The 72,089-nt window shown below is 35.9% G+C and overlaps 5 protein-coding genes across 6 annotated transcripts in view; 3 read left to right on the top strand and 2 right to left on the bottom strand.

Annotated features, from left to right (window-relative positions):
* The first annotated feature begins 662 nt into the window (after nt 1–662).
* Nucleotides 663–17,796, top strand: LOC129269742 (cholesterol 24-hydroxylase-like). The gene is made up of 13 exons (XM_054907236.2): nt 663–998; nt 4,952–5,032; nt 5,947–6,028; nt 6,758–6,918; nt 7,347–7,485; nt 9,097–9,210; nt 10,178–10,406; nt 10,954–11,026; nt 11,486–11,570; nt 12,022–12,132; nt 13,952–14,046; nt 14,566–14,638; nt 15,185–17,796. Exons 1-13 carry the CDS (start codon nt 859–861, stop codon nt 15,323–15,325), a joined length of 1,524 nt encoding a protein of 507 aa, XP_054763211.2. The 5' UTR covers nt 663–858; the 3' UTR covers nt 15,326–17,796.
* Nucleotides 17,797–21,186: 3,390 nt separating this feature from the next.
* Nucleotides 21,187–24,919, top strand: LOC129269743 (uncharacterized). Its single transcript, XM_054907238.2, has 2 exons — nt 21,187–21,846; nt 22,478–24,919. Exons 1-2 carry the CDS (start codon nt 21,438–21,440, stop codon nt 23,536–23,538), a joined length of 1,470 nt encoding a protein of 489 aa, XP_054763213.2. The 5' UTR covers nt 21,187–21,437; the 3' UTR covers nt 23,539–24,919.
* A 5,888-nt stretch (nt 24,920–30,807) lies between these two features.
* LOC129268956 (endonuclease III-like protein 1) lies at nt 30,808–39,701 on the bottom strand. Its single transcript, XM_054906407.2, has 4 exons — nt 38,539–39,701; nt 37,863–38,033; nt 35,914–36,179; nt 30,808–33,790 (listed from the first exon to the last, which is right to left on the bottom strand). Exons 1-4 carry the CDS (start codon nt 39,253–39,255, stop codon nt 33,625–33,627), a joined length of 1,320 nt encoding a protein of 439 aa, XP_054762382.2. The 5' UTR covers nt 39,256–39,701; the 3' UTR covers nt 30,808–33,624.
* A 237-nt stretch (nt 39,702–39,938) lies between these two features.
* LOC129269606 (phosphoribosyl pyrophosphate synthase-associated protein 2-like) lies at nt 39,939–60,019 on the top strand. 2 transcript variants are annotated; one of them, XM_064105128.1, is made up of 10 exons: nt 39,944–40,194; nt 43,602–43,654; nt 46,852–46,918; nt 47,841–48,013; nt 48,759–48,874; nt 49,180–49,390; nt 50,434–50,463; nt 53,585–53,655; nt 54,052–54,198; nt 55,842–56,600. In XM_064105128.1, the coding sequence occupies exons 1-10, from the start codon at nt 40,109–40,111 to the stop codon at nt 55,998–56,000; spliced, it is 1,113 nt and encodes a 370-aa protein (XP_063961198.1). In that variant the 5' UTR covers nt 39,944–40,108; the 3' UTR covers nt 56,001–56,600. The 2 variants fall into 2 exon arrangements, with proteins under 2 accessions (XP_063961199.1, XP_063961198.1); XM_064105129.1 differs by lacking the exon at nt 50,434–50,463 and having other exon boundaries at nt 39,939–40,194; nt 55,842–60,019.
* Nucleotides 60,020–65,734: 5,715 nt separating this feature from the next.
* LOC129269607 (aminoacyl tRNA synthase complex-interacting multifunctional protein 2-like) overlaps nt 65,735–72,089 on the bottom strand; it is an 11,424-nt gene continuing 5,069 nt past the window's right edge. The window contains exons 3-4 of the mRNA XM_064105130.1: nt 69,238–69,472; nt 65,735–68,031 (exon numbers count right to left, since the gene is read on the bottom strand). Coding sequence (XP_063961200.1) covers nt 67,631–68,031; nt 69,238–69,472 — 636 coding nt within the window. The 3' untranslated portion in view covers nt 65,735–67,630. The remainder of the gene's footprint in view (nt 68,032–69,237; nt 69,473–72,089) is intronic.

Below are 72,089 nucleotides of genomic sequence, written 5' to 3' on the forward strand. Positions count from 1 at the left end.
ACAGAAAAAAGCGGGAATTTATGAGCATAAATTAAAAACATATATGAATAATAATAATAATAATAATAATAATAATATAGGTATATTTACCCAGGGTAGCCACTTCAGTTTCAAAAACTGTTCTACCAGCGGGCCCTGCTATTATTATTACCCCGGCTTTAGCTGAACAAGAAATAAAAATAACTTTGGCTTTTGATATCATTCTTGTTGTCATTTAGATGTATGATCCTTTTAAGCTTTATCTCCTTAGTATTCGAATAAACATAGAACTCAACCACGGATACCAATATGAAGGTAAAGTAGGAAAATAATATTTGAATGATTGTCAGGCGTTAATATTGAGTGTCCTGACGTAGTGTACGCTGACTCCACTGAGCTCAAATCCTCTGATCAAAGTCCGGATTTCGAGGACCTTCGACTATAGTCTTGTTTTTTTTTATTTCACGCGTTTACAATATCATTCCCGGAAACGAGCTGCATTTAATGTTTGGCACTTCACATGTCTCAAAACACTAGTCATGTTTGGTCAACCTATGTGGAAATGTATAAAATCAACAATTTAAAACCGTCTTGAAAATAAATCAGTATAAAAGAGAGATTGTCGAAAATATCTAAACTGGACTGAATTCAAGACTGACCGTCGTCAGCTACAAAGGAAGGTCGAAGTTCAAGTTGTATTTACAGTCGCAACTCGCAATTGGCGATGTCATTTGCATCACCGATTATTATTAGAATGAAGAAATGAACAGGCAGGCCTATTGTACGTGTGCTTCAGGCCAAAGCATCCTACACAATTATCTCTTACTGCTAATTAATTTCGACTGATACATGTATTTTCGGCAATTTTCTACTTGAATCATGGCCATGATCTTGACGGTTCTTGGGTACGTTGCCCTTCTTATCCTCGGCATAATTGGAGTTGTACTAGCTCTAGTGTCGGCCGCCATTCTCCGGACTGAATACAACCTGAGAGATGTGCCAACTGCAAAAAACAAGAGGTATATACATGTAGTATTCGCTTGGTTTTGCAGATATATTGTCGGTGTATCATGGGCCAAATATACTTTCATATGAATATTGCATGTCTCTTTATTGCTCACAACAATATTGTCCGTATATCATGGTCCTAATATAAGAAATTAGATAAATGCAAACTTGTGGCAACTCTCTTGAAAATAATATGGATGACAGCTCTGTGGGACATTGAGTGAAGCTATGCATCTGTCTCATTTTCATTTATTTTACTATATACCGTATATATATTGCTATATGCAGCAATGGAGATACACACCTGAAAGTTGACCCCGAGTCAACCGACTTGAAGTCAATTTACTCAGAGTCATGTTCAGGACTTAAAATTGTTTTGAGCTCGGAGAGTGTACTACGGGCGGCAATGGAGTGCTTTCACGATGGGAAACACAGTTGGGGGTGTGATCGCTTATTAGAACAGCCACTACGTACATTCATAGACCTGCTGTGTGTTATGCGGAGCGAGAGCTGATTTTGTGAAATAGTGTAGTCTTATTCCAGGAACGAATAAATAACTATAAAAAAAAGTAAAATTTTGATTTTTTTTTTTTGTAGTTGAATAATATGGTTTCAAGATTAATCACCAAAATATTTGTTCATTCAATTCAATTTGGATTACATCCAATTAAGTGTACTGAGGCCTAGATTAGTAGGGTTTTCAGGGCTGCAGTTGATATTTGAATTAACAATAAAAATGAAAACAAAGGTAGATCGACTTGATTTCGATGTATATATAACATATCATAGATCCTGTCCATGTCTCAATTTTTTTTTGGGGGGGGGTTGCAGTTGATATAATAATATAGCATAATACTCAGTATTATGATTATATTTATTGATATAATGTTTTTGTACGGTGACTGGAGGTCACTGTCTGTAGTATTCACTTAACTTGATGTTGTTATGCCTCACTTCATGGATTTTCATGTTGAGATAACATTACCTCATCCCAGCAGCGCGCCCCACAAAGACACAAACCCTACCAGAAGTAGGCCTACATACGCCACTGTCAGTACACTTTATTGGATGTCAAAATTGACGAATCTTGGAAAATAAGCGTCGAACCATAATATCACACCACAGTTTGAACAACAAAACCAAAACCAAACAATTTTAGAGCATTGTTATAATTATTATTTTACTTATTTATTTATTCCTGGAATAAGACTACACAATTACTCAAAATCGGCTCTCGCTCCGCAGAGTACGCAGTAGGTCTATGCACGTACGTATAGTGGCTGTTCTAATAAGCGACCACAACCCCACATTAATCGCTCTGCGTGGAACATTACAATGACAAATCTAGACTCATTATTTTGTTATTAAGGCATTATAATTAATACAGGAAACGCAAATAGAGATGAATAACCAAGCAATAACTCAAACCAATTGAACAGTTATCAAGAAAACAGACAACATGTTAGAAAAATCAACTGAAAGAAACTGCAATCGTGATATAGCACTCCGTTGCCGCCCGCAGTACACTCTCTGAGCTCGAAAAATTCTAAGTCCTGAACATGACTCTGAGTAAATTGACTTCAAGTCGGTTGACTCAGGGACAACTTTCAGGTGTGTATCTCCATTGCTGCATATAGCAATATATATAAATGTGATCAATTATGGCGATGTACGTTTTCGGGTCTCCTTCATAATCATATTTGAGATCAATAGTATGGAGAGGGCCGTAGCAAGGTCAATACCCGAAGACGGGTATTGACCTTGCTACGGCCCTCTCCATACTATTGATCTCAAATATATATATATATATATATATATATATATATATATATATATACCCCTCAAAAAAGTTTGGAAATCTGTGTTTGGCCATTAATTTCTCCAAACTCCCAATTTTACACAATGCATATTTTACATCATTCAAAAGATCATTCAATTCTCTTTAAAGTGATACCATGCTTGTTATGATCATGCCATCACAAAAATAGCAGGATTCAAAGGTGTTGGATGAGGTCTGAATTGAAAAGCTGCAAAACTAGCAAAAAAAGTTGGGAAATCTGAGTTGGCCATTAATTTCTCCCAACTCCCAATTTTACACAATGCATATTTGATATCATTCAAAAGATAATTTAATTCTCTTTAAAATGATACCATGCTTGTTATGATCATGCCATCACGAAAATAGCAGGATTCAAAAGTGTTGGATGAGGTCTGAATTGAAAAGCTGCAAAAAGAACAGAAATAGTCATGAAGGGTCAATACAGAACATGATTCTTTTGTCTGTGTCAATAGAGATGAAAATCCATTCAAATCAAGCCCCTGCTTCTGTTGTGATGGTAATGTGAGATAACATGGTTTGAGTCGTGGTTTGAAATACCCATGCATGTTTGTTTGATTGTTATGTGTTTGCTTGTGCAGAGGGGTGTTTGATTCTATGTAAATGTTGATGTTAAGGTGCATGAAAATAATTAAAAGAAACCGTTGAGAAACTCACTCATCACCACTGAAAAAAGAACAGTGACTTTCAATATTGTGTCATTTTGCAACTTTTGAATTTTGACCTTGCCCCACATTTCAAGGCACTGCACCTCCATGTGAACAATAATCACATCACGTAGGGTTTCATTTTAAAGAAAATGAAATGATCATTTCATTGATATAAATTACACATTGATATTTACTAAAACTGATGAGGAATTATCGGTCAAAGTCAAAAGAAACCGCTGAGAAACTCACTCATTACCACGGAAAAAAGAACAGTGACTTTCAATATTGTGTCATTTTGCAACTTTTGAATCTTGACCTTGCCCCACATTTCAAGGCACTGCACCTCCATTTGAACCATAATCATATCATGTAGGGTATCATTTTAAAGATGATTAAATGCTCTATTCCTTGAAATTTATAACACATTGATATTTACTAAAGACTGAGGAGGGATTATCGATCAAAGTCAGATTTCCAAACTTATAATATATATATATATGTGTGTGTGTGTGTATATAGATATATGCATATATATATATATATATATATATATATATATATATATATATATATATACACACACACACACACGAAGTATGCTCACCGTCAAGGAAAGAAATAACAAAATAAACGAATAATAGCCACAGAATATTCCACTTTTACTAGTTTCCTTTAAAAGAAACTAGTGGAATATTCTTCGTTTATTTTGTTGATAATATGTATCTAAACGAATCGGAGAATATTAATAGAACTAAGGACCCTGGTTTGATTAACAGCGGAGGCATTTTTTCAACCTTTGATTCAGAATGGATGACAACCTTGACTGGAGCTACCCATTTATTAAATTCTCATTTTCATTTATTTCACTGTTTATTATTTACAAGATAGTTGCCACAAGTTGTTTGGATTCAATATATGTATATATATACGGCTTACAATACACCTTTCCCCTTTCGATGCATTTATTTTCTTGGCTTGAAATATGATATCATATTCCATTGATGTACAGGATAGAAAATAAATTGCTAGCCATATGTTTGTGTTATGCAACAACGAATTATTTCCATTTATTACTATCATTTCTGTCTTGCGGTATTTAGAAATCGTGTAGGCTTACATTATTGTGTAATTGTGTATATCAACGACGTCAAAAGAATCCATTTAATTCCTAGAACGTCATCAGTTGCTTTTTATTTCTTACGTGCATCACATCGCGTCGGGAATCGAGTATACCCGACCATTCGAACATTTTGCTATAATTATCACAAATCATCGGCTATTGGGCCAGAAGTTTACGGAAATTTAGGGGACCTTTTTGTCGAATGGTCGTTTAAAATGTACCAGACATCTGAGGAATTGTGGGGTTTCACGATTCCCAAGCCTGACGCTATAACCCGATTGTGATGACACAAGCCCTTGTGTCACACAGGTCATACATGCAGTATTCAATACTTGTTTTTGTCTTTAACTATCACAGTTTCTTTCTGGGAGATATCAAATATTTAGGAAACTTTAAGGAAAAGGTTGATGTACCTCTGGCAAACGTCCTATTTTTGATGTAAGTTCATGGTCGCTTCTTTCTTTGGTTATTTTACCAATTCGCCTTCCTTATGTTTGGTAGATCAGAGTGGGGAATTTCTAAATTTTATATTCATAATATTTTTACGTAGGCCTTCGAAGCAATGGATTTCTACATGTTTTTTTAATATATAAAAGGCTGTTTTTTTTTTTTAATCGGATTACACGATAACATAACTGTTGCTGTAGATTTTTAGCCTATTTCTCCCCATCCAAGGAAGATAATCACCCCTCACCCACTGACTACTACAGTACTTCCCATAGGGCAATAGTTTCCCCTGGAATTAAGACAAGTTGCCCTTGATAATACATATTCAATAGACTGATCTGGAGCCGCGACAAGTTCCAACTTTTCCGTGGGCTAATATTGTCCTGACATCTTGAAAGTTGTTCAAGGCATTCATGATAAAAAATAAACTGCCTTCTGACTTAGACCTGTTAATAGTTATAATATACCTATTACTAAAGTAATTTCAAGTATAAATTAGTATCATGTGTATAGTTGCAGGAATTAGAAATAAAATAAGTCTTGTGTATTGAAAATAGAATGTATTTGAACTAAGAAGGATATTTGCATTTTAATACACAACGCTTTCCTGAACCAAAAAACAGGATCATATAAATTGAAATATCGTCTTTTCGTATATTTTATCATTTATTGGGTGAGTCGGTGTCTCTTAGAAGCTTATCAATTTCAACTTTTATAAGAATAGCTTTTGGTCTTTGCCTTTATGATGTTTTATCATTGATGCCAATGTCTAGCGATATAATTTCAGTTGTTCAACTGAGTCCAAATGAAACCCCCTCTTTCAACTACTTTTGACTTTTTAAATCGTGTTTAATTACAAATAAAATCAATTTTTTATATTATTGTTTCATCACAAAATTGTTAAGGGCAAAGCAGCTTGGACCGGTCTATTACTTAAGGATCTTTTGGAAACCACATTTCATCGCGTCAGCACCCGAAATTGTGAAGGTAACCTGCCAATTTCAATAAAACTAGGTTCATTTCTATTAAAAACAGGGTTTAATTCCTCATTGAACACACATAATTACCAATGTTATAACTGTTATAGCCAATAATGATTCGATGAAAGAGCTTTCCCATTGTCATATAATTCATGTAATAAAATACAAAATTAATAGAGTGTGTGACGTCATTAGATTTCATTCTAATTTTACCAGTGGTGAGCATATCACCGTTTTGTAAGAAGAATAAGCGAAATTTCAAAATTTCATATTTTACAACATTATTTTAAATCTTATTTCAGTGATTTTTTTAGCGTTGTGCTTGTTTGATTTCGCTATTCATTCAAATCCATTTTGGTTGTTGTTAGGTGAAGACTTGCCCTTTAAGGTTGAATGAGTGTTGTGCACTTCGAAATTTTTTCTTATTTTGTAATTAGTTTTCCCCTTTTTCACAGTTACAGTTTTATCGTAAATATTGAACAGGTACATTTTGGAATATCAATCCGACTTCTAGCGTTAGTTTTATCACCTAGTTAAGTCTCCAATGATTATAATTTGGATACATAAATAGTATCTTGGACAAAGACTCCAAAATACTACACGATTTCTGACAGAACAAGATGTTAATAGCTCAAATACATGCCTATGCTATTTCCTTTTCCATTGTGGCCTACAGTGCTTACTTGCACTGCCTTAAGTAAATCCTTAATTAAAAACAAAATACCGTCATTTTCAGGAACTGCTCCTGAACAGCAAACATACCAAACCTCAAGAAGTTTATCGTGGCTTCCAGAAGTTGTATGGTCAACGATTCATGGGCCATGGACTGGTGTCAGAGGTCGATCACGAGAAGTGGTTTCACAGGAGGGCTATCATGAATCCCGCCTTCAGACGAAAGTGAGAACAACTTCTGGTTGACTTCCAGAGTGGTGATTCACAAAGGTTTATACTGAAAATCGTGTGGTATTTATAAAACGTACCATATTGCATTGGTCATAATGGGGGATTTCTGATCAAGGGATGCGCACTACCCACGTCTATGACCTGTAGAGGTCAGTGGCACTACCGATCGGAACTGTAGATCAGAGAGATGTATTAAAGTTATTAAAAAAATTCTATAATTTTTTCAATAGATAGTATTGTAGTTTTTTATCTGAACGGTCATTAAACATGGTTGCTGTTTAGGTATTACTAATTGCTGACAATTCCATCAATATTAGCCATAAAGTTTTGGTCATTAACTTTAAGTTTACCTTAAATAGTCGTGTGAATAGACGTTCAAATTACAGAACTAATTTGAGGCATGTCTACCTAATGACTAATAGGTATCTTATGAGTCTTGTGGATGAATTCAACGCAGGATCAGAGGCTCTTTGTCAGCAGCTAAAGGAGAAGGCTGATGGTAAAACAGAAGTCCTCATGTTAGACGAACTCAACAAGGTGACATTAGATGTCATTGCAAAGGTAGTAACCCGAACGAATCTTTGTAAGAGGTGTAAGGGCTAGGGTGAAGGTCCTGAGAAAATGGAAATCTTTGAAGAAAATTAGTATAATTATTATAAATGTAATACGTATTCTGATATACTGGGTGTTTCTAAAAAAGGGTCACCGAAGTTCAAGGGTAAGCTATAAAAAAAAATACATAATTTATTCTTGTGATTTCTATTCTACATTATTGAGTAACTTACCAACTTTAATTTGACCTGTTCCTTGTGTCAGAATTGTCACTGGTCACAGAATTATGGTCCATCCAAGGCGAGGGGTACAAAACCCACTTTTTCCAACTTCCAAGTTTTGGGTTTTACTGTACAAGCACGAAACCTTTTTTGTTGTAAGTTTTTTGTTTCATCAGAGTTTTCCTTTCAAAATGTCAGTGAAATCCTATCCCCTCTGTTTACTTTTTGTGAGTTACTGGAATTTACATATTAACTGCCAAGTTTCAATTTCTGTTGAACACGTATTTCACCCTTAACTTTTGCACCAACACCATCAACACGTTTTCATAGTCCCCACTGTTGACGCTTCATGTCTTGCACATGCAGGGTTGTGACAAAGAACATTTATCTTATTCTAAACATGTGCTGAGGATGTGCTGAGCTATAATTGCACTAGACACCAATTATGTAACATTTACCCGATAAAAGAAGTTATAAGAAGTGTAACGTTTCACTGAAATTTTCAAGGAAAGTATCTGATGAAGCCAAAACCTTACAACAAAGTTCGTTTCATGCTTGTACATTAAAACCCCAAAAAGAGGGTTTGTACCCTTCGCATTTCATGGACCATAACTCTTTAACCCATGACAATTGTGACGCAAGGAAGATGTCAAATCAAAGTTGATGAGTTAACCAATTATGTAGAATGGAAATCACAAGAATGAATCATTTATTCTTTACAAATCTGACCTTTGAACTTCGGTAACCTTTTTTTTTTCTACACCTGTAGAACTTATGTATTGGCGTCATGGCGCCGCCATCCTCGAGGTAGAAGCCACTGCCTTTTAAAAAGTGAAACGCAAAATGTTATTGTTGAATGAAACTCTTAACTTGGAGTTTGTTCGCTCCTGGAAAGACACAATTTTCTAATATTGTTGCCCTCTCCTTGGTATAAGCTTTAGAGATAGATGGAATATGAGGGAGGGTAGAAGGCAAACCTGCTGGGAATAAGTGTTGTTTCACACTGTTAACTTGCTCAACTTTAAACGTGTGAAGATGATTAACACTGTGTAAATCTCTACAGTGCGTTACATGACGTGCGCCTGCAATCCCAAGTAGGGAATTACAATATTGACATAAGAGGCTTGAGGAACCCTGTTGACAACTTTTGGCTGTTGATATAAGGTGAACACACACACACACGCGCGCGCGCACCCACACACAGTGTGTTCACATAGTGGACAATATGAAGGTGTGATTCAAAATGTCAGAATGCTCAAATTTAACAACGTGATAGTAATTTCACACTGTTAAGTGGCTTAAAATTGCAAAATGTCAATATAATTTTACATTGCGTTCCACTGTGGGCCAAAATGTCGGACAAGACTTCAAGAGCATACGAACCAAAGTTTCTTTACAGATTGCATTCAGCATGGAGACCAATGCTGTTGGAGATCCAAGTTGTCCCTTCCCCTCTGCTATTACAACTGCACTTCGGGGCATGCAGAAGTTTCATGATAGACCCTGGTCTACAGTGAGTATAAGCTTAACATTTATTTTCGCTAATCAAAAGATGACCAAGGTTTACCCCTTTCTCAGACATACATTTGTCACTCTATTTTTTTTGATGAATTGCACTTTGAAAACCAAACTGATTTTTTCATTTCAAACAAAATACGGAGAGCTAATATCAATGCACCTTTTGTTCCTTAAGAATATGTGTTCACTCTTAATGTTGTTTAGAGTGGTGCCATTATGGTAAAGTGCAAGTTCGCACTTAAAATGCTTCAATTCAAGACCCTATGACCTAAGACATAGTAGACAATTATTTTTTGTTACCCTGAAAATGAAAAAAAAATGGGGGAAAATGAATTAAATTGTTTTCAAATATAAAGCTAAGGTACTCATGTGTGATGACAGTAAGAACAAAAGAACAAGCCTCTTCTTTTTTTAAATCTTAATTTACATTAGTCAAATATCTTTACATATCGATTTATGGTATACAATAAAGTTCCACGCGACGTGGTACTCACAAGTCACAACGCCTCTTCTGCTTCTTTGCATTTTGTAAGTTTTATTAGTCATAGATCTCTGCAGGTTGATCTATGGTATAGTTCCATGCGACGTTACACTGACAAATCCTCTTCTGCTTTTTGTTTTGGTAATCTTAATCTGTATAAATCATTGATCTTTGTGGATCGGTCCATGGTCTAGTTCCATGCAATGTGACACTCGCGAAGCCGAAGCTGTTGGGTTTTTTTGTTGTTGCAATTTTGTAATAATTTGTTATCTTTGTAGATTGATCCATGGTCTAGTTCCATGCGACGTGACACTCGCGAAGCCGAAGCTGTTGGGGTTGTTTGTTGTTGCAATTTTGTAATAATCTGTGATCTTTGTTGAGTGATCCATGGAGTAGTTCCATGCGACGTGACACTCCCGAAACCTCAGCTAAAAATTGTGTTTTTAATCTTAATCTGTATGTTAATCGTTGATCTTTGTAGGTCGATCCATGGTCTACTTCCATGCGACGCGGCACTCGCGAAGCCATTAGTCTCGTCAGGGAAACTGGACGAGAACAGATCCAGGAACGCATTCAAGCTCGTAAAAGAGGAGACCATGTTCCCAACGATCTCCTGAACCTCATCCTCGATATAGCCAAAGACCTGGAGAGAGACAACGACTTCCAAATGGAGAATATGCTGGATGAATTCGTCACCCTGTTTATAGCAGGTGATAAGGGACCCACCCATGTTGCATACTTATATTAATTTTGACTTAATGATTTCATTTGCCAAATAAGATCAAAACAATGAATATTCATTTTTAGTAAACAAGTCATGTATTTGAAACAGTGGCGGATCCAGGTGTTTAGGGAAACATCTGAACTTTGGCCATGGGGATATTGTTGAATTGTCATCATAACTTTGAAAGTTTAGGGATCTAGTTCATTAAACGTGGACATAAGGGTAATTATTAGGGTAATCAAGTGAAACTGATCATTTTGTCTTAGGTCAAATGATCAAGGTCATTTAGGGTCAATGTACATAGTATTTTATCACTATATGAAGTTGGTTTTTTTGTGAATAATTGTTTTCAAAGTCAGCAATGCACTATATTGAACCGCGTAATGCAGGCGAGACTGCCAGATGCCTTCCGCTTGTTAGTGTTGTTTTCCACATTACTGATCTAAGTTTGCAATATAGGACTTGAAGACTTTTATTTTACTATATTCATTTCTCAAACTTTTTTATCATTTTCTCCTTTGGATGCATTGCAGGTCAAGAAACAACGAGCAACCTCTTGGCTTTCACATTTGTACAACTTGGACGTTACCCTGAAGTTGCTAAAAGGTGATTGTCTTTATCATAAAGTTCAAGGTGCCTTCCGAAAAGAAACCGTATTTGCTACAGGAATCGTTTTTTGTTTCATAAGTGAAACTGTGATAGTCTAAAACTTCAACGACTTCATTTACAATTCTCTGTGTAAATTTTGTAATGCTGATTTTCATTGAAGTCTAATCGTATTCCGTATTAAAATTATTTATTCTTGCTATTCTATATCTAATTATGATTATAGTGTGTTCGCTCTGTTGTGAGTCATGTGACGATTAAAAGGGGGAAGCATCATCTGGCTCGCAGCAGAGCTTGCAATTTATGTTTGTAAGCTGTTATGCCTTTATGAGGCCTAGTATGATTAATGATATTTATTCTTCAAAACTTTATTTTTATAGAATCGTAGGAACCTTACACGAATTTTGGTTTTTTTAAAGCATGATGATATAAATTAATTTAAATCTGGTCTTTACTTAGGTTACAAGCAGAGGTTGATGAGGTTCTGGGACAAAAACATACAATCCAATACGAAGATTTGGCCAAACTTGAATACATGATGAGGGTAAGATAATATATAAATGAATTTATTATGATGTTGTATATTTGAGAAATCGATTATTAAAATTATATTGGTGTTGATGCTCTTTGTGGCCTTCTTAGTAAATCTACTATGACAAAAATGATATCAACATAACTTTTCGTTGTATTATATTGTTTTATTGATTATGTGAGGGGTGTGGGGGAAATTTCTACGGCTTCATCCTCGCGATCATAAATAGAAAGCAAGTTATCAATTTTATCGGTGTCAGTGTAACTGATCTCTACTCCGTCTCTACTCAGCCTAAGAATAACTTATGTTGCCATGTCAACATTAAAAGTCGACTTGTCCTTAAGTCACAATGATGTTGTGTATATACGTTTTTCAACCATAGTTATCTAATGGATCTGTTAACCCGTTTTCTGCTTGTTTATCTCTCTGTCTATCTCCCCCTCTCCTTTTCTTTCTTTGATAGGTTCTGAAGGAAACCCTTAGGTTGTACACACCTGTTGGAGGTACTACTCGAGTTACTGCTCATCCAATTACATACAAAGGCATCACAATACCAGCCAAGGCCAATGTTACCGTAAGGATCGCGATCAACATGAGTTTTATTATTTTCTTTGGGAACCGGTTAAAAATATTTTTTTGAGAAATCAACATTCTCCATATAAATACATGTATCTTTAGATTATACTGAGGGACCATATCATGGAAACTTAGAATGAAAATCTCAATCTTACACCTTTAGAAGTTATTTTTTTTCTCAATCTAATTTTGGATTGTCCAATTTACACAATGAATTACACTTCACACAATAACAAATGTAAAGAAGCGAGTTTTTATTGACTTTAGTGGTATAAGATAACTATGTAATCAGGTACCGTTATTAAGATGTCACTGATACTTTTTCATACCAAGAATACGTTCATGGACATTTAAAGTGAATCCAACCCAAATAAAAATTTGTTTTTAGAGGAAAATTTTTAAATTTTAATAATTACTATACCCATGGAGACTCCAAATTGGCCGCATATGTGGTGTCATAATTTTTTTGTCAAAAGTTTCACTTCAAATTATATTTTTCTTTCATAGTGTCATAAAACAATATACCTGCTGGGTTAATATTTAGATTGTCCCAGGGCAATGGGTACTTAGGAGAAAACCACAAATCCCTGATAATAAAGTACATGGCCTAGGGGAAAGTTGTCCTTGCCCCTTGTAATAATTTACTTACCCAGTTGCCAATGTGAGGTCTACATAGTTTTAGGGATCTCAATTTTAAAGCAGTCATAACTTTTTATTGCTTGTCCGATTTCTTTCAATCTTTCACAATTTTGTTTTATTTATTTTTCTCCTTTCCAACACATAATTTTATGACCAAGGCTGGATTCCCCTTTAAATGATTCAAAACAAAGCGTCTCAACAACAAAGAAAATCCATTTACCAAAAATTAAATGAGACATGTTAAGTGGGGATATATATACTTTTATATCCTACACAGAGTAAATCCTGTATAGTGATTGGTTCAAGTAGCATCATGTGACCGAATATATTTCAACTATGATGTTGCGTGACGTCAGACCTCGATATATTTTTGGATATACCAATATTCTGACGTCATTATTTCACAAAACTGGATATCTAGCTAAACTCTCGGGCGCACCGGCCAGCGCGCTCTCTCTCCCGGGCAAGTCCCCCGATGCGTCGGCGCAGGCAGTAATCTGCGTTCCGCTGAGCGCGGTGGCTCGGAGAAAAGTAGGTACAGTAATTCAACTCAAGTAACCGGACTTTGCAAGCTCAACACATAGATTTTGGTTGTAAATTATCAAAAGTAGGATATAAAACAAATAAACCAGGCGTTTCATTCGAAAGCATAGTGGGAATTATTAATCCTCGGTTGGACTGGCAAAACTACTATATTTCCCTCGGGGCTTCGCCCCTCGGGAAAAATAGTAATTGCCAGACCAACCTCGGATAAATAATTCCACTATACTTTCTCAAAGCCTGATATATTTGTTTAATATACATGTACATATAGAGGTAATGTGACTCAGTGGATAAGTCTCGGGACTGTTATGGCCCACGAGGTCAGAGTTTGAATCCCACTACTGCATTTGCGCTCTTTGACAAAGCGTTTATCTACATTTTCCACTCTCCACCCAGGTGTAGTAAATGGGTATCCGGTAGGAAGAAATTCCTTGAATGCTTTAGTCGAGCGTCCGTTCAGGTATGCATGCTAAAGTTCGGGTAATAAAACGCAGCGCTTGTATTTAGCGTTATATAAATATTACATATTATTACTATTTTTATTATATCATTATTATTTTTCTTATTATTTTCTATGTATAGGCATATATATTACGGTGCCATGAAAGATTTAACATAATTTGTTTCTGTCTTAGGTTATGTCTGTCATAATGTCTAGAATGGAGGAATATTTTGATGACCCTCTTCTCTTTAATCCTGATCGATTCAAACCATCAGAAGACGGATCGCTGTAAGTCATCATTCATATTTCTTTATAAAACCTGTCTTTAGTTTTGTTAAATCCCATCAAAGTGAAAATCACTATTCCAAGCCATTATAGTATATCGTGCCTGAAACAGTTATTATGTGAAGGATACAAAAACAGCAGTATCTTTTTTGGAGTAAAATTCCTAGCATTCTTCCAAACTTTTAATTGGTTAATGTTACTTCTCGAAATTTCATATCAAATCCAAAATGCGATTTGTGCTAAAGTCGGGTCGTTGTCGTGTTGCGTTGTGTGTGGCATTCTGAAAATAATGGCTTATTTCGAAAGCCCAGAAAAATTTCCCCTTCATCAATCTGTTTAAAACAACCCACGTTTTTGTTCATAGTTTTATGAGATTCTGAGTAACTCACAATTTGTTTTAAATATTCAGCGATTCTCGTCGATATAACAGGCAGCTCCAAAGATAAAGACGTATTTGGCGACTTGCTGCTTTCTTAGAATTGTCGTTGCAATTAAAAGAATTTTTCTCTGCTTTATTGACAGACCTAGACATCTCTATGCTTACTTTCCATTTTCTATGGGACAACGCTCGTGTATTGGTCAACAGTTTGCTCTGGTAAGAAGGCTTACACCATATTACATCGGATATCTTTATGCCTATAGTAGCTGGTACAGTATTTAGACATGGGGTGACATGCATTAAGGGCATACCACTACCCGAAGAGGCAAAAAATCCAAAACAAATTTGATATGATAGAATGTCTATATTTTATTACATTCTTATGGAGGTGATATCCAGTCATTAGTAGTATTGTGTTTTTCAAAGTATATATTCAATTGCGTAAAAACTGTTGTGTTGAGTCGATTTCACTTTTGTACTTTTATCACTATACAGAAACTTGAAATAAAGAACTTGCCGTAATTCTAAATAGCATAGTCGTAATAGTCCTACTGAAATACCATCCTACTGTAATATCATCTCTTAAAGAACTGGGATTGAGTCTTAATGTTTGTTTGTATACTGTACCAACATTCACTCACCTTTTGAGAAAAAAGATTGAAAAATTTCAACTCGTTGCAACGAGATTGAGCGTTTACATATAATAAATTAGTGCATAAATTTAACTGTTTTGAAGCCAGACATTTTTCATTTACTTTTCAGATCGAATCCCGTATCATCTTGGCTAAGCTCCTCCAACGATTTACATTCCGACTTGACCAGTCACAAAGCTTTGGCATCTTGGACGAACTAACAGCTAAACCCATGGGAAGATGCATGAATTACATCACACTAAGGGTCTAGATTCACAGTAGATACACCATTTTAAATTATTTGTGGCCCTACTCCCTACATAGGGGGCACTGCAAAAAAAAACATTTTCAATCAATTGCAAATTTCTATTTCCAATTTAAAACTGAAATATCAACTTTTTAGATATATCTTTACTAAGACAAATAGAGGGCTATTAGCATGGTCTCGCATCGTGAAACTTCATTTCCAATAACAAAATATGTTAACAGCTATTAAAAATTGTTGAATTTCATTGGCTACAAAAATGCAAAAATGTGGTGTAAAACTGCACTACTGGGTGTTGATAGATTACCACACCAATTACTTTACACTAATGTGGAAGTAAGTGTTAGTTAAAGGACAAGTCCATCCCAACAAACAGTTGATTTGAATAAAAAGAGAGAAACAAACATAACACTGAAAATTTCATCAAAATCGGATGTAAAATAAGAAAGTTATGACATTTTAAAGTTTCGCTTAATTTCAAAAAAATAGTTATATGCACATCCTGGTCGGTATGCAAATGAGGAGACTGATGACGTCATCCACTCACTATTTCTTTTGTATTTTATTATGTGACATATGAAATATTCTAATTTCCTCCCCATTGTCAAATGAAACAAAGATTAATTCCTCCCTGAACGTGTGGAATTAACATTGTTTAATACTATATGGTTCAGTCAAGTTGGTCCTTATTGTCAAATCTATAAAAAATGAAATATTGTATAATTCAAACAATAAAAAACAAAAGAAATATAGTGAGTGATGGACATCATCGACTCACTCACTTAATTGTGCATATCACTGTTTTGTGAAAAATAAGCGAAACTTTAAAATGTCATAACTTTCTTATTTTACATCAGATTTTGATGAAATTTTCAGCACTATGCTAGCTTGATTTTTCTCTATTTATCCAAGTCAGCATTTACCTGGGGTGGACTTGACCTTTAAATAACCATGTGTGGTATCATAACAAATATATTTTCATATGGACACTACTTGGTGTTATAATGAAACTCCGTGGTGTAGCTTATTTTAAAACCCGAGAGTCTGGATCTCTTTAATACACAGCAAATGTTTTGGGTTTAGTTTTTCTTTCTTTTTTTTAAACCGTAGTGTTTTACAGTGTAATAGTTTGCATTTGTTAATGATGGCGATAATTAGTTTTTGCTCAGCGACGTACAAAGGATCCAGGAACAGAGTAAACGGGTGATTCCATATACGTGTCGTACGGGACATTTATATAAATTATTATACAATCGGGAGCAATATGTTATCATTTTTTTCATGATGGGAAATGTACAAGGGTTTACAGCATTTTTACGAGCTGAAAAACTTGAGGTTTTGTGTGAGGTTATATTTTAGTGAATTCATTGATGATTTCCAATACACTATTTAAACAATGAATGAATAAAACTGTTTGTGTAAATTATGGGGCTAAAATGTTATAATTTTTCATATAAAATGTATATATACATGATTTATGTCACAACTGTCACTTGTAATTCCACAATATACTTTTTTTCTAAAAAATAAAGAAATGCGGTTCTACTTTTTCAAACCTTTCTGCATTTCATGAAACCATTGTGATTTGTCTTATTTTCCAGATTTTTTTTTTAATAACATGGTTTGTCTTATTTTCCAGATTTTTTTACAACTTGAAAAAAGTAAGGAGTTTCAATACTGTATAAAAAAAAATTAGTGATCATCAAGGGAAGTCCAAATAGATGATTGATATGTAATTTTTTTTACATCTTATGATAATTCCACATTAGCATGCAAGAATAAGTCATCTTCCAGGCTAGGGTGAATCAATTATAAAGGTTTTCTTTTTATGCTCAATGACAAAGAAATTAACCTGCTCTGACCAGTGAAAATCACCAGTTTAGCTGAAGGGATTCACAAAAGAATACGCCTCGTGAAATCAATTAAAATGGTTAGAATCTCTTATTTCATGTTCTATGGAGATAAAAAAGTACTTTTTCAGTTCACTTTATGTCAAATCAATTACTTGAATTAAAATAGGCCTACTATTTATAGTTTCTGAATCAAAATCCTGCAATTAAATGCATTATATATTGTGTGTCGTATGGGACAGCTTTAATAGGACAATTATTGAAAAATGAAGGGCAGTAATTAGATTCTTATGGGATAAATCGATCACCCATGGGTCAAAGAAAGAGAAACTTATATTGTGAAATTGCATCATCAAAAATAGAATCGTAAGAAAAACTTTTGCACTTTCATGTGTCGTACGGGACAATGCCAAAAATATGTTCGGAAAAGTCAGGGCTGCCCGTATTATAAATCATGAAAATGTTGTAGATATTATTTGGAACCATCAATAATACATTATTCCGTTGACCTGCAATTTTTTCAATCTTCTCGTGCTTTGCCAATAATTGTTTCAGGCAGTGTTTGTACTTGACTATTTAATTTGCAAAATTATTGAAAATTGTAAATTCCATTGTTCCCCCCCCCCCAAAAAAAAAAATATATATATATTATATATATATATATATTTCTGACTTCACTTCGGTTAAAACCCATAATTCTCATAAAATTTATCTATCATAGTAAAATATCACACTACTTATGACTTATTGGAAGCATGTTGAAATTTATGATATTTTTGAAGTTCTAGTGTGAAATCGCCCAAATGCATTGTCAAATGCCAGTAAAATGACAATGAACAACAAGAAAGTCTTTGTCGAAAATCGGTGAACCGAAACAGCGGTTTCGTCTTCGTTTCACTGCTGATGGTAAATTGCGAATGTATCGTTGGTCTAGAATCATAGATTTGAAATGCTGCCTTATCACCAATTTTCGACGAAGACCTCGTAGTAGGTTTTTTGTCATCATAACAATATATCAAGACAATACATGTCTATGTATATTATGAATAATGATAAATTATTACATAATAATTATACTATTATGAATTTATGATTGTTACACTATTGATTAGACATACCAAATAAAACAAATTCGGTTTCTTTACCCGAAGATACAGACATTAATGTGATGTTGAAATTTCACAATTTTTTACTTAATGTGAAAGGGGTACTTGTCTTGATTGTATTAATTTTTTGCATAGTGCATAAACATACGAAGTGTGAACCCATTAGTATTTTTTCAATTATTCTTTTGAACCTTGTTAATTTCTATTTGTATTTGATAGATTTTAATCAGTTATTTATTTCAGGGGACTCACATAAGCAAGCGATGCTTTCCAGTGAGTTCCCTTTATTTCATTTTTCATATTCTGATTTGTACCTACTTACTTTGTCAAAATGAAGAAGAATAAATTCAATCAATCAACGCCGAAGAAGCACACTGTCAGAAAATTTCTAATTAAAAAAAAAAAAATCCTGCAGCAGAGTCTCGAGAACACCTGTAATCTTACTGCACTGTGTAATCTTACATGCATTTTTGTAAAATAACGGAAAATTGGTATTTGGTGTATGTAACCTTACAAATTTATTAAAATACAACATTTTCCCTTTTTTAACAGACCTGTTCTGTAAAATTGTAGAAAAAATGTAAATGAATCTGTCCTGTTATAATTATTTTCAGAATGATTTAGTTATTTCTTTTTGCAAAATCTTGGTTTTTTTTTCTTCTGTAAAATTTGCTGTATTTTCTAACTGTGCAGTCGCCCTTTTGATTTTAAATTGCTTTTGCAATCTGCAGTTTCCTCCAGGCAAGAGGAATTTAAAAAATATCAAAATAAACAAGAAATCTAATGAAATTAGGAAATAAAGGGTGGTCCATTTCTCCTGAAATACATGTGTGTTTGATGATGTTGGTCAGACTCATATATGGCTTAAAAAATAGATAAGTGCACAAAATAACACCAATTGGATGGAGATACGTTAATTTAGTCCTGAAAATAAGAGAAAAAAAACCGCCAATTAGAACCAAATATACTCATACAAAACTTACAGGGATGTGACACAAAATTACGTAGAAAGTAAGGAAGCATAGTGTAATTAAGCTAGTTTTAAATTTTGAAGTTGACTTCACTCTATGTGCAAACACAATAAAATACATCAGAACCCACGACATGATATAAATCAGACAAGGCATAATCATTCATCTAAATTGAAATGAAAATCCATATTTCATTGTTCGAAATAGACATCAGCATTGAAATACTCCGAAAATTTGTTTTGCCCAATTGATCCTGGGCCCGGCAGCCGCTGGGCAGCGCCAGATCGACGAGGCTCTACTCGTTGCTTGTTGAACGCCAAACAGGGTAGCAGCAATTAACTCCCATCTTTTAACGTCTTTTGGTCTGACGTGGCCGATGTTTAAACCCGACCTCCCGGTTGAGAGACGGACGCTCTACCAACTGAGCCAACACAGCGGGAATAGAGCGAGTTGAAATGAAAGGCAATTATGTGAAATATGGTGGAATATTGGGTCCAACGGGCAAAAGTGGATAGTCGAGCAAAATCGGAGGAAATATCTCAATTTATCCTATTAGGAAAGGCTCTATAGCACTGGATTTACAGAATATACAAATTCAATGGTAAAACGGTAGCGCATCAAACGTTATATACTCTTTAAAAATAGACAAACACATTTGATAACCAGTGTTTGACTGATTCAGCATGTTCAGTGGTAAGAAGAGTATTACATAGGGATAGGACGGGGGCTTTGGGCGAGATGTGGGAGGTGGGGCTGTACTAAACCCAATAATAATATGGGTGAAGGTAGGCCGACGACCGACATCCGTGACATAACAATAAAAATATCGCTGTACTTGTTTAGGGGGTCAATTCAGGGAACTTGCCAAGTGTATCGTTTTGTTTCCAATACTTGTTAAGGGTATGGTTTCACACGCCAATACTTGTTAAGGAGTGCATTTTCAGAAAATGGAAAATACGTGTTTATTGTGCTTTTCGAGACCCCATGGTCGCAAATGGTATCCACTCGTCAATGGAGGTACCCCCCCCCCCGGGGCGGCGCCATGATTTTAGATAAGGTGCATGTGTGGCCACCTGGGGTCGACCTTCATTCTCAAACTGAAGGAATATTATGGGTATTAAGAGTTGCATGGCAATGACCTCTCTTTATACTCTTCTTCCTAGGCTTGTTCATTTCCCATCTTCTATTTTTTTCTTTTCTTCATTACTAAAAAAAAATTATCGGGGCAGTACCCCTTCCCCCCTCAGCGGGGCGTCACCACAATCCCACTTGACTACTGGCTCATAATTATTCCCACGGCCTACAAAGACGTCAGACTGGTACATGTAGCAAATAGCACGAGAAGTCAAATTAAATGAGTTTAACGACAGTCGTTTCTAAAATATTTTACTTTGTATTTTATTTATTAAATTACGGTTAAAAACCCTGTTTTCAGCAAGAAGCTGCTTTTCAGCAAGGCCGTGGACAAATGATAATAACGAATAATAAATATATATCGTTCGATTTGTTCTAGGTTTCATTTTAGATTTTATTGGAAGAAGTTTAGGGACAGTGTGTTCTATAAGGAGTAAAAACACTATACGATATTAGAATCATTAGCATCAGGAATGAATTGAGATTGATGCGTCTGCATGAGCAACGGACCGGTTTCGTGTAAAGTGAAACTAAAAACACTTAGTTACAAGTAATAGCAATATCTTCATATACAATCATTGAAGCAATAACAGTAATAAAGTAATAACCACTTGGTACCACTGAACACTGCTATAAATAACCGCTGACGAACTTGAGTCTGGGAAATTCTGAATGTTCTTCCTTGTGTTGCTAATTTGCATAACCATCACCTGAACAATATCTGATTCGTTCGTGGTATCATTGATGGGCGGGAAATATCGAATGTCCAATAGTTTTGGGTTATGATATCATTACCACCCTTCTACACTTGTCTGATAATTTGTCACAGTAAAAGATACGGAAATATATTTCTCCAGACCTTATATACTTAAGCTTTGTTGAAATAAGACAAGACTGAAAACGAAAGCAAATTTGATTTACGATACAGAGACATAACCATCATTTATTTGATGATAAAGCTTCTGTGTGTCTCGACTGAATAATAGCATCCTTTTGAGAACTAACCTCGGCTGATTTTACATACTCCTTGAACGTAACATCAAGTTCGTATTGCAAGATGGAGACTCATTTCACTCTACATGATGAAAGATCCCATCTCCTAGAGCATGATCTTTATGATAGTTTCTTCATGGATCAGTCCAGAACATGGCATCCTCAATCAATCAAGCAACGTCCGAAAAGCGGTCCTGGGGATAGATTTCCCCTGCCGCTGGTCACCCAAGTCACTCTGGGGTTCCTAGGTCTCTGGAGTCCGCACCGAAAAACGGAATCACCGACAGCCATCTCGTCACATTCCGCTTGGGGGGAAGACACATTGAGCGACAACAACTGCGGGATCCAACAAGGAGACGACAAGGACGATTCTTCCAAACAATATGTCGATAGGAATGACAGCAGGTACTCTTACGACAGGGATGGTGACGGTGGAGATCGTTCAAGGAAAACATTGACGTTTGATCGAAAGAGTAGGTATCGATTTGTAAGGATTTTTGTTAACTTCAATCAATCTTAGGCTACCGTGTCATCAAAATTCTTACGAGCATCACACCTTTATAATGATGAGTCAGGGATGCCCATAATTTTCACATGTGATTTTCCAAATCTGGGTGGAATGTCATTTCATCTATGCAAATAGCTATCAACATTAATTTGTTCTTCCTATGATAAAGCAATAGCACATCATAATTATGTTTGCGCGGTTAACGTTTCGTTGTTAGATTCTCGTCGTCTCATTGGTTGAAACTTGAAAGGTAATAAATTGTTCACCCATTTCTGCTCCATGCATTTTCAAAACTAAATTTGTCTTTTACGAATAAAATAAATAAAAAACATTAGTAGTCGGTCTTGGCAGGACTGGGGCTACCCTTTCCATTGAGATTCAAATATGATTCACTGGTCTTGATGTGCAAGTGCCATGTTTGAAAAGTGGCCCAGAATAAAAAAAAATCGAACTTTGACGTAAATTCTGTCGCCTGACCATCACAAGATGACCAAACACTTGCTTTAGACACATAGCTAATTCTGCGTCATATGGGTAATATAAGAGAAATTTCCCTTATTAAAATCGTAACATTTTTCTTTTTTTCTATTTCACAGAACGGTTGATCGCTGTCAACATTGGCGCTTTCTCGTACCTCATATTATGCTGTTCCCTGATGGCGTACAACTTCATTAGCTACATGAAATTCTACTGGGGGAAGAAAGAAGACGTTCTCCATCTCGTATCGTACTTCACGTACCTCTTCGAGGTCATGGTCATACCATTTTGGTGTTTCTACGCTCGAATTCTCTACCTGGTTCTTGGTCATCGCTATCGGGAGTACTATCCTCTCTCTCCTGCGTATCTTTCAAATCGCGTGGCGGTTCTGAAGGATTCCCGCTTCGGCGCCAAATGCCTCTCTTGGTTTCGTTTAATTTTCTTTCTGGTGTGGCCGCTAACCAATGTCTCACTTCGCTTTGTCAACGACTACTACTTCAAATCTTGTCGCACCCTTACAACCTATAAAGAAACCACCCACTGGTGCGCTTTCTTTGGATACATATTCTATGGTAGTTTTTGCTACCTCGTCTACATTGAACGCCGATCGTTTGAATGTGAAGTTCATCAGATTGCTACTTTCGCCCGCGAGCAGGCAGCGGGTAATAACGTTGATCTTGTCCGCGGGAGAATTTCACAATTCTACAAGAATTACAACGTGCTGCGTCGACTCATCGGGGCGTGGATGGCTTTCTCCATTGTTGTGGCGACTTGGGGAATTACTGCCCATATCATTTGGAATTACCTCATTTTCAGCGATAGCAATATCGACCCTCAAAATATCCCGATGTTGAATTTCCTCAATGTGCTGATCGGCTCACAGAAGATTATGTTCTTCGTCGTTCCATTTTACGCAATCGGTGGGCTCAATCTAGAACACGTCTGGAAGCGTTTGAAGTACGAAATTGTAAAATGTCGACAGTACGACTATGACGAATACTGGACGGCCATTAACAGATACATATATGAGATCAATGTCGACTACTCAGGTGACCTTACGCCAACGCTGATCTTCAGTGCCATCGGCTTTTACCTGGGTCATATCGGGAAGGATTTCCAAGAGCATACAAGATGGAACTATCCAATGACCGACTGCCTTAATGGAACACGTTACAAATAGAGTCGATGTACTGTTCCTTCGAGTGCCAGCGTGACACCAAAGCGACAGTTAGAAAAACCACTGTTCAAATTACAAACTTATTTAGATATCCACTAGCTAATCACTAGCTAACCTATAGCTTTACCTGGTTTTATATCAGACCAACACAAAACTTAATAAAACAAGCTGCTGATCCTGGAATGAATCTCTCTCGATGTGAAATGCTGTCAATTCTGTAAGCCGACATTAGATATTATTGTAAAAGAAAGTCAACGTGACTTGTGTTACAAACACCAAAACCAGCACCAATCGACGGTCAAATCACTCATTGTGATGGATTCACATTCAATGTTGATATCCAGTGAGGAAACTCTTAACAAAAAATTCATGACGTAACGATAACACAATTCCTAATGGCACAATTAAACCTAGGGAATTTTGCAACCGCAGTGCAGAACGCTTTCGGGAACACAGAGAATGCATTATCAAAAGCCCTTCGCGACAATGAAGTGATTGGAATAGAAATATAAAATGATTAAACAAATTTATAGCTAATCATCAAAGTCATATGTAAAAAAAGTTATATTACTTGTTTTTTTCATGAATAACATGCAGTTTCATATCATATACAGATTTTGATTTTTCTAACAATTTGTAAGCTTTAGTTCAAGTAATTTCAACTTACTCAGTAAATCGTGAACGGATGAGAAAAAACATCGATTTGCTTCATGTGTATATTAGTACATACTCAAATGTATATTTAGTTGTGCATGTCATGTAGAGTAGAGTCATTCAGAGTAGTTACATGTCTAATTTCATTAGCCGTAATACTAAATTGTATACAGAAACTGTTTAAATACTTTGTGTTTATATTCAGTCAAACTTAAAATGGGATAAACAAATTTCAGATATTATAAAAAGGTGTAAAAATCTAAATCTCTTAAAAAAACCCTCACTAAAATAACTGGCTACCAAAAAGGAAAAATGTCTCAATCTCATTAAGAAATGTTCCAAACTTTGCTCAAATAAAGTGCAAAACAGATCGTTTTAGAAAAAGTGCAATACCATATTTCATTGGTCTACTAAATTCTGAATATTTTGTTACTTTCATAGCCTTGAAATCAACTCAAATGTTTGCCATTGTTTTAGTCTCCATTTCAATCCAATCAATATTTGAATTTTTAATTGTCTAATATTCATCACTTTTTGATATTGTATATACATATATAGTTTTTTTTTCAATTCTACTTTATTATAAATCATTACATGTACCTGTTTAAATTGTAATTGTTGCTTTTACCCCTGTATGACCTGTAAACATTTTATTGTAAACATGCTAATTTCAGCCTTTTGGTTGTATAACATGTATTGTTTTTATACGAAATAAACCATGATTGAATTGAATTACATTATTTATGTGGTAGGCCTACATATTGGGGTAGAGATCCCATCCCATTGGAGGTGACTGCTCCCCTGTCCCCTGCTCGGCAATATCTTGTTTTAGCAATCGAGACGGGATGGATTCTACAACCTAGGAAATCTATTGAAGCAGCTCGTCAGAATACAATGATCAGTTGATGACTTTGTTGATAATTGGTGAACCGGGACAGCTGATCGTCGTAAGTCTCTGAGCTGATGAAAAATGCAAATAATGTCGTTTTGTCCAGAGTCCAGGACGAATTTGCTGTTTTGATTCACCGATTTTCGACAAAGACTGCTTTGTCATGAAGGGCTTTTGACACTAGAATTTCTATGTTGTAGAATGTGTCCTCGTCGCATGCGAAAACTCCCTTAGTTTTGGGCAAAAACGGAGGATCTACTCCTCACAATCATGTATGGCGGTTGAACGCACCGGGTTATGGGTGTATAGCAATATGCATATCATCAGTATGTCAAATGTGTTCTTTCTGTTACTAAGTTGTGAATTAGTCATTAAAAGGGCGGGGTCAATAGGCAATGCAATACATTCACAATGATTGCACTTTAGCAAAATAATTGAATGGATAAAAGAACGGTTACAGCGGAATTGTATTTTGATTTGAGTGCAGGCAACTCTAATAAGAAGACTTTTAATAATCGAAAGGGAACAATTATTGATTTCCAGGTTTCCTGTCATACTTAAAACTTGGAAAGGCGATTATTGTTTAGCGATCAATAGATTAAAAAATTGTTTGTTGAAGATTAATGGCCATCTCATCAATAACAATTAGGAGAATGATGCGTTTCGATTGTTCAACAATGATTATGAGGTCGTTTGTACAAAATCATTATCACATCAATCGTTTAAAAAAAAAGATAGATCGGATCGAGGGAATGTATAGCTTAACGACAAATAAAATGTAAACATTGTCATTGTAAAATATAAACATATACCCTTCACGGAACTCTCCAAATTTTCACTTAATGAACCCAAAATTGCTTATTGCAAAGAGATCCTTAAGACACCACGGTCCCGATTCATGGAACTCTCTACTAGAGTCTATCAAAAAATGTTCATCTCTTTACTCATTTAAGACAAATGTTAAATCCATGTTATTATCAGAATATTCAGAGTGAGTTTGTTTTCTGTGTCAGAATCTCAGTTAATCATTAAATCACTTTCCCTGTGATTTAATCATCACCAAATACTCTTCCATGACCACCCACCATCATCACTATCGATCATCATCTCCATCATGGCCCTCATTTTCACAATTATCATCCTCATTCTTATCATCTCCATCTTCATCATAGTAAAATTATGAACAAAATAATATATCCATTCTGCTGTATAAATGTATTTATTAATCTAATGAGATTTATTCCGGGGTTGTCATTTTTTTCAAGCATTCATGCATATAATGACTATCCTCCTGCAAACTGTAAATGTTATATTTGTTTTCGTTGGTAGTAGATCATAATTGTTTAGAATGACTTTTTTATTTAGTTTTTTTTCTTTATGTTTCATACCAAAATCAATAACCGATATAATGTTTATTATGTAATGAAAATTGAATTGTATACGAATGTTATGAATGCAGAAGAAAACAATAAATCAAATCAAATCAAATATTTGTCTCTTATATTTTCTAGTGACATTGAAATGCATGTAACCGAGGAGCGGGGCTTGTTATGAAGCTGCATGGTGTGATGTTCGACATGTACACAGTAAACTGTTTAAAATTTGATACATACTGTTTACGATTTGAACCTTATACATTAGTTGTTCAACAGTTCAAACGACCATGTTTAGTTTTTTGAGAAAGATCTATTAAAAATAAAAATTTGTTGTTTCAGATAAACTATTGAACGTTTAAACAAGTAATGTGAGATCACTGGCGGACCTGGGGGGGGGGGTGGGAAGCCGGCCCGTGTCCCCCCCCCCTCCCCTTTGAGAAGCAAAATTAAAATTTGTAATGTAAAAATGCCCTTAAAACACAAGTGTGCCCCACCCCCCCCCCCCCCTTGAAAGTGAAGACTTTTTTTTGCTTGTCAAATTTTTCCTCGGAAATATGTGCCCCCCTTTTAGAAAATCCTGGATCCGCCCCTGTGTGAGATTGATAGTAAACAGACAGCATTGTATGAGAATTTTAAACAGCACATTTACCGTGTATGGTTGTACTCTGGGTGACACCTTACGGGATGACAGCCCTTCTATTTTTTTTAATGAAAATAGAGGAGAAAGGAGGGAAATCAAAATGCTGAAAATTTGATCAAAAACGGATAACAAATAACAAAGTTATTGAATTTTAAAGATTTGCATTATTCCGGTGAAACAGCGCTAGGCATGTGTTTATGAATATTCATTAGGTGGGCTGATGATGTCATATCCCCACTTGTTCTTTTGTATTTTATTATATGAAATTAGGTTTATTCAATTTTTTTCTACCAAGATCTGAAACAATTGGATTGACAACTGATTAAGTGCATTAGTTATTTATTGCCGCAACTTATTTCATCATAATGGAGACACACCATTTACACATGTAAGAACAAATAAAAAATTGTGATTTCATGTAATAACATATTAAGTAAAAGGAAAGTGGGGATGTGACATCATCAGCTCACCTAATGAATATTCATGACGATGTGCATATAAATGTTTTCACAAAATATTGATAATCTTTAAAATTCAATAACTTCATTATTTGTTATCCGATTTTGATGAAATTTTCAACATCTTGCTCTGTGAAATTTTACTCTATTTATTTAGATATAAATATTTTCAGCCCGGACCATCCCTTTAATTTGTGATAACTTTCTTATTTGTGGGTGAATAGTGAGAAAGGGGAAGGAGAGAGAGTCGAGGAAGGGGGAGGGAGAGAGAATGGTAGGGGGTGGTCTTGGGGGTTGAGTGGAAGGAGAGGTTGGAAGAAAATCTCTTCAATCAACTCTCAAATGTTTTTTTTTTTTTTCTGATAGAATATAGAGTGCATACAAGTGGGGATTTTAATTATGGCCTTCAGTTGCGATGAAATTCGATCACGAGGAGTGTTAAGATTACTTATTCGGTCTCATGTTTACAGCATCCATTCTATTTTAGGAAACACAGAACAGGAAATACAGAACTCGTTTTGCTTATCCATCTCCTTTTTAGTTTGGACTCCAGACTAAAAAGAAGATAAAGTAAGGAGATGCTAACCTCTGTGTTACGGAGTCAATAAGGACTATTTTTTAATCTGTCAATGTTGATTGCTATAAAAAAAATCAATCTAAAGTAATTACAAATAATAAATATTTAAAATAGTTACGGGGTGGTTAATAAGATGAATTAACTTAGTACTCAGAGCAATTTTCCACTTGTGAAAATGAAGAGGTGTGTCTCCTTTCGTTTCAACAGAGCTAGTACTTCAGGTCCTTGCTACATTTCAACAGAGCTTTGAAATGAGACCTTTTCAAAACAAGCCCTTTTCAGAAACCTTTTTTTTAAGTTCCATTCCAAATCACTTCGTTGTTTCAGTTATTGACAAATTCTGTTTGCAATCTAATATTTTGAAATTCACTATTTCGAACTCATTACTTCGAAAGGATTTTACAGGCAGCAATTGAACCATCTGAAAAAAGGAGACTAAATCTTGGTGAAAAGAGGTATTTCTTAGCTGGTCACTCATGAATCTACGTTGAAATAGGTCATAGCAAGTTACAAAGATCCCGGTATATATATCAGCAAAAATTGAAGAATAAAGAATAATAATGTCATAAGCTTCATTTTAAAGATAGGAGGTAAGTCGGGTTTAGCCTCGAATGGCCTCGATCTAGAGGTCAATCACTTCGATCTAGCGGTCAGTTACCTCAGAATATTTATATTTGACTCCATGTGTTGAAGATAACACATGCAATCTCGTACAAAATGATGTAATTAAGCTCCCTACATTCGCAGAACATTGGTAATTAATAAAACACATTGACCTTTGATGATGGTGAAATTAAGGTCAGTGATGCAAATTTGTTTTGTTTGCATTACATATATTATGAGCAGGGTGCATGCACAATATTTGAACACAGAGGCCCGTATTCTGAAGTCGGGTTTAACTTAAACTCGGGTTTAAAGTTGTGGTTTAAGTATGGCGAGCCAAAAGTATCAAATTTTTTATTAAGTTGTATGTTTCTTATGTTTACTGTGCTCTTTCCTGATTCATCGATGGTGAAGACAATCATCTATTTATACTTGCTACACAATTATGAATGATTTGAGAGCCGAATGAGCTGAAGTTTGATATCTCTACTGTTAGTAATTATGTAACAATTGGCTGTCCATACTTAAACCACAACTTTAAACCTGAGTTTAAGTTAAACCCGACTTCAGAATACGGGCCAGAGATATTGAAGTACCCATTAAAGGCAAGAAAGATAGGATGATACCCTTTTACTGACAAATGTTTTAGAGATTCAGTCCTTTTTTATCAAACTTTGTTCAAATTTCCACTTTACCGCTTCCATCACCGTAAGACAGAAATGTTTTCAGGGGATGGGGGCAGGAATTAAGAATAAATATTTCTGAAGAAACTCAAAAGCAAGGAAGCGAAGCAGAAGAGCTTGTCATTGGGGCGATTTTGTATATTCCAAAGTGAAATTGAAGTTTTTGAGGGCACACTTTTGGTGATTTTTTTTGAAAATTTAAAAAAAATGTACATGTAAGTTTCCAATATTTCTTCCCCCCCCCCTCTTTTATATCTTTTAAGAGTCAATATCAAGAAGTTTGCAATAAGTTTTGCATGAGAAGGTATCACACTATCATACACATACACTCCTACATCACCCCTCTTTCTCTCTCTCTCTCTCTCTCTAACACACACACACACATCCCACAAAACCACCACCCTCCCCCCCCCCTTCCCCACAAACACACATACATGAAATAAATTAAAGGTCTTGTCAACACAAACACTAACAATGGTGGCAGTCCCTGAAACCTAAGATGATTTTTTTTCAAAAATATATTCATGAAAACAGTTTGGTACATAATATGTGAACAAAACATATTAATCTGAAAGATCACACATAATCATAAAAAACCCTAGAGACAAAAACATGTCCCAGTTGAAGGATCATCAATATGAAATGTTTGACATTAAACACTCACCTTTGTTAAGATTACAAAACACCATGATGAAAGAGCACTCTACTCGATCATTTCACCAAAAAAAAAAAAAGAATTTAAATGCTTTCATATCATATCATGTTTTTGAAAATATTTCAGCATCTGTTGAAAATACCAGTTGCTAAATGCATGATTTACAATATGGTCTTTTCCTCAATAATTATCTTTCATGTGGGGGTCTTCCCCACAAGCATAGGTCCAAGAGGCCAAGGACTATGTTTATCAACATTAAAATCATTTTCTTCATAGCTTAATCTTATAAACTTTGCTTTAGGGTTCGAAACATGCACTGGAGATACATAATTGGCTTTTACTTGGTTTATACATGTATAACTAATTGTTTTCCAGAGTCAGTTTACATTGAAAATCAGAACGGTTGGCCTCCTGGATCCCCCCTTTTTTTATCTGTACCTGAAAATAAATCAAAAGTTTATCAATAGCCAAATCAAATAAATAATAAAACAAGTCCAAAATGGATAGAGATCCGGGATTAAGGGAAATAGTTCACTCAAAAATTGTATTGAACATTTAATTGTATCTCCTGTCATCTTTATTGATTTCCTGCTAAGGAGTACCTGGGAAAAACCCAAATTTAATTATAAATTGGTTCAGATTCAAGGAGGAAGTCCACCCCTAGAATTAGGTTACAAGAAAAAGCAGAAAATGTGAAATACTTAAATGCTGATTTCTAAAATATACCATAAAAACAGGTGACATCAAATGTGAGCTATATAAATTCTACATATCAATTTGTTTAATTGCTCATGCTGAACTTATGTGTCACTGATGTGTAGAATGCACATGAAAAATGAAATACAATATTTTTTATTGTCAATGAAAACAAAACACATATTGGGGGAATTACTTGTATGTGTTGCTCGTGACAAAATCGAAAGCTTTCATCCTGGTCAAAACTTTGAAACAATCAATGTATTGCGCAATGGTTGCAGATCCTTGAACAGAACATCTAAAAGGGGCCAAAGGGGGTATAACCTTGGTAATGTAACGAATCACATAAAAAGAAAAAATGGAATAATGGACATTTTGAAATAAATCAGAGGAATGAAATTAGATCAGTAAGATGGTAAATATGAAATTGGCATTTTGGTTAGTACATTGTGACACTTGGTAGCCATGCCCATACTTTCATCATTAGCACCTTTTCTCTTGGGGCATTAATCAAAATATAACATACAGAATGTGTCATCATAAGAGAAAAATATATGTTCTGACAATGAAAAAGACAAAGAAAAGGATGTGAGCATTGGACAAGCAGAGTTATTTTCCTTCCTTATAAATAGCACTATGGCATTATCTACATTGCGAGTTTAAATCTGAATAAGTAAAAAGAATACAACAACATTTAAACATTCAAAGCTTCTTTTTTCATTGATTGTCCAATTTTGTTAACTCTTTCACTTTTCTACTTCTCTGAATTTTCATTTGGTTTGTATTCTTCTTTCACTTTAAGCAGGGCGGGGGGTGCATCATTGGTGAGGCTGGGTAATTTTGCCTTCATCAAAAGATCTCCCGCTTAGCCTGATTTCAATGTTATGTTAACTGAAAAATACATTCCAGATAACACCATAATCACTTTAAGCACATTACAGTCAACACTTTGGGGGTATGCTAGTAATAGTAACGATTGTCTTTCTTTTTTTCCCTGAATACCTCAGGGATTATATCTATTTATCAAGGTTTCCTTTATGAAAGAGGTGTCTAACTAATCCTCTCAGATGTTGATACAGACAAAAGAGACAGATGATTCACTAGGATTTCTAAGGTTTCTAATTTCAGCAAAAAAATGTGGGAATCTATTAAGTGCATATATATGTGTGTAATATTCAACAATTTTCATACTTAAAAAATATAACCTTTTAACAAAGTAACTTACGACATGTAGGAAGCAATCAAATGACTGTAATGATTCAATGAAAGCAGAGATTTCTGAGATACTTTAGTAGATGTAATTCAACTTTGATAAAGAATAATAAAAAAATGAAATATGATATCACTAAGATAACACCTTTGCACTACTGTAAGTTATAGAAAGACACAGAATTCTGATGTATTGCCAGTGGTGAACATGTTAATTACCTGGGTTTTCACTCCTAAAGTATCTTTCTCTGAGGGAGAACATTCCCAAAATACTCTTTAAAAAACTGACATTTTAAAAAGAGACCATCAAGAGTGAAACAATTCTTTAGATGAAAAATTAACTTGTAGTTTTGTGCACTGATTGATCACAATTAATCCATAGTTTTATCAAATAATGAAAACATGCGCTAAAAATTCCACACACATATATCCCTTGAATCATTACATATCAAAATTATTTCAAAACATAGCCATAAATAGTTACATCAAAGCATCATCTTATAGGATATCCTTATTCAGTTAAGTGTCAGGGATTTTTATGGGGGCCCTTTTTTTTGGGGGGGGGAGGGGGGGGGGTTAGAAGGGTGTGGGAGTAAGACCTCATTATGGGTAAATGTTAATCACACCGTTGTCAGTCATATTATAACCATCTTTTTTTTAAAGTGAATTTAGGGCAACTTAGTGGTTAAAATAATCTTTGGTTTTGAATGAAATTTGGGTCCTAAAATCACTTTCACAAAACTGTGCTGATCGTAGGCTCAAGCCAAATATCACTCAAGTCTTTGGGCTATTCAATTTCACCTTTGATGATTATTACACTGACAGTGAAGAGCTGTTTAGTTTGTATCGTTCAGAAAACACTTTCATGCAAATGACATTTTCTGATGAATAATTGAGAACTATCTGCACCTATCTTCAAAATTTTGAGATCTCGCTCCTGCAACACATTAGCGATTGTTTGAGTTGATTTTACGATTGCTTGCACTGATCATTATGTGCAAATATCATACAAACCCTATATATGATCAATCACCTCTTTGCTTTTCCAAATCGATACCATGGAAAAGATAATCTCACAAGATCAATGTAGAAAGGCCCGAGTTGAAGACACTGAAAGAATATACTACAAAACCTGTCACACTCGCAATCCAATTCAAGTTTTACTTTCACACACTTTATCATCCAGTCTCTAAAGGAATAACCCTGAAACTACGGGAACTAGGGCCATGGAAACAAATTTTTTCACTGGGGGTGCTGATATAAATTTGAAAAGCCCCCCCCCCCCCCAAAAAAAAAAAGCTTTTAAAAATGGAGGTCAAATTGGTCCCCAGAAATTTGAAAAGTAAGAGAAAAAAAATGGTTTCACTGTAAAAATAAAGGTCATTTTAGTTATGATTTTTCATTTTTACAAACCTCCCAGAATACTTGGGGGTGCTGCCTATGGAAAATAATACATGCAGCACCCCCAAGGAAAATCTTGGGGGTGCTTCAGGGGTTGCTTCAGCACCCAAGCACTCACGCTTCCCAGGGCCATGACTGGAACCCTGTGTTCCCTGTACAAAACCTATGGGAATTACATAAGTCAGTAGTCAACAGATTAACCAGTTCTCTCCAAGAGAGGATCTCTCTTGGAGAGATCCTCTATTTTATTACTTCTTCACAGGACTCTTTTTGACAGGGCTCTTTCTTCTGATCTCTTGCTTACCAAAAGGACAGATATCCTTATTAAGGCACTCAAAGCATTTTGGTCCCACAGGTAGACATGTCTGCTGGCCAAATCCAACAAGAAGAACGTTGACCTCACTCCACATATCCCTGCAGTTTAAATGAGTGAAATCATACAAAATTACAGAAATCATGATGAATCATTGAAAATTTTCAATCTATTTTGTTTAGGAGCTACAAGGAGATTCACTTAACAGGAAATGTTGCTTATGTGCTTAAGAGTTGTTATAAATGTATGAACAAGCATAAAAACAGAAAGCCCAAGGTTCAACACTGTCTTGTAGAGGGGGAAAGTATATACTGCTACATGTACTTATTGAAGCCTGAGTACATAAGCAAAGAAAAGTTCTATTTTCTTTCTCTTCTCCTAGCTGTGAAGTACAAATTATGTTATCTTAAATCTTACCAACTTCTTAGTGAATTCTCCATTCTCGACACTAAATATTGCCTGAAGCTTTTTTTTAAAGAAGATATGCACTTGATCAAATTAGGTCATTACTAAGAGCAGGATAAGTTTAGCCAATCTAGCATGGGCGTAGATCCGCTCGCACTTTCTATTCATTAGGGGGAATGGCGCTTTGTATTATGACATAATATCCCCCAGATGAATAGAACTTTCTGTGGATCGACACCATTGCATCGCAATCTAGTTATGTTTACCTTCTAACTTAATATCATAATTGTATTTCAGCATCAAGACTGGTGCCTTACACATCACATTTTTCAGGAATATTCCATGAAATCTAGTCTGCAGATATGAGAGAACTTCATACTCTTGGAGGCCTTCAATTTTGATATTTTCAGGCAAGACCATTAATTACAGGTATCTTTTAAGGCATACTTCTGTATTACAGCACAAATGGGAAATATGAAAAAGGCATACAAATATCCAAGGTCACTCAGAGGGGCATCAAGGACAATCTGCAGGGCATCAAACACCATGGCTTTGGTCGCCTACGATTACTTTAATCCCCGTGGGCCTTGTGTTTGGGGTCCTACCACTAGGCTGAGGGTCCACGAGGCCCAGGATTGTACATTTACCAAGCTAATTTACTGCTTAGTCTAACCTTATAAACCTTGCTTTCTGTTTCAAAACATGCCCTGAATGTGAGTACACATGTAGCTGGCTTACAATTGTGTGGTTTAAATGACTAGTGTTTTCAAGAGTGCATATATAATTCTTTTTATATCGAAGATCAGACCAAGTGAAAAATATTTTGATATAGGCGAACGTATGTAACACTCGGCCTCGTGGACTATCCCCTTCTCTTTATGGCACATTTCTATATTAAAGCAGCACAAACGGAAACATTAAAAAGTGCACACAAATATCCAAGGCCAATGAGAGGAGCAATGGCACCAATCAATATAGAATCCAAGGACATTTGCCTTGGTGGTCATATGGTCTTGCGGATAAATTTAACCCTAAATCTCCCGGGGTATTTTTATTCTTGTCATTCCGGGGGGGGGGGTGGGGGACCTCGCCCACAGATCGCCCGAGCGATGCAAAAATTTGCACGCTGATAGTGTGCGATGTAATCTACAAGGCTGTATGGTAAAATTTTCCAAAATAATGAGATTTTTCTTTTATATGAATTAATTATGCTAATATATGCATATATCATACTTTTTGCTCTAATTCACTAAATAAAGCTCCTAGAATGCTAATTTTTGGTAAAAATATTCTTTGTAGCATTCTTAACAATCGCAATTTAAAAAAAATTTGGTGTGGAAATCAATTTCTTATGTATTTTATTGTTTTATGAATTTCTTATGCATTTCTCTGTTTTTTTACTTTTTGTTTTTTATTGTTTTTTCAATGGAAATGGTTCTAGACTTAATTCTGATCATAAACAAGGGAAAATTAATTAAGTTTAATCAGTAAAAGTAGAAATAATGATACATTTATGAATTTTGGCTAAATACACAATTTGCATTGGATTTGTACATGAAATCAAGTTTATGAGCAATTTTGGGTCTGACATGCACTTACATAATGTTGCATAATGTCGTAACCGCGTACCCGGGCGTCACAAATTTGGTCTCAAAATTTGCGCGAGACTTGAAAGTAAGAAGTCAGTCAGCGGCGAGGTCAAAAAATTTCGCGCAGCAGATATATCACGAAAATTGTCGAGGAGGGGCCATTATGGCCCCCCCCCCCTAGGAGAATTAGGGTTAAGCCCTGTTCATTTCTTAAAGGTAAATTCAGTTACCTCGGAAGCCAATCCTCCAGTGCCACCCTGGTGTCTTCAGGAGCTTTCGTCTCTTTTTTGACCCACTTGAGCCTGTTACTGATGCGATGGACGTGGGTGTCCACCCCGATCCCTGTGACTTGGTTCCATCCCACATCCATGATGATATGGGCCATCTTAGGACCAACCCCTGGAAGTTGGACCAGTTCCTTCAGAGTTGGAGGAATGTCCCCTTGGTACTGGTCCTTCAAGATCTGTGTGGTTCTCTTGATGTAATCTGCTTTCCTCTGGAATAAAACAAAAATATCATGCTTTCAATGAAAATTATCAATGGAAAAAAACCATCTTAATGCAAGCTACTCTGACAGAAAGATGAAAAATTAAAGAATCAGATGTGTGAAAGTATGAAATTTAATAAATTATACATGTATCACAGTATTATGAAAGAATATCATATTATGTATTTGCACATTATCATACATGTAAACTCAGACTCGCAAATAATCTGAGGCTTCTGGGGCCCAATTCATAAAACGTGTTATTAAAAAAAAAATATACAGTTAAAAGCTACTAAAATCCTTATATCTGATTGGCTGATGCTAAATAGAAACTGTGCATTTGTACTACAACAAGTCTTTATGAAACAGGCTCCAGGTATATTTCAAGTACAGATGCTTTCGATGGAAATTTTGAAAGGAATTATTCTGAAAGGAGGATGAAAAGTATAAGTGACATTTAAAACATGTAATTCAGAGTCAGAAGACACTATTTGCCCATTATTGGAGTAAAATAGAATGCAAAAATGAATTTGATCTGGAGAGAAAAAAGTTAAGAAAACAATCCCCCTACACATAAGTTAAATTGAATCAAACCAAAAGTTAATAAAATATCAAACAGCTCTCAATGAAACAGATTCAGATATAAGACAAGCTGCTCTTATGTGTCCTCTGCAAACTTGCAAATATATTTAGTTCACTTTTCCAACATACATGTAACTCAATAATGCAGAACACTGGCAAACATGTAGAATAACTTGCTTACACTGGCAACTGAAACATACAAACCCTTGGTTTTCGCAATTCGCATGGTGCATAATGCAGAGTCTGAAGTAGAGAGACTATGTACGTACTGTGGCTGGCTCTACTTATTTGACACAGACAGGGCCTTTGGCATACTAGTCTTTACTCTAGACCTGTTATTGGTTTAAGTGTCAAATATGAGAGTGCGCTTGCAGAATAACTAAAACATGCCTCATTTCAACACATCTTAAAGAAAAGCTTTGGTGATTACAGTAAAGTAAAAGGATGCCCTGATATTAAAGGAGAATGAAACCCTTTAAACCAGCTGAATCCATATCAAAGAGAAAAATCAAAGAAACATATTGTTGAAAGTTTGAGGAAGATTGAATGAATAATAAGAAAGTTATGAGCATTTTAATGTCAAGATCACTAATGCCATGTAGATCCTCCCATTGGCAATGCAACCAAGATCTGTGATGTCACACACGTACAACTCCCTCATTACTTTAGTACTTATTTCACTTATATTCTCACTTTTATAGTCTATCACAAGGTGAGGTGTTCTCTTTATGAGAGGACAAGTACAGGTTTCACAACATTATATCATTGATGAATTGTTTGTCATATGATTAGAATGAGCAAAAAGAGATGTTTTGGGGTATATTTTCAGTGTCCAAAAGGGGAGAGTTGTTCATCTGTGACATCATAGATCTTGGTCGCATTGCCAATTGGAGGATCTCCATAGCATTAGTGATCTCGATATTCAAATGCTCATAACTCTTCTATTGCTAGTCCTATTTTACTCAAACTTTTGTTGATCTTATTCTTTGATTTTTCTGCTTTCACAAAAGCTAACTTGCTCCAAGAGTTTCATTCTCCTTTAACAACTTAGTAATATGGTGACTGAGATGACGGTGGGGTAGCATGGACAGTAATGCTAACTACATTTACCTTCCAAAAACCAACAGGATAAATGAGTTGCCCAATCTTGGCTTCAGGGGTCTTGAGGATGTTATTGACGGTCAGACCATGATTCTTCAGCTTGGTCATTGCAGCAGAGGTAACTTGATCCTTCGTCTGACTGGAAAGCATAAGCGACAGGAGAACATGGTAGCGGTACACCTACCAAAGAAGAAACAAACCATGTAATAGTAGTATAAATTTTGTCCTATGAGATATAGGCCTAATTTTGATTGGCACGTACATGGCAAAGTGGATACTGTACTTTATCAAAATTAATATACATTTATACACAAGGCTCTTACATAAACCATGGCCCAACCAGGGGCCGAAGCATTGACCCTGTTTTGTGTATGTCATATACAATCAAGTCAAAGTTTGCGGAAGCATTAATGTTTAAATAAACCAAGTTAGATAAAATCAAGTAAAAAAATACCACTTTATTATAGGCACTAAAGTTGAACAAATCTATCTTTAGAATGATAGTATGTTACCATGTAGCTAAGCAAAAATTGACATATGCCCCATCATTGCTTAAACAATAAAGGGGAAAATACAAATTTATAGTCTTGGGGTTGGAAACGTAAAAAAAACAAAAAGAAAATAATGTTATAAAAAATACACAAGGCATAGACCTAGACCTATATAGTAGATCTATAAACTATACCTCGGGAGCTGCAGAAGAGTCACAAATCTTCTCTGCTCCCATGCTGTCAACTGGTGCATCTCTGTTCTTCCTCATCTCACGAATGTTTTCCAGCTGTTCTTTCCACATCACTGGTTCCCAAACAACCTTCATCACCTCATCCTGGGGTTGGGCATCCTCAGGCAAGGCATCCAATGTCTTTCTCTCCCTTACACCTGCCTTTGACGAGTTCCCACCTTCTTCCTCATCAACCATACTCTTCTTTTTGGACTTTTTGTTCTGATGACTCAACTTCTGTTTCCTACTATTCGTCATCTTGGAACTGTTTTCTAAAGTTTCAGATGGTTCAGTGACTTTTAGGCTTTCTAGAATCTTTTCCGAAGTCTGAACTTTTGCCTTCTTGACTGCAGGGACACCTGTTGTTGAGGATTCATACGCAATCTTCACATGTCTCTGTTTAGCATTTGGTCTAGTTCTTTGAGTTTCTTCCCTATTTCCTGTTTCATCATGATGAAATGGTCCATTGACATTGTGTGAAGACTCCTGGCGTCTTGTATTTGTACTGCCTTTGTCTATGGCTTTGGCTTTACCCAAACTCAAAGAGCCTAATTTTCTTGCTTGGGATCTAGTTGCTCTTCCCTGAAAGTAAGGGGACAGGACCAAATCAGCACTAGATGGCGACGTCATCACAGCTCTTCTCATTGACATTGCTCCACAAATGAAATGTGCCACACGCATTAATGTTATTGTTAGCTAGAGCTCAGTCAGTGAAGCTCAGCCTCAGACTCAGTCTTTCAGACTCAGTCTCTCAGACTCAGTCAGAGTAAACTAAGGCTAAGCAACAGGTGAAACTTAGAATTAGATCTAGTTTAGTAATGGGTTTACCCGATCACATGGTTTTCATATTTAGAACTATAACGTTCACTAACACGGCAGCATCCAGTCTTGTGTACGTGTAGCAGATCCAAGTCTGAGCTCTCCTTTGTGCGCTCATGGGTCCTGCATGCTCCATAAAAATATATCAAGTACCAGTAGTCCTCTCGCGCTCGATCCGATTCCCGCCGCTCCATCAGCTGGCGGGACGGCTCCGGCTCCGATTCGATTGCGCGACCGCAGCTGAGTTGTTTTTAAATCTTCCCTACACACGTGCGCATTGTTTACATGTACAACTACAAATATGTCGCGGGAAAGTTCGCCAGACGAAGGAAAATCGGCAACAATAATATTATTTTACGAGTGATAATTTTTAAATGTTTAATAATTTACGTTATAATACTATTGATAATCAAGAAAAAATAAAATACAGATAATTATTTAGTATTTTTGTTATTAATATGTGATATTTCATTCAGTAAATAAATAAAAATATGTCACGATCGTTACTTTTAAGATTTCGTTAGCATCTCTGCAAAGGCAAGCGCAACATAACAAATTTGTTCTACCAACCGGTGTGTACGACAAGATGAGAGTAACGATCATTCATCATTTATTGAGCTAAATCAGTCGTAAAAACTAACTTTTGATCTATTCTGAGGAAACTAAACACGATTTTGACGTCAAGCGGAGCAAGAGAATATATCTGAGCTGAACAATGGCCCGAAACGCTTGTAATCGAGCCACAGGCCTCCTGTTTTTTTCTGGAAACAGCCATCCGGAGTTGTCCAATTCTGTTGCACGGTAACTAACTTCACGTTAATGTGGGACCGGAGCCGGGGGAGTTGAACTGTCTTAAGCCCAAGGCCAACGTTAGGCGTGATCAAGGGGCACCCTAACCCAGAGAGCTCCAGCCCGCGTAGCGGGCTGGAGCCCAGACGCTCAGTGTGCAAACGGGCATTAAGGTGAGAGTACCGTGAAGTTTGGTCAAAATAATTTTGATAATACATAATTAAAACAGAAATTAAGCACTTACCACGATTGTATGGATGATAGTCTAACGAGTGGCAGTTTCCTGACATCGAGGCACAGACTGGAACCTCAAAAAACGATCAGTTCTGTCGCGGTAGCTCTCCTCTTTCAGAATTCAACACAAAATGGCCGATCGAGACCGAGGCTAGTATAGCACTAGCGCATATAGACTTTGTCAAATTCGCGCATGCGCCCTACACCCTCTCGAACGGCCATTTTGCTATGAATTTTGAAAGAAGGAGAGCCACCGCGACAGAACTGATCGTTTTTTGAGGTTCCAGTCTGTGCCTCGATGTCAGGAAACTGCCACTCGTTAGACTATCATCCATACAATCGTGGTAAGTGCTTAATTTCTGTTTTAATTATGTATTATCAAAATTATTTTGACCAAACTTCACGGTACTCTCACCTTAATGCCCGTTTGCACACTGAGCGTCTGGGCTCCAGCCCGCTACGCGGGCTGGAGCTCTCTGGGTTAGGGGCACCCAAGGGTTCATTACATGCCGCCGCGCACAGAAAAATCAAGCCATAGGCATAGAAGTCGTGTGTTGACTGTTGTGGACACCAGAAGTGGGATCCTCAGCACACGCGATCCACTACTAGTTAGAAATCCACTGCCAAACGGGGGGGGGGGGGGGGGGGGGGGGGACATTTCTACGCACCCTAAGTCTTAGCGGGCTAAGTTGGACTAGAATTGATTAAATCTAAACAGTAAACTTGAATGAGATTGATATTCCACAATTTTTTGGTTGATATTGTCCTTGGCTTCCTTTTTTTTAAGAGTAAGTGTGCCTAAACTTAAGTTTAATTAAGTAACGGCTAATCATCCTAATGCTAGTTAAAAAACTAAAATAAAGGGCTAAACAAATCTCATCATGCTCATAAAAAAATGTCCACAGGAGTCTACAACTAACGGTTTTAAAACTTTTAGTAAACTACAAGTACAACTGTAGTTTGTACAAGGTACCACACCCGCAAAAGTTTCAAAACTTCAATGGATTTTTTTATTATTCAGACACTAACATTAGATGTAGAATTTAGATCTACATGTAAGTCATTGTTAATGACATCACTTTTTTCTATAATACTTACCGAACGATGTGAAGCCATACTTTCCCTCTTCTTTGTCTTTCTATAAAAATGATGATATCGATCTAGTCTAGATCTAAATTACTCTTGATGCTGAAGAAGGCTGAATCACACATCCAGATTTTTCACGTATGATAGAGTGCTGCGAGAGGGCGCGCAATATTAATTATTTTTTATAGCTTGCTTGTTTACATTGGAATGGAAGCTTGTATTGTTGGTTGCGTTCTAGGCACTCAGCATTTTTTCCTCATGTTTTTTTGAATTTTTTCGCTGTCAAAAGTTTTTACATGAGATGCCACCCGTTGATTTTTTTTGTACAATGTCTTATTATGCGCCGACGACTTTTCGATTGTTGTTTGCGTAAGTTCCACCGCAGTATGAAAGGATCTTTGGAGGTTCTTAGCCGAGATTTGGAGGTAGATCTAAGAGTTTAAAAAAAAATCATTTTTAAAAACAATTTTAATGTATTTTTATTATTAAGTTATCGAATATCTTAAAAGTAATACAGTTAGTAAGTATAGAAAGTTTTTTGGTGTTTTATTCCCCCACATTCGTGTGATGAAAGGAAACGTCAAAATCCATTGTCAAACGACATGCATTGTGCAAGGTTAGTACATGTATAGCATACTAACCTCGCATGAGTGTGAGTGGATCTAATGTTAGATCTAGATCACTCACACTAGTGCGAGGTTAGTATACTAACCTCGCAGACAGAACTGTGTTCGGCAGTGGATTTCTAAGTAGTGGGTCGCGTGTGCTGCAATGCCACTTCTGGCGTCCACAACACACAACTTCTATGGCTTGATTTTTCTGTGCGGGGCAGCATGTAATGAACCCTGGCCTTGAGTGGATCTAGATCTAAATTTCTATATCTTCTTGCCAAAAAAAGCTGCCAGCACCAGTCATTTTCAAATTGAAAAAAAAATAGATGCACCCAAAATTGAACTTCAGATTAAACTTGAATTTCTTTGACATTCCTCAAAATCGTGTGTGATATTGTTCCTAATATTCTTGAAGAGTAGTCTAAGTGTGCCTAAAAAATTTCGTTAAAATTTGAGCAAAATATAATCTAGACTAGATCTAGACTCCTGATTTTCTGTGCGGTGCCAGACATTTTCAGGTTGAAAAACAAATGACAACAAAGTCAGAATTGAACTTTAGATTAAACTTGAATTTCTTTGAGATTCCACAAACTTTTTAGAGTAAGTGTGCCAAAAATCTCATACAAATTTGATCAATCTATAGAACTTGGGCCTGTTTCATAAAGGACTTACAACTGTAGTAACTACCATGGTAACAGGGCTCAGCAGCCAATCAAAATCAAGGTTACCATACGTGTAGTAGTTGCCATAATGGCAAAGTTACAACAGTTGCAAGTTCTTTATGAATTGGGCCATAGATCATGCTAATTTCCTGCCCCAAAATAGCTGCCAATGCCAGTGAGTCATTTTCAGATTTAAAAAAAAATGCCTAAACAGTTATGCCCCTTGCCCTTAGGCATATGGCAATGGCTATTCCCCGGGGGGCACTCAAATTATATTTTGATGGGGATGTGCCTCACGAAACCCTGAAATGGGGGTCTAAGGAACTGACTACAAGGGTTCTTGGGAACTATATATGAAAAACAGGGTGTACAGAACGGGATCGCGATACTGTAGGTACGATGCATGCTAGCCCTGTGCATGTGTATGTGGGCGCTTGCAGTGCATAGAGTTGCTAGCGGCTACCGTACTTACGAGGGAGTTGTGAAGCTGTGTGTGCAGCTCTCGCATGCAGTGCTCGCGCTGGACAATTTTGACAGGGCTGGGGAACTGAGATGTTTCGTAACGGGGGTCTTGTGAGCAGGGCGGGGCGGCTTCTGAACGAAACTTTTGTCATTTGGAGTATCTAGAGAACTGAAAATTAGGCCTGAAAAGGGGGTCATCAAAGCGGCTCCCCATACCACCAATATACACTGTTTTAACATGTTGAAGTGTTATGATATTCCAATAATTATTACACTTCCTTCGGAACCTTTATTAATTCCCCAATATTTCTTAGATTATTGTCACCATTTATCTGTAAAACTGATGTTGTTATTTCTTTATCAGGCGTCTAGGAGTAGAATTGGGCCAGGTGGATGTTTATACCCAAGACAACAAAGGTAATCCCTACATTTATTAAGTATTTTATTATGTACAATGTATATTAATGCTTAAACCTTGTTCTTTCATGTGAACATTTCAGAGCTGCCAAGTACATGTAGTAGGAATTTATCCTATTTAGTAAGAATTTTAAGTGGAAGGTAACCACTAAATAGGATTTCCCCCTAGAAATAGGATTTTTGAAACTCTTAAGAATGATGATTTTCTGTATGTTTTTCTTTATCACAATTTAAAAGAAAATACGATTCAAGACTTGATATATGATAAAAAGAAATAAAGAATAGGATTTCTTGACAATTTATGTTGGCAGCTCTGACTTTTTGAATGTTTACATTACAACGTTACAACTCAGAAAGTAAGCTGTATTTTAGAATTATGGCACTAGTTGCAACCTCATATTTTCTAAAAATAGTCTCTTAATTTCTCTTATAGAAATCCTTTAATGGGTAAAAGAAGGTTGTTACTACTGCAGTAACTCTGAAGACCTTTATATGAGATGTCTTTTTTTTTTTAGAGAGAGAGACTGAGATTTTAAGAGCCCACCAACAATACATGTAAAAATAATATCAACTGTTATTAATATTTTTTATCGTTATTCATTCTTTAATTCATATTCCTGTAGTTTTTCTTTTTAATTTTTAATATAAATGTTTGCTTATAGGTATCAATGTCAATACAGTCCGACCTCTCTTATCCGGACAAGTTGGGACCGGCACCAATCCGGATAAGGGATTTATCCGGATCTGGGAGACCCGATATTAAATGCACGCAGCTGCTTTCCCAATTGTAGTACATGTAGCTGCACGTACATGCACTCTATTGTAGTGGGCATACACAGACAATATTCACTGCAGTGTCAGTGCAACTTATAGGCAGTTTCTTTATGGAAATGAAATTGATTGGTTGCCAAAACTCTGGGATAATTGACCTGCTGAAATGTTTAAGGTATACATCGAGCATACCTCGAAAGAAAGAGAATGACTCAATGAAACTAAGTTAGAAAATTGAATCATCGTGGCAGGCATCACCGCTTCGCAAAGTCAGCCATCGTTATACTGACTGTAGGCTCAAACGTGATAAATGGCGCTGTCCGTACCTACACTGTAGGCCTAGCGCTAGCTAGCGAGACGTGTGTTGTTTTTTCCCCGAAAAAAAAGAAGAAAATTGTGGTAAATGGTTGCACTCCACCCTGATTTACTGGAAAATTATTAGAAGTTCTTTCGGTGATTTGGGTAAGATATAAAAAATAATGTGGTTGTAGGTAGACTATACATGCATTGGAAAATGTACGTAATCAAAGTGAGTTTGCTATGGAATTTTGAGTACCGGTATAGATTGAAATTTTATTTCCCCCCTGCATTTCCCCACGTACTAGATTGAAAAAAAAGAAGAAATCTCGGCAAGTGTGTGTACCGATAAGGGGAGGCTGGATAAGAGAGGATGGACTGTAAATGCAAATTTGATATTATCCTGGTTGATCTTGGCAGTAACAATTGAAATAAGCCACCCTCCCTGAGTCTCTTAAAGGAGAATGAAACCCTTGAAACTAGCTGAATCCATATCAAAGAGAAAAATCAAAGAAACATATTGTTGAAAGTTTGAGGAAGATTGAATGAATAATAAGAAAGTTATGAGCATTTGAATATTGAGATCACTAATGCCATGTAGATCCTCCCATTGGCAATGCGACCAAGATCTGTGATGTCACACACGTACAACTCCCTCAATACTTTAGTACTTATTTCACTTATATTCTCACTTTTCTAGAGTCTATCACAAGGTGAGGTGTTTTCTTTATGAGATGACAAGTACAGAGGTTTCACAACATTATATCATTGATGAATCGTTTGTCATATGATTAGAATGAGCAAAAAGAGATGTTTTGGGGTATATTTTCAGTGTCCGAATGGGAGAGTTGTACGTGTGTGACATCACAGATCTTGGTCGCATTGCCAATGGGAGGATCTCCATAGCATTAGTGATCTCGACATTCAAATGCTCATAACTCTTTTATTGCTAGTCCTATTTTACTCAAAGTTTTGTTGATCTTATTCTATGATTTTTCTGCTTTCACAAAAGCTAACTTGCTCCAAGAGTTTCATTCTCCTTTAATAGTCTACATGTTGTACATGTAACCTACAGATTTAATGTTACCATACTGTATACACTGTTCGATTTCTCTTTATATGCTCTGGATGCTGCATGTAAACAAATAATGGTGATTTGATACGGAAAATTTGAATATTCATCAGTCGCATCTCATTCAATCTTGTCATTGTAACGCTGTATAGTACATAGGTACACATTTCTCAGTATTGCCAACATCGATGTACAGGGAAGCGCCCCGATACATTATGTATCATGTATGACATGTTATGAAATGAATGGCTTTTGCTTGTAGAGGGAAATGGCTTGTAAGAAGGAGGAAGTCAAGAATAAAGAATTTACCTCTCCAAAGACTCTCTGGAGAGACTTGTGTTTGTCTAATGCATGTACTTTATAATGTTATTAATTACATGAAACTGTTGATTAGGGATGAGATGAACGTCTTTGAACTCTAGAATGACTCCTTACCAAGATTAATGCCTTATATGACATGAAATAATACTATTTGCTATTCTTTGTCATTCGCTTTAAGCATGCCCTCACACTAACGCAAGATTTACATGTATATCACAAGAAAAGGAGTTTATCCTGAGATTGTATTGCTCCTGTGCAAGTTTAATAAGAATTGCATAAAAGCTGGAAATTGACCTCCTGTGTGGTATGCATGTACTGGTAGCTTCCGGAGATGGGTTCTATCTTTTCATGAACACGAGCTGCCTGTCCACCTGTACTGACTGCACAGAAACGTTGTTAGCACTAAACAGAGACCCTGTTACAACCGGTAATGTGGCAGCGAGGCCTGATGTTCAAACATTGCATTTCTTACACATTGAAATAAATGTTTTGACTTTACAATCCCAAAAGATGTGACTGGGCTTACTGTTTAATAGCTCTCTGTTAGGCTAACGTTTCTGTGCGGCCATCACTGGACATTGAAGTTCAATGTAATGTCAAATCAAACCATATTGAATATCAACCCCTGAGCTTTATGTCAGAGACTCGGACCTTATATATTAAAAATCACTGTGAATGCCCAAATCATCTCTGTATAATTCATATCAACATTTTACTTTTGTTTTTTCTCACATAGAAACAAAGGTCCAGATTCAAGAATCAGTGAGAGGCAAAGATATTTTCATACTTCAGACTGGAGCAAAGTAAGTTTATTTCAAGGGCAAAGTATTATCACAACATCTTGTTTTCCTACTAGTGCTCTATCGTGACAGTCATTTTTGCATATCGGGTCCCTGCCATATCAGCGCAAACAGAGCTGGGTACATTGATTTAAAAAAAGATGGAAAAACTCAACTGGATATATACATGTAATAAATTTCCCTATTATTATTGAAACTTATTTCACACCTTTAATGAACGAAATCTTCGAGGGAAAGATGGATTTCTCAATTTTTTAGCATTGCATTATCGCCTTGTATGCTGCCATTTTGTAGGCTGCCATTTTTTTTTTATCAACTTCACATTTAGATGACACTTATAAGGGCATTATCCCAACATAAATTCCTGTGTTGAGGTCTTGTTTAGCAAGCGCTTAATGAGATTGGTTGTTCAATCTGAAAGCTCTTTCATGTTCATTCAGACAATCATTAAAAGTTCTGCCAGTTTCTCCAACATACATGTAAACATTGTTGCAATCTGTGAATGTGCAGGTAATCTTGTATACAATGCCTGACCTGTCACCTTTAGGAACTTTGTCCTTAAGATTGAATAGTCTTGTTCATGCGTTTGGGCTTCTGATAGCTATAGCCTGCAATCACAGACTCAAATTTGACACTTTAACAAATTATGCCACGTCTAGAATGAAGACTACATGTAGACTCCAAATGGAAGCAACCACATAACGTGAGTAAATCTAGTCTCACTGCTTCAGATTATGCATTATAAACTATGCAACAAAAAAATTACAAGGTCTGTACCTGCTGACTGAAAGCAATGTTCACCGATAACCTGAAGACAAATGAGGCGTGAAGGTGACCAAATCAACAAATCAATAGACAAATGAATTAATTCAATACAAGATACAGAAAAATAATGTTGTGTTTTATCTTTCTTTCTGCATTACAGAGATGTGAACAATGCGATTATGGAGTTATTGATCATAGCCTATGCCTGTAAGACATCGTCTGCAAGGTCCATCGTAGCTGTCATTCCGTACCTTCCATATAGTAAACAGAGTCAGATGAGGAAAAGAGGATCCATTGTTGCCAAATTGCTTGCCACTATGCTCTGTAAAGCTGGTAAGATAGACTAGCTGCTTTACGTAGATGATAAATTGAAGAATATGCAATTAGTTTTTCCTACTTTGACATTTATGTATTAATTTCCACGCTTACTCTCCCTACTCTTTTAATACTATGAATCAGTGGTTTTCCATCGGACAAGTTGTAAGGTCAAGCATTTTAGCAAGCTTTGCTCCTTTATATGTATTGCTTTTTTTAACATGCACTCAATTACAATCAAATAAAAAAATTAAATATACAATATTTTGTTCTTTATATGAGTAATGGCAGGTATGACCTTGTGATGTTTCATTTGTATCGATACTTTGTTCATTTTTTTCTCATTTATTAGAGTATTTCTGTTTTTTTTTCTGATTTGTATGTTGAAAACCAAAAAAAAAGAATTATATAAATATATTTATTTAAACACTGTATAACAGGCTACCACATAAAGTGCTTCAGATTGAATTTAGGATTAGTTGAAGGAGATATATTATGCAAAAAAAATTAATAAATGAATTAAGTACCAGAGAGAGAGAGGAAGAGAAATGGAGAGAGATAGACAGAGAAGAAGGGGTCTTACTGTTTCCGTTTCGAGGAGATTATCTGAAAAAAAAAGGTAATCTAAAAGCTTAAAATCAAGGAAAGGTAATATTCCTATCAGAGAGCCCTATATTGTGGAATTACTAATTACCATTCTTGCATATTGGTCGGCCAGCATTTAATTGAATATGTCATGATTTTCTTTAATTTGATTTTATAGGTGTGACACATGTGATCACAATGGACCTACATCATAAAGAGATTCAAGGGTTCTTTGACGTGCCTGTAGACAACCTCAGAGCTTCCCCATTCCTTGTCCAATACATTCAAGAACATGTAAGTGGTGTCCACTGGACTTCAATATTATTATCATTATTGTTGTTATTATTATTGTTGTTGCAATTAATTTTTTTTTTTCATACTGTTGAAATTTTACTGGATGCAGTACTTTTCATTTCAAATAGTAAAAAAAATCATCTGAATATATCATGTGAGAGTCGTCGTTTCATGGTTTATTGTAGCTGTACTGTATATGAAGTAGTACTGGTATAGTTGATCATCATTTCCAGTTTTTATGTTTACTCTTTTATCCAATTCATAATGAATAAAGTCCTATTTTTTTATTTGTACATTGTTAATAGATTCCTGATTGGAGAAATGCTGTAATAGTAGCCCGTAATCCCGGATCAGCAAAGAGGGCGACATCCTACGCCGAGAGGCTTCGCCTTGGACTAGCCGTTATCCACGGAGAGCAGAAGGAATCGGAGTCGGACAGGGTGGATGGCCGCCATTCTCCACCCCCTGTGGCACCCGGAAGTAGCAGTCAGGCCCTAGGAATGCCTGGCCTACCTTGTAAGTATCTACTGCAATCGGAGGAGCAATCCATCAACATTTCGGTCCAACAAATTGTCAGATCTGACAACTTTCCTTGGTTCTTCTTGACTGACAAGCACTGTTACTTTGGTAACTGTCAGAATAAACAGGACCTGTTGGATAAAACTTCTGATAAGTCCTTTTATGAAACACTCTCTGAGATCTAACCTTTCATCCAGGGTAGGGAATGATCTCCATTTTTAGGGGCTACTCTTGTAACTTTAGGATGATGCGTGAATTTGGGGGAATATTTCTTTCATTTTATTGAAGGCTATTTTTTGCACAAGGGGCCATCATTTGGCAAATCACAATGTTGTAAAGTCTGATGTATGCAGAATTATGTTTTTTTTTTTAAATATTGTTTACTGCAGATCTTGGGGGAGGGGACTTGAGGAAAGATGGTTGCCCCAAATTTAAGGAACTTTAGGGACAAGGTGGTCTGGGATGAGGGCGAGGTTGCCCGTCGCCCTTCTGTATTTCCTTTGCTGCCTTTAGCACAGCTCTCTAACCTGCAAATTTTTCTCTTTTTTTTTTTTTTTTTGGCTTCGGTGTTTCTTACAATGACAGCCCAAACTTTGGTATCTTAGCACTACATTTCCCACATTGCTTGACCCAGGTGTAATTGATTACTAGTGAAAATGAATTTCTCCAATGCTATAAGCACTGACATGGTTAGCCCATTCCAGCCTCGGAATATTTGATTTAACCCCTTGTGCACCGTTATTATGCCCATTTAAAAACTTTGAATTTTTGGTTTAAAAGAACACATCACAATAACCAAGCAATTTACCCTGCAAAGATAAACAAGTTCTTTTTACCTTCAGTTTTCAGAAGATGAAATTGCTGAATTTGAGTCCCATCTTCCGATGTACTGTATTTCCTTTTAAAGAAAACCCCACATCATTGGGAATAAAATTGTTGAAAATATTGATTGAAAAATCAATCATTTCACAGGTCAGTGTTGATATAACATCTAAGTTGTTGCAATTCTTTTTTATTATTCATTATTTTTCCTTTCATAGCCAAGATTAGATTACGTTCCACCAAATTGGGTAATTTTTACTGATCGGAAGTTGTATGATTTTTTTTCCATTTTCATTCGAAATCATATGCATTACTAACAATGTGTTAATTTTAGTAGTTATGAATTGGTAATAGTTAATGTAATTGCATTTAAAACTATTACATTTTAATGTACAAAATACTTTGTTATCAAATATGAATGAAAGCCAGGATTTAGTATTTCAATCTACTAGACTAATATATGGTTATGAGATTTTGATGAGAGATACATGTCAATGTACATTGCTTACAAGCTACTGTACTCGCATTTCAGATTTACATGTTATAACAATAATAATGAAAATAACAAATACGGTATGCAAAATTACTTACTTAGGGAATAAACTGAACGAAGTCGTTATGACTCTGTATTCAGTTCCAAATTCCTTCTCCTCTTTAGGTTGGCCGGATCATGTCCAGGGGACCATTGCAGAAAGAATTGCGATCAAATGCAACTCTAAAAATCATGCGCTTATTTTGGACTTGCGAATTTATTCTTTGACTTGCGTTTAAACGCAACTCTTTCTGCAACTGACCCATGGTGGGTCAGCGTCAAACTTGAACTTCACTGGTTTACATCTCCAATACTTATCCAGTCCATTCTCGAAGCTGTTGACACTGGGTGCATTAACTAATTCATTACTGAGACTATTCCGTGGTTTTCTCATTCTCATGTAAAAAATATTTCTTACGTTTCTCAGTGACTGATCTTGGAATAAACAATTTTTTATCATGACCTCTGGTAGGCCCGTGAACCTGACCCAAATCTGGCACTACCTCCTGGTCATATCTATGAAATAACTTGTAGGTTTCAATCGTATCACCTCGCGCACGGCGGTATGTCAATGTAGGGAGTTTTGATTTAGCAATTTACACAATGTTTCTGTAATGCAGTGAATGTTAATTTCTGATGAAAATAGGGTAGGGTAAACTATAATGTGATGTTGAAAAACAGACCTGACTCATGCTATTTTTCAGGATGTTTTTGTTAATTTTTGATATGGAATTCCATGATAATCAATTAATGTCAGTTGACGCTCAGTCTACAGTCGATATAGTTATTTTGAAAATATGGTGAAAGTTGGTGGTGATAATGATGATGATAATGATAGAATAATAGTACAATAAAAAATAATCATGATGATTTAAAAATAAAGCAAATATTAAAATTGCTTATAAATAAAGCATCTTTCAAATTTCAATGCACAATCATTTGTCATCTTATCCAGTTCATCCAGTATCCTCTAACAACATGAACATTTTGAAAGTTATTTGCACCAAAGTTTCAGTGTATCAATTAGATATGACTCACAGTCTTTAGTACGATGGAAAGTTAGGTTATTTAATCCAGTGAGATTGTTTGGTAAACAACTAACATTTTAAGTAAAGTACTGTACATGTATATACAGACTGTAAGTCATTTTGAGGGGCAGTTATGATTTTTTTTCTCTAGGCCGAGTTTTGACATTTCTAAGTTTGTATTTTTACAATATTGTATGTGGGCATACAAGTATTTATTGAATGCATCATACACAATTACTTTCTGTATAAGGTGAGGAAAGGATGGCTGTATGGGAGAAGAGAGGCCATTGCATGCCTGTGTAATAGTACCAACTTAAGTTTTACATTTTTTCTATACTAAAAATACATGTAATTCACTGCAACAACTTAGAAAACATGCAAAACTGGGAATGGGTTTAAATAATTATCAGGGAATTTTTAAACTTCATCAGGGAAAAATCAAGGAATTTTGTTCTCTTGAAAAGCTGGGAACCCTAAAGTGAATAGTCCAGTATACAGACCAACTCGGCAATAATTAATTAATTTATAGCCGGCTGCTTGGTTCTTCAATATTCTCACTTGAATTGACCCACTTGCATAAAACCGTTGCTTTGCAAAATAATTTCAATCTAGTTTCATGGCTTAGGAAGATGAAACAGAAGCTTGGACTATTATTATTAGACCCTGACATAGCTCATATAATTGATATAGCCTCTCATTTGTATAGTAAACAAAGGGTGCATAATTCATGAACATTTTTATAAAATGTAGGAATAGCTACGAAAGTTGGTAATGTAACTCCATGATTTTCCGCCACAATGTTATCAGATTGTAAATCTATTTCTCTAGTTTATCCCTAAAAAAAATTAAGATATTAAAATTACAGTATAGTCTGCAAAAATTGCTTTCTCTAAAATTGAATGAATAGTGGAGGCATTCTTACAGACCAGAATATGTGTTTACATTTACATCTACGTCTTAAATCAAATTTTTTGATATTACATGAAAGGTACAACTGGGCCCCGTCTTACAAAGAGTTACAATTGATCCAATCAATCTCAACTGTATGGAAATTCATCCATACCATAATATTTTACTACAGGAAATTTGCGCAATCTAATTGTAAAACAAAAAGAATCACACTGAATATTCAAGAGAATGATGAATATATACATGTACATCATATCTAGAAAATATTTTGAACAACCATGCATTATAGATATTGACATTGCTGGCCATCCATAGTTGTGTTTGATCGGATCAATCGCAACTCTTTATAAGACAGGGCCCAGATTTCTGTCATCACAAGAGATTCAACTGTAACTAGAAATTACCATTTTATAAAAATGTAAACTTTTAATACATTTTTTATAAACATTATACAGTATTGATTAAAGGTATTGTTTAACTTTGTGAGCAGCCGATTTAAACAATTCTCAAACCAAGATGAAACATGTGTACAAGTGCATGTATTGGAACTAATAAACCCTGAAAACAACCATTATTGAGAATAAAAAGCTAAAACTACAAGGCAAACCCCGATTTTGTAAATATGCGTCTTATAGACGCCTAAATAGTACACATAAGTGTATGGGATGAAATTAAGATGGTGTTTCCGGTCACAATTTATATTTCAATTTTTGAAGCACTAAATAATTATTTTCGAATGCAATTTTTTCTGGGCTTCATTTTTGTAACATATCACAGACACAGGTGACAAGTGTGACCTTCTAGCTCAGATTTTTTAAAAGTCAAACCAATGTTAACCAATCACTTTAATCTAATAATATCCAGACGTTTACAAACGTGTATTGACTTTCTTCCGTGCAGTTTTCACACCTAAGGAGAAACCACCCATTAATGTTGTTGGCGATGTAGGAGGAAGAATTGCCATCATTGTGGTAAGTCTCAATAGCTAAACTAATATAGTTGTTACCTCATAAGGAACCTTTGAAAAATCAAGCTGAATGGTCAATTTTTCATTGTAGATCTAGATCTATAAACAGTTACATAAATATTTATATTTACATCAAACCACTTTTTAAAATTACAAATTTTCAAGCTGAAAAAAAAATTAATGCCAAGCACAGATGAGCACATCTTGCATTATACAAATATTGATTGGATAAAGGCCCATTAGGCCTGATGTTATGCTTATTTTGCCCATTTCTCAACAATGATAAAATCGGCTTTAAGAAACGCCTCTAAAGGGGGAAATTCACCCAGAAAAAGAAGATAGTTTGATTAAAAGCTTATCAAATTGATAAGAATACATGCATCTCTCTCTGTGTGCCTAGGATGACATGATTGACGAGGCGGAATCCTTTGTCGCAGCAGCTGAACTAGTGAAGGATAGAGGGGCGTATAAGATATACATTATTGCTACACATGGTCTCTTATCCTCAGAAGCCCCTAAGATTATTGAAGATTCCTGCATTGATGAGGTAACCTTTCAAGCCATTTTGTGTCAGAGCCTCATTGCTCAAAGAGTTACAATTAAATGCAACTTGATTTTAACCAATGAGAAGCGTGCATTTTGAACTTTCATTTGAATTTTATTTCCAAGTTGCATTTAAAGGCAATCCTTTTTGCAATGGGCTCCAGGCCTGTTTACGGTGTGCCAATTGGTATTACAAGCCAGCCCACTTTCTTTTTAATAATAATAATAATAATAATCCGTTTTTTATATAGCGCTTAATACATCGGAACGACGTGTCTAAGCGCTTTACAAATATATTATTACCCCGGTCATCGGATTCAATCAGTCATTCCCGCACACAATGTGTGCACATCCTCCACTCCCTGGGGAGTATTCCAGTCAGTCGCCGGTGAGGCGCACACAGTACTGGACAAGCTACAATGACTTTCACATCCTACCGGGTACCCATTTAGCACCTGGGTCGAGAGTGGCAAAGTGTGGATTAACGCCTTGCCAAAGGACGCCAGACCGCGGTGGGATTCGAACACACGACCCTCTGTTTACAAGGCGAGAGTCAGAACCACTACACCACGGCTCCTCCAGACCATATTATTTCATTTTGGTATATACAATGATGTACTAGTTTCATAACATGGTATGAAGTTTGAGACATTTTTTTCAAACAAAACTGTAACTACCTAGCAGGAAGAGGATGTTTATCTCATGACCACTCTCAGATTTGATAAGGGTTCACTGGGTGACGGGGGACAGTCTGAACAGGGTGACAGACTTTGGATCATAAGAAGATTGGTTTGTGTAATAATACCAGGAGGGAGGGGAGGATGTTCAAAGAATTACTTGCAATTTGCTTAGTATTGAAGTGGAAAAAGAACAGTGTTTGGAGTTAAAGTGAAGTATGTACATGTACATCTGACCTCCTATTTGTGGGACCATCCTGAAATGACTTGCTTTTTTGCTTCATATGAATGAAAAGGTGTTTACTATCATATTATCATGGTTATACTTCATCAAGTGAAGTTTAAATGGAAAAATGGATTCATACAAAAAAAACATAATAATAATATAATATAGGGTATTTATATTGCGCACATATCCACCTTGTAATGTGCTCAAGGCGCTCCTATATTACCCGGCTACGCTAGGCGTTCATAGCGCACACAGCTTTTTAAGGAATTACTTCCTTCCGGTACCCATTTACCTCACCTGGGTTGAGTGCAGCATATTGTGGATCAGTTTCTTGCTGAAGGAAATTACGCCATGGCTGGGACTCGAACCCACGACCCTCTGTTTCAAAGTCCGGGGACTAATCCACTGGGCCACAACGCTCCACTTATAATTATATGGAATAGCCCTAATGTATTCTTACATGTATTACGTGGCCCATTCTAGTCCATATTGTCATCATGGATGACATATTGTATGCGTGAATTGAAATGAGCCAAGAATTTAAAATCAATTATATGTATACTTAAAGAGTCAAGCTTATGCAATACAGAAATATATTGATTCGGTTTTTTTCTCCATTAACCTTTTTTTATGTTGTGTATTTACTAGTAAGTCAGCCCACCTGCACACTTTGATATATCCATATTAAACGGCTGTTTTATTGTTGTTTTTATTATTAATCTGCCTTTTCACATTCTCCAGGTCATTGTAACAAACACGGTATCACATGACCTCCAGCGGCTCCAGTGCAACAAGCTCCGTACGGTAGACATCAGCCTCCTGCTCTCGGAGTCCATCAGGAGGATACACTACGGGGAGTCCATGTCGTATCTCTTTAGGAATATCCCTCTTGAAGACTGAAATGAGGCTAAATGCGCGTTCATTGCATAGTACTGTGGTACAGTGATTTTCCATCCACATTCGTAAAGGCTTGTTCAAATGCGGGGTGTGTGTCGTGGAGCACGTAGTGAGTGAGTTTCATTGATTAATTTCTTCTGAGCCAATCAGATGCAAGGATTTTGGTAGCTTATAACAGTTGCCAGTGTGAACCCCTGACTATTTGTTTCATGAAATGCCCCCAAGGTGTGACACAACAAAGCTTACCTTACAATAAAAAGAGGGATTTTATTCTTTCATTTGGACAAAGCCATATTCCTGTATTCTGGAGTGCATGCAGTATGACAGGCCATTGTCTAACTGCCTGTACCAAAGATACACCAAGGGGAAGATCGGACACTTCAACAATTTTTTGAAACGCTCGATAAATGCTTGTGGGGAAGGGCGCCCAACAGCGTTGAGTAAGTAAACCTTCGCATGTCGACACGCGACTGTGTATAAAACATATGGGGAAAATGAGAGAGGAGAGTTTGGAGAGGGCAGGTCTCAAGGGTGGCGCATGTGAATAATTCCACGTTTTTATTACCAAGAAACCTCAGAAATATATTCATCTCTAATTTAAGGAAAATTCAAGAAAAAACAATTTGAAATGTAAAAATCGTCTATTCCTTCAACCCTTCACCATTTCTCTCATATGTTTTGTACACAACCATCTCGCGATACGCAAAGGTAAAAAAAGGTCGTTGCTTACTCAACGCTGTAGGGCGCTCTTCCCGAGCGTTTCATTACGCGGTCTATGTACTGTCCGATCTTCCCCTTGTAGTATCTTTGCCTGTACTGACCGCACAGAAACGTAGTCAGGGCTAACAATGCTGTTACAGCTGGTAGTGTGGCAGTGATGCGTATTGTAACGATAATGCATTACTTCTACTTTGAAATGAATGTTTTGACTTCACAATCCGAAAGATGTGACTGGGCTCACTGTTGGCGCTCTGTTAGGCTAACATTAACAATGTTTCTGTGCGGCCGGCACTGGTGAAGAAAAATATATTCCCAGACAGTTATGAATGATTTGAGTGTCGAAATGAGCTGATAAATTGAACCTCTAGATTTGTGTCATAATTGGCTGTCCATAGAAACATGATAGCCATAATCTGAGACCCGAGTGTAAATTAAACCCGGTGGGTGTTTCATAAAGTTTTTCATAAGTTCTTAAAGAGTGACTTTAAGATTGACTGATGAAACTTTTTTGCATGCGAAATAATCACCAATGAACATTAATTAATGGTGAATACCATTTACCACAAGAAAGGATCACCAGTCGTTCTTAAGGTCACTCTTAACCCTATCTAGGCCGGGGGGGGGGGGGGCCTTGAGATCTCAGCCGTCGATTGTGGGATCTCGCTGAAAATTGGCACGCAGGTTGACTGGGACATAATCTACAAGATTGTAGAATAATTTATTTCATGAAAATTGCTATTAAGTGATTATGCTAATTTATGCATAATTATTGTGCAAAATCATAATTTTAACTCCCTAAGTAAAGCTCCAAATGTTCTGATTTTTGGCATGACGAAAACCTCCATTTGAGAACACTATACCCCAGTTTCCCTTCTCATCAATTCTCTTCTCCAAGTACGACAAACCCTAACTGCCCCAAGCAAGCAATTTAAGTATCAAAACACCTGTTTTTTTACCTCGGTCCGAAGATAACACGACAGCCCGGCATATACAGTCACAGCAGGGGGCCACACACGATGGATTGCAATGTGTGTAGTTCTGGTGAGTGTCCAAGAGCCTGCTATGGAGTTCCGTGTATACACGTGAAAGTGCAACTTTTTTCTTCTTTCTTTCTGTCTGTCTTTCTTTCTTTCTTTCTTTTTTTCTTTCTTTCTTCCTTCCTTTCTTTCTTCCTTCCTTCCTTCCTTTCTTTCTTTCTTTCTTTCTGTCTGGCTGTCTTGTTTTTTTTTCTTTCTAGGCCTATTTTTCTTCATCCACCTCCTTTCTACAGTACGTTTGCGATTAAAAAAAGTACTTACAGTTATAGTTTGTATTTAAATTAAGAATAAGACTTTGGGGGGAAAAAGAATAATGATTTCATATTTGTTTGCATATCAGCCGCATGATTATTCTACTGTGTATGTTGGTATGCCAATATTGCGTGAATTGTTGATAGGGTTGATTTACGAACAGCTTTATGAAACGGCCCCAGAGTTCAGAATATGAGTCGTAATGTTATAACCATATTTTGCACTTTACCCACATGAGACTAAGCCAGCATGTACGTGGACTACGTTCTATGGTCAATGGCTATATATCATAATCGGGCAGTCTCCAACAGGTTATATGAATTTGATCGGTCCAATTGTATTTACAGCATAGCCATGATGAATAATGTAGCTTGTTTCTGCAGTACTGCTTGTGTGCATGTGTCCAATTATGTTGACTTTGTGCACTACTTGTTTGTCAAGCTTTGTTGTATTTTTTTTCCACACTGTATTTGAACAAGCCCTTTGGGGCGGAGGGGGAGTTAACAAAAATTTTAATGAAATATATCGAAGAGCAGTAGAGCAAGACTTCTCTTGAAACATTTTGTAGCTGATGAAATCCAAATTGCCTAGCTCTCTCTCTGTTTCAATGTTTTATTACAGCACATTTGGGGTCATGTTATGGCCCTTTTATAGCTATTAACAATATAAACAGTGAAAATCTTTATTATTCAGGTTTGGTTATTTTGAGTTGTGAACATTTCGTGATATATTCATGATGCATAGAGCCACTCTCAAAATTTGCCATAATTCATGGGTTTACAGTATTCACAATAATTATAAGTGTCATTTTTAACTTTATCACATTGTAAAATTCCAATAACCTACACATAATGTTCATGTAGGTATACATGTATGGGAGGGAGTTTGTCTAATTTGTATTTGTTTGATTTATTTTCCTTCAATTTTGACTAAATTAAGTATTATTAACACTCTTTCTTCTATTGAAAACATACACCCTTTGTATAATTATTTTAGTGTAAAGCATCGGTTATGACAGTGGTGTAACTGTATGATAACAATCGGAATGTTTCTTTCATATTTCTCATATTATTAACAGTGCTATGATGATTTGATGGTAAATGATATTGGCACAATGTGGATTGTTCTTAAAGTTTATTTATGAAACGCCACCTTTTCTGCACAATGCTACCTATCTTATGTCAAGATATTTATTACAAACACGTCTCTTTCTCTGTTCATAATTGTGAGTATTGATGCAGTTTGTTTGTTTTGTTTGTTGGTTTGTTTTTTTTTGGGGGGGGGATGATTGCCTTATTATGAAATAGTATGTGTGCTCTGATCTGAATAGCTCTAATATGATATGAAAATATTGAATTCCTGAATGTGTGATAGTGCAACATACATCACAAGGTCAAATTTTGACTTTCTCACTTCACAAGGCTAAAGGCCTGGTCCCACTATATTCATAACGGATACAATGGACAAGCAAAATTTCGGGGTGGCTCCATCCGTTTTCATCCGCTCCAGACAATGGACAAAATGGGCGAACAATGAAATCACAGTGGACGAATGCTCGATGGATGTAAAGAGTACATTACAGATACATAACGTTTTCCAAAGGATGGCAAGATTCTTTTCCGTTTTACATCCTCTCTGCATCCGTAAGTGCAGTGGGACCAAGCCTTAAGCTGAGTTTTATAGGTATAGTCCAAGTCTGACCAAATTATATTTTTACTATTGCATGAAAATAGATAGACAATATTTGTTTTACATCAAAAAGGACTATTTCTCGTAATGCATAATGAGAAATATTACTGTAATAATGAAATGTCATTGGTATCCAGATCAATCAAAATATGCCTTGAGGTTTCCTTTGTTTCCATTGATTGTTGTACACTATGGCCCGTATTCTGAAGTCGGGTTTAATTTAAACTCTGGTTTTAAGTTCAAATTCAAATTTATTTATTTCACTTCCATCAAACAAAACCAAATTGTATACCATATATAAACATAAATATTTGTATCCGTTGCAAAAAAAAAATTAATACTACATATGTTGTGAAAGAAACACGTAGACAATTTGGGCAACACATTGTAGGTTTTAAATATGTATGCTATTTTTCAATAGAAATTAAATTAAGATGGAAGTGGAGGGACCCACTAAGTTGTGGTTTAACTATGGAAAGCCAGTTGTTACATAAATCTATAACAGTAGTAAAGAGCACAGTAAACATGAGAAACATTTATTGTAAACGGAATTTTGAAATGTTTAGCTTCCCATAATTTTAGCAGAGTTAGACCATGGCCTAAGTTAAACCGGGCTTCAGAATACGGGCCCAAGTGTATGCATAATACAAATAATGGAATGTTTACTGAAGCTGATCCTTTACATATATGTATTGTACAAATGTCAAACCAATATCTCAGATGTCAATGCTAAACTGAACTCTATAGACGATTTGATGTGCTTGCCATTGCTGTGAGCAGTCCGTTTGATGATCAATTCTCTCTAGGCCCAATTTCACAAATTGTCATGAAAATGCAAGTAACAGAGGTGTTATACTGAAAGTATGGGCATTTGATTACCTGCTTGAGAGTGAATTTATTTGATTGATTATGCTTTTGTTATTTAAAGCAAGTTTGATGAAATGGAATCATATCTTCATGTGCACCTGAGGCTAAAGACAGTTTTGTAATCTCAATAGTTTCAATTTTCTTTTAGAATATTATTAGTTGTTCCTTATTCAGGATTTCCCACGCCCCCCTTTTTTTTCTTTTCGTTTTTCATAAATTCTTCAACTATTGTTTTTTTTGTAATGGGAGTAGCTATGATTTTTATCTGTTGCAGCAATCAATATCATAGCAGTTTTGTATAATATAATACCGATATTCATGGTTGTTTTTTGTTTTTTTTCATTTGTTTTTCTTTCATTCTACTTTATTAAACTACATCAACAAAGTGTGTTTTATAAGCTACCATGAAGAGGTTTGGATGGGATCACTGAGGTTCCTTTAGCATATCGATGAATTGTTACATTAATTTTTTTTCTTGTGCATATTCTCTGTAGCAGAGAAGCAGTGAAATGAAAGAGAAGTACTTACCATTCTGAAAATGATATTGGCTGACTGATATCAGAGTATAATGGACAAAGATGGATTTTTAATATATTTAGACTCAAAGTCGTGGATTAGGGTTGCATGACATGCATAAAATATAATACTTGGATCAGGGGGCTGTTTAATTAGGCTTTTCATCATTTACTTAAATCCAGATATTTTTGTTGCTTTAACTTTTGTAAATTCACTCATTATTTACAAACAGCTTTTCAACCTAAAATCATAACTTTATGATTGGTTCATAAAGTTGTGCATGACTGGAACATGTTCTTACGTTCTAATTCATCTAAAACGGGGTCATTTAGCACAAGAAAGGGTCACCAGTCCTTAGTAAAGTCATTCTTAACTTACATACAGCTTAAAGGGTGATTCTAAAAAACACTCAACTCTTTATGATTCTCCCCAAGGACTGTCAGCTGACAAGTCACCTTTTGCTACAGAGCATTAGTGTTCACAAACAAGGCTTAATAGACTGGGCTATTTTGATGCCTAAGAAGACGAGGGGGGGGGGGGCTGGTTCAGCCACTCCCCCCCTCCATATTATCTTGGCCGTCAATCATGCGATCGCGACAAAAATTGGCATGGGCATTACCCATGGCATGAGAGTCCAAAAATATAAGATCAAATTCTGTGAAAAATCTCATTGCTAATTAATTATGCTAATGTATGCGTAAAATCAGAAGTTTGCTCTAATTAAATATATAATGCCTCTAAAATGCTAATTTTTGGTAAACAGACTCTTTGTACGAATCTGATCAAACGTACTTTAATAATAATAATACATGTAATAAGCATTTATACATTGCAATCTATCTTGAAATATCCTATTCCGAGGCGCGTTGTTATTATTACCCCGGCTTAAAAAAAAATTCAACATCACCTTTATTTTCTTATGTATGTTATTGTTTTCTAAACTTATGTATTTCTTCATTTTTCGACTTTTTGTTTTTTATTGTTCTTTCAAAGAAAATTATCGGGACTTTATTTTGACCATAAACAAGATGAAATTAATTGATTTTATTAATCAGTAAAAGGGAAAATGATACATTTATGAATTGTTGCTGAAAACACTATTTGCATTGGATTTGTACACAAATTCACATTTTTTAGCAATTTTGGGTCTACATGCACTTACGAAATGTTGCGTAATTTCGGAACTGCGTACCCAGGGTTCACAATTTTGGTCTCAAAAGTTGCGCGAGACTTGTAAGTAAAAAGTCAGTGACGCGATAAAAAAAATTTGCGCGGCGGATTTATCATGAAAAATGTCGAGTGGGCTGAATCAGGGCCCCCCCCCTCCCAGTGTTAGGGTTAAACTGTAGATTGAAACTGAATATATATTATTCCGCAGTCTTTATAAGGATACAGAAATCAATGTGTCAATCCCTTTCACCACCAAATTTGATCCCCCAGCCCCACCTCAGAATATTCATGTTGCATAAAAAAGAGAGAATGTAAAATTTGCCTTGACTGTGTTCAAACTCTCAAGTATTCATATTGGTTTCATGTGTTGTTTGGCAATGTACTTGTTAAATAGCTGATAAATTTGTCTTGTGTTTATTTGCTGCAAATGCAATTATCAAGCGAAAATAAAATCCTTGTACAAATCTATGAATATTCTGTGTACTTTTGATTTTTTTTTAGTATAGTTGCATTATTGTTGTGTCATTTTCCCCTGCCACATTTTTTTATTTAAATCCCAAGTACAAACCATAAACAGAACACGGTGCGCTTAGAAACACCAGTAGTAAGCGCCTTATAAATGTTATGTATTATTATTATTACTGTCATATGAATGGACCGAGCGTAAATAATAGCAGGGCAGACACAGTATTTCTGAAATGGAGAAGAGGGAGGGGACAACTTGATTTGGCAGAACTTTTCTTGGCATATCCCTTGCTAACCCAATAGTTCTGCTGGGCGATTCCATTCGTGTCGTACGGGACATTTCGACAACAATATCTAGTCTCTTAGCTGATTGCTTGAGCAATAACAATTTATGTTTTGTCAAAAATAAAGCTTTAGTGGATAGTCATGTGAAAAACTGATTACCAACAAAAATGTTTGATTATGGGTGAATTAAATGTGAAAATGTTGTGTCGTACGGGACTCAGAAATGTCCTGTACGACACGCAACATTTTCACCTCTAATTCACCCTTGGACAACATATTTTTGTTGGTTGTCATTTTTTACATGACTACCCAGTAGTACTTTATTATTACCAAAAAATACATTGAAGTTCCTTGTTAGTTTGGACAGTAGGTTGAAAAGTGTTTTGAAAATTGCTGATTTTTCTAGCATGGAATCGCCCTCCTTGGTCTGCAAGAAAATTCAATCCAAAGGTTTTAACTCGGGGTGAAGTCACACAGGAGCGTTCTACTTCAAGGCAGCATGTGCAAATGTACAGAGTGTCCCCAAAAAGGAAACCTGGGGGCTGTTTCATAAACTTGTTACAATAACAAATTTACAATAACACTACAGCTATAAACTACTGAAATACATCAATCTGATTGGCTGCTAGTTAATTTGTTATAGAAATCTTGCATTTGTTATTATAACAAAGTCTATGAAACAGGACGCAGGGTGGTATTGGTATTCTGAAAATTGTCTGACCTTTTCTTTTAAACATTTTTGTAACTTGGCAAGCTAACAGCTCGCTAAAATTCTCTTTAATTGGTATTCTGAAAATTGTCTCATCTCTGTAAGGATGTCCCCTATTTTATCTCCGACATGCCCAATAATTTATCATCAACCATCATCAAACTTTTTATATGCTTCGGTAAACCAATAAAATTGTTTCCTCTGAAAAATAATTAAGCACATCGTTGGCATGAGGCGTAATTACCCTTGCACCCTTGACGCTTATGCTTGTGCGCTACTGCACTATAAAAATACACATGGCTGTTCTCCCAGTCATATTTTCTTTGAAATGATTCATCATCTCGAATACCAATTTTTTGTCTCGCCCACCAGAGGTAGAGGCGAGACTTACGGATCCAAATGTCGTCCGTCCGTCACAAACCTAATGACACATAACTCCACAACCGTAAGTCGCTTTTCAACCAAACTTGGATGGTAGATGGACTTGGGGGACCTGCATGTTGTGCTGCAGTCGGAGGTCACATGGTAAGGTCAAAGGTCATTTTCAGGTCAACATTAAAGTTTACATGCAATTCTCTTATGACAAGTGTTATTCCATCCCAGTCATTTCACAATGAAGTTTCGATACAATTCTCTTTTGCCTTGTGATTGTTGAAAAGTCTACCAATCCATCTATGTAATGTCTTCTGAAAGTCTAATTTTGCAAAACAGGATGTTCTTGCAGGATGCAGCAAGAAATTATTACTTTTGACCGATAAATATCGCATGCGCCATAAAGTTACAATAGCCCCCTACCTCTTCTAAATTTTCTTGTATTTTGCAAGGAAGTTAACAGAATGCAAAGATAAGAGAATTTTCAGAATATCTTTTATCTTGATATGTTATCTTGCCACAGAGATATAATATATATGAACGTTATCAACTTTACGCATCATAGCTCTGACATCATATGCACTCCGTGTAAAGTTACAAGAAAATTTACAAGAAAAGATGCAAAAATTTTCAGAATACGGATCTTATTTAACTCTGCAGATATAAGAATATTTCTATAAAACAATTTTCAGAATACGGCCCCAGGATTCCCATGTTTTTTTTCAAAGGCAAATGAATTATGATATTTAATTTACATTATCATACAATTCAATTCTTCTTCTATACTTTGATACCAAATATGAGACAAACACTTAACGCATTAATGAGCATTACGAATTTGAAACTTTGTCAAAATCAGTTTGTGCAAAAAAATGGGACAAGATTGCAGTCGGTAAAGCATCTGCCTGTAGAACCAAAGATTGCTGGTTCGAGCACCCCCCAGGTAGATGACTGGGGCCTGCGTTGTGTGTAAACATCTCTCCCCCCTTCCATACATGCAGGCCATGTTGTTCAGTGGAAAACACTCTGTCCCTTGGAGAGGATGTTAAATGGAGGCCCCGTAAAGTAGAGAGACACCACCTGCGCACGTTAAGAACCCACTGCACTATTCGTATAAGAGAAAGGGAAACCCCGGTGTAGTGGTCCACCTGCACTCCTGCAATCAGATATATCGGGAGAGACCTGCGGGGCATATTGATTTAGTTCGCTTTTCGCCTCCCAGGCACAGGTGACACGAAACAAATAATAATAATAACAAAGTGGGAGTGTTTCCCGTTTCCCAAATCAAACTCAGCCCACCTATTGCTTATTCATGACAGCATGCATATTACTATGTGCACAAAATATTGCTAAACTTAACAATTCAATAATTTTATTATCAGATTTTGATGAAATTTTCAGCATTTTGTTGTTAAATTTACTCATTAGATATTAGTTTTAGCCTGCAGTACTCCTTATAGATACAGGTAAATCTACTTTATTTGAAGAATCTGTCATCCACTCACTGTGCACAAGGGTGCACAACCTTCAAACTGTATTTGGAAACAAAGTAACAAACCCCTTTGTTCATTCATTCACTTATTCTAGTGGTGGAGTTAGGTTTTCTTCTTGAAATGGTTTGACTGACAACAATATAATTCAAACTGAACTCGTAGTTGGAAAGGACACTTCTGCAATGTTTATTAAATGAAAATACTTGGCTTACTCTGATTATTCAGATTCAGATAAACCCTAAATAAACCTTGAATACAACGTATTATATCAACTCAAAATAATATAAGTCAAATAGCAAGATTTTGTGACAAAGCCAAAATACAGATAAGGACTACTGCCACCAGTATTATAATGGCTTGCATAATATTGTTAACAGCATTTATAGAGAAGCACGAGGTTGTCTATCCTGATGTAAGTGTGGATTGTTGATTGAGGTTTAACGACACTACCAACACAATGTGTTAAACATATGCCTGAATATTGATTTAAATTTGGAAGAAGAGGAACAATGTGATGAGACCATATTACAGGGTTCCCACAGAAATTTGAAAACAGAATTCCATGACTTTTCCATGACTAAATTGCTGCTTTCAATGACTTCCCGTGACATCCCGGGAGTTATGTAGAATTTGGGATGCCACAAAACTAGGAAATATGGAAATCATGAACACCAATTATGATAGCAGAGTATGAGAGTTGCGAGACACAACAAACTGGAAAGCTGCCATAGCTAAGAGGTAAATGCAATTCCATGACTTTTCACAAATTTTCCAAATTCCCTGACTTTCCATGACCACAAATTTTTCCAGGGTTTTCCATGACTGTGGGTGGTTAAGGCTTCATGTGACAATCAAAATAACACCCCCCCCCCCCCAGATAAATTGCCATGTCACAATATCAAAATATAACTTGCACATCTTCACTCCAAGACCAAATTATACTAACACTCATGAGCATTGGGTTAAAATTGAGGAAGTAGTTGGCTCCAAATTTCAGATTTATTGCCATTTTGTTACCATGAATATCCTCGCACTTTCAAAAAATGTGTCCTGCATTTTTCCTGAAAAATGGACTTGTCCAGGGCCCTGTTGCATAAAAGTTACTATTATGTTAACTTTGCCATCCAATGGTAACTACCATGGTAACGATGATCAACAGCCAATCAGAATCAAGGATTTCATGCAAGTTACCATTGGATGGCAAAGTTACCATAATGGAAACTTTTATGCTATGGGACCAGGGCTATTGTATCAATTCCATTGTTGTGCAAGTGTGAACAAAACAGTCTTAACAAAAATTTATCAGCAAATGATGACAAATGGCAAAGGAACGACCACATTATGTGCCATGTGCTTTAACCATATTTTAACTGGGCTATTTCAGACCAGATCCCCCCCTTCAGATCTCCGCCGCTGATTGCGAGATCGCCGCAAAAATCTGCACGTGTGAAGCCGGATGTAAACTGCAAGACTGTATAGTAAAATTTTCAAAAATGTAATTGTTTATATTTTTAATGATTTATGCAAATAAGCATATGAAATTTACCCTAAGTTTGTTTTTTGTGTATGTTTTTGCCTTTAACTCACTTTATATAACTAGTAGAATGCTAATTTTTGGTGAGAGTATCAATTTTTAGATTTTTAACAAATATTGACCAAAAAATTGCCAAAACGAAATTAATCTATTATGTATTTCATTGTTTTTTTTTTTAATTCTGATGCATTTCTCTGTTTTTTCAAAACTCTTTTTTTCAATGAACTTTGTTGGGACCCTTTTGTGATCATAAATAGCATAAAATAAATCCATTTAAACCAACTTTAACCAACAAAAGTAAAGATAATCAGACATTTATGATTTTTTGTTGAAAAACACAATTCGCATAAGATTAATAGTGCAAAAAAAGATAAAAAGGTTCTTAGTAGAGATTTGCATTGACACAAACATTCTCAAAATAAATCTTTGTTTTCTACAGTTAGTATAATCTTTCTACCTAACCTACAATAGCAAGCAACCAAGTACAGGTGTGACTCATTCTCTCAATTTGAAATCATCAAGATTCAAGCTACAGCACTAAGAGCAGTCCTGAAATCACTTTGAGCAGCACAAGACTTCAGCCACTTCTGAACATTAGATGGCGCTCCTTTGGCCAAGTTAGTCTGGTGAAGAGCGCTCCAAACTGCAATGTCGGCCACCGTAGGGCTGTTCCCGGCAAGCCACATCCCCCTCCCCAAGGCAGAGTTGAGACTTCTAACTCCCGCAGCCTTTTCCTTGGAGCTCCCTTTGAGCAATGTAGAGCTGGCCAGGTCCAGGAAGTTGTCGATGTTTGCTACGGTGATGATATCGTCAGAGGCATCATAGGCAGGGGTCAGGAGACGGCTCAGGTAGCGCAGGATGTTCACCTCCCCTTGGATGGGGGTCTGGCAGTTGGCCAGGATCTTCATCTCTGGACCTTGTGATACTTGAAAAAGAAAAATTGGAGGAGAATGTAATGCAACATACATGTAGGTATAACACTACAAAATGGTGACATGCTGATCACAACTTGACCTACTGTACATGTATGGTAGGGGGTCCTAAAGCTGCGCGGGTCCTAAAGCTACGCACCACTCATCGTGCATGCAGTTTTTATGGCAAATGCGCACTCTGTGTGTGGAACTGTGACTGCAGAGTGACGAACGATTCCTATTCAATTTTTTCAACAGAGGCTGCAGTAAATCTCTAAATGCAGAGAAAACCAACAACTGTTTGGAATTTTGGAGTTATATTCGCTTTAATTTCATTTTATCCTATAATAATTTGAATATATTTTAGAAATTGAGGCACAGGAAATACTATTTTTTTGCATGATAAATCGAGTGCGTAGCTTAAGGACCCCTTCTACATCGGGCGGCGAAATCAAGAGGTGTTCGGAAAACACGGCGGGATTTTCGTATTAGTGAGTTTTGCGATATTTTCTTCTTGGTTAACGATCTTTAGAATGTTTGCCACAAATTAGTGAAAGATAATTTGTTGAAATATCAAAATTGGGATAGTTTTTATTGTTTGAAAACAAAGTGCGTAGCTTTAGGTCCCCCCATCATACTGCCCAAGATCCCAACGGAAGGGCATACATGTATTATATAACCTCACAAATACAATTGAACTGCATGATGAAAACAGGAAAAAAAAACCTATCAAGTTTTATCACCATGTTTTACAACTGGTCTTCAAGCGTATTAAAGGGAGATAATTGACTGCATTCATCAACATCATTCAAATATAAATCATTCAGAGTAGAACAAGATATATATATGACGAGCAGACATTTTCACCACACTGGAAAATGGCTTATATGAAAGCCATGGCCTACAAACTACATGAGGCAAAGTAGGCTGGCCAAAGACTTTCTTGCTGGTACACTGAGTTTGCTTTTCCCTCGAATGCTTTTCGAAAAAGTCTGGAATCGTCAAATGATAATCCATATTGCATTCACCATGAAAGCTGATCTGATGCCCATCAGACTTTGAAGTTTGAACGTTAACATACAAGTCAGTTTAATATCAGTACACATTTTCATAATTGTCAAAAAACTGGAAAATGAACATTATCTTTTATTCATGAAGAACTACAGAAGAAATAATTCTTAGATGGATTTTGTTTTCACAAGAAAAAAAAATCAATTTACCATTCTTCCAGATGAGGGTGATTGAGAGTTGAGCTTCCATCCTCTGCAATGGCTGGCTGCCATTTTGGTTGAAATAACCGAGTAGTTTATCAGGGACCGAGGATATGGAGGAGTGCATGTGAACCTTTGTGATGCATCTGAACTGCTGCTTCAGCTGCTCATACAGGACCAGCAGTGAGTATGGAGGGTTGTTGGGGTTTGCATAGATTACAACATCATGGAGACATCCGGACACCTAGGCAATATAAGTAGAATAAAGTAACATTTAAAAGGGCATACATACCTGCAGCCTAAATAGCCCCACCATAAGTCCTCAATAACTCATATCTGGCCCGGTTAATTACCCATAATGCAACATTCAATGAATGATAACACACAATTCACTTCTCAATATATTCATGTTGCAATAATGACATTACCAAGTGCCAAAACAGGTAACTCTTTTTTCAAACACACTTTTGTCTTTCATTATACACAAATATTGTCTATTTTATTTTCTATATTAAGTATTATTATTTAGATGAGGGTTTTAGAGGCGCAGATATTTTTTGACGTCTTGCGAGCTTGTTTCAAAGAGACAAAATATTAAAACTGATTTTTAATGTGTGCCTATGAAAACCATCCAATATGCAGGGTGCTACATAACTTTTTTGAAGCACTTGCCCAGTCGGGCAAGTAAATTTTCAAAGAGTTGGAAAATACTTGCCCGAATATAGATTTCACTTGCCCGAAAAAATCCTTCAAAACAAAGTTTTATTGCTTCAAAACAAGTTATAGCCTTATAGTTTTACATACCATACCATTGACGGCTTTAAAAATACATTTTTCAACATGACTACCGATGTACCCTGTAGTTGTATTTCTTTTTTTTAATGATTTTTATCTTGAACATCATGACAAAATATATATGGTAAATATGCTCTTCAATTAATTTCCTAATCTCATATATTTTCCATATATTTTGGAGGGGACTAGGACACACAATAAAAAAGGGGAAATCACTGAAAATAACCAGAGAAAAAAAATAAGAGAGGGGGAGAGAATGAAAGAAAAAAAAGTAAGAAGAAAGACAGAAAGGACGAAGAAATAAAGGAAGGAAGAAAGAATAGTAAGAAATAAAGAAAGAAAGAGAGAATGGTTGCGGGGAAGAGAAAGATGAAAAGAAAGAAAGGAAGAAAGAAGGGAAAGGAGGATGGAAAGAAAAAAGAAAGAAAAAAATAGGGGAAAAAATTAGAGGAAGAGAAAGGAAGGAAAGAAAGGAATGAATAAAAGGAAAAAAAGAAAGAAAAAAGGTCAACAGAAAGGAAGGAAACGAGAGAAAGTAAAGAAGGAAAACAGGAAGAAAGAAAAGGTATAAGGATAGATGGAAGGAAGGAAAAAAGAAAAAAAGAAAAGATAGATACAACGAAAGACAGAAAGAAATGAAGGAAAGAGATGAAGGAAGGCAGAAAGAAAAAATAAGGAAGAAAAGAAAGGATGGATGGAAAAAAAAGAAAGATCAAAAGAACAAAAGACCAAAAAAAAAGAAAATCAGAAAGAAAGAAGGAAAGAAAGAAAGAAGGAAAGAAAAAAAATAGAAAAAAAACTGAGGGGAAGAGAAAGGAAAGAAAGAAACGAATAAAAAAAGAAAAAGAAAGAAAAAAGGTAAAAAGGAAGAAAGAGAAAAAGAAAAGGTAAAGGATTGATGGAAGGAAGGAAAAGAGAAAGAAAGAAAACGAGAGAAAGGAAAGAAGGAAGATAAGAAAAAAGGAGAGGTATAAGGATAGATGGAAGGAAGAAAAAAAAGATAGAACAAAAGACAGAAAGAAGTGAAGGAAGGAATGAAGGAAAGAAAGAGATCAAAGGAAGAAAGAAAAAATAAGGAAGAAAAGAAAGGATGGATGGAAAAAAAGAAAGATCAAAAGAACGAAAGACAGAAATAAAGAAAAACAGAAAGAAAGAAAGGAGAAAGAAAGAATGAAAGACAAAAAGAAAGGAAGGAATGAAGGAAAGAAATAAAGAAAGAAAAGAAAGAATGAAAGGGATGAAGAAAGTAAGGAAGGAGAAAAGACAGGAAGAAAAGGTAAAGAATTGATGGACGGAAGGAAGACAGTAAGCAAGAAGGAAAGGAAGGGGAAAAAGAAGGAAGGATTAAAAAAATAGGTAAACAAAGGTTGGATGGGAGGAAGAAAGAAAAAAAAGAAAGAAAGAAATGAATGACAAAAAGAAAGACAGATATAGTAACAGAAAAAATGAACAAAAGGAAGGAAATTTAAAGAAATATATATAAAGAGAGATTCAAAAAAAGGAAAGATAGGCAGAAAGAAAGAAAATAGAGAGGAAGAAAGCTCAAACTATCCAGTCATAAATAAAGAAGAAAATTTATCAATTTCTTTGGCTAAAAAAAATAGTTACGAAAGAAACCACGTTTATCAACATACACACAAATGCATATGTGGGACTGTCAAACAATGTATTTCAGTGTGTGCGATACAGACGATCATTCGAAACCCGATCTTTTTGAAGCATAACAGAAGTGAAAATTTCTCCTTTTACTGCTTACAAATGACAGAGCTACCCCCAATTTTTAGGAAATATGGACACTACAAGAATTTTCATTGGTAAGAAATGTGAATTTTGACAGTTCTGTGGGAGATTTCTTCCAGAGCAAACTTCGGTTCGTGCAGCACCGTACTCAGTAGAAATTTAACTACATACATCGGCTGCGTGGACTAGGCGCTAGCTAGCTAGCTAGGTATGCTACACTGCCATTGATTCTGTGTGTGTGTGTACGTCTCTGAGCTGTGTGTTTATTGCAGAAAATGGCGCAAATTTTGCAATTCGAAAGAAGAAATTAATGACATTGCTTTTTT

Source organism: Lytechinus pictus, chromosome 10, assembly GCF_037042905.1.
Source record: "Lytechinus pictus isolate F3 Inbred chromosome 10, Lp3.0, whole genome shotgun sequence".
Classification (NCBI taxonomy): Eukaryota; Metazoa; Echinodermata; class Echinoidea; order Temnopleuroida; family Toxopneustidae; genus Lytechinus; species Lytechinus pictus.

Bases quoted from the DNA above. Each gene is read 5' to 3' on its own strand.
- LOC129269742 (XM_054907236.2), top strand. From the start codon at position 859: ATGGCCATGATCTTGACGGTTCTTGGGTACGTTGCCCTTCTTATCCTC. The intron at 5,033-5,946 runs GTAAGTTCATGG...AAAATTGTTAAG, and splicing joins GCAAACGTCCTATTTTTGAT to GGCAAAGCAGCTTGGACCGG. The intron at 11,027-11,485 runs GTGATTGTCTTT...GTCTTTACTTAG, and splicing joins TACCCTGAAGTTGCTAAAAG to GTTACAAGCAGAGGTTGATG.
- LOC129268956 (XM_054906407.2), bottom strand. From the start codon at position 39,255: ATGCGTGTGGCACATTTCATTTGTGGAGCAATGTCAATGAGAAGAGCT. The intron at 38,034-38,538 runs GTATAGTTTATA...CTTCTTTGGTAG, and splicing joins ACTCTTCTGCAGCTCCCGAG to GTGTACCGCTACCATGTTCT. The intron at 33,791-35,913 runs GTAACTGAATTT...TTTAAACTGCAG, and splicing joins CTGGAGGATTGGCTTCCGAG to GGATATGTGGAGTGAGGTCA.
- LOC129269743 (XM_054907238.2), top strand. From the start codon at position 21,438: ATGGAGACTCATTTCACTCTACATGATGAAAGATCCCATCTCCTAGAG. The intron at 21,847-22,477 runs GTAGGTATCGAT...TCTATTTCACAG, and splicing joins ATTGACGTTTGATCGAAAGA to AACGGTTGATCGCTGTCAAC.
- LOC129269606 (XM_064105128.1), top strand. From the start codon at position 40,109: ATGGCCCGAAACGCTTGTAATCGAGCCACAGGCCTCCTGTTTTTTTCT. The intron at 43,655-46,851 runs GTAATCCCTACA...TTTCTCACATAG, and splicing joins TTATACCCAAGACAACAAAG to AAACAAAGGTCCAGATTCAA. The intron at 48,875-49,179 runs GTAAGTGGTGTC...CATTGTTAATAG, and splicing joins TCCAATACATTCAAGAACAT to ATTCCTGATTGGAGAAATGC.